Consider the following 72,089-nt stretch of genomic DNA (forward strand, 5'->3'; position numbering starts at 1 on the left):
TTTTGAAAAAGGTCCTCACGTTCCTATGTATCAAAACACAAACCAAGGGCTTGGATCACATAATCAATATTATCAACTTCCAAAAGGGTCTAAACCCTATTCCCTTGAAGCCCAAGGCCTTTACTTGAACCATTTATTATCCATAATCTCGAAATAAGAAACTTCTCAAAACATGATTTTACATCTACTAAAATAAAAACAATTTACTTCTCGGGACAAATCATGGGTTTACAATAAAATTTACATACAAATTGGAACATGAAGGAAAATACATAAATAACAATCTACTATATATTTCTTTCTTGTACACCTGTCTTCTCTTCTGGTACCAAGACTGTTGCTACCCGAACCTGTAAAACATAAAATCTATGAAATATCAGACGCAACGTGTCCGATGATATATTCTTCTATCTTTTTATTTCTTTCTTCTTTCTTCTCTTTCTTATACTCTATCATCTACCACTTTCTCTTAATAGCATACTCTGATATTTTTTTCTCATTCATCCATCTCTTCTATCTTTTTTGTAATCTTTCCTTCAACTCTTTCTTATCTCTTCTATCTTTTTCTTTGCTATATACTATGTTTCTCATACTTTTCTCTTAGCCTTCTCTCAAGCACTTCTCATACCCTACTCATACTTTATCTGTAACATCCAAAATTTTGGTAAGTCTTAAAACCCTAAGGATTGTAATTTGTGCATTAATGGTACCTTAAGTACGTTGGGCGTAGTTAAGTGTACGCTTAGCATACTGCTTGGATGTGGTCGCGGAGGAATCAAGGTACGCTGGGTGTACCTTGAGTTACACTGGGCATATGCGCCAGGGTTGCAAAACCCTAATTATCTAGACTTGAGGGCTATTTAAGCAATCTTATGTTCCTTGGACTAAACCCTAGAGAGCCTCCACAACCTTAGAACATCCATATACTCCTGGAAACCTTGTGAGATCATTCTTAAGCCTTAAAGTGTGCATTTGTGACCTTTTTGTGTGTATTTTAAGAATAAGGGGTGGTCAAGCAAGCTTGGATCAAGTGAGTGCTTCAAGATCCTGCATCAAAAGCATCTTGCAAAGCTTTTGGAGGTAAAAAGCTTTCATCTTTCCTTTCTAGTCTTTAGATCTAGCTAGGGTTTTGGTGGTTTGTCCCTTTTATGAACTTTGGATCTCTTTTGTTGAGTTAAGCCTTCCCTTTTGATATGAAAGTTAGATTTGAGGTCCCCTAGTCATTTAGGAGTATACAAATGGAAGCTTGATGAGAGATTTGATCTCATGCATGGGTAAAAGACCTTGGAAAGGTCTTAATGGAGTGGTTGGGTGTGTATGAGACATGCAAGGGAATAAAGTTGCCAACTTTATGCCTTAGGAAATCTTTTCAGACTTAGATCTAACCTTTGGTCATGATGGATTCGATTATTAAGAACTTAATAGAAAAAGTGCTTAAGCTGCTTGTACGCTGGGCATAACCAGTTGTACGCGGCGGGTAGTGCCCAAAACTTCAGTACAATGCACGTACCAGGGTGGTACGCTGGTCGTACGCAGCTCAGTTAGGCCCTAAGCTGATTTGGGCCTTTAGGACTCATTTGGTTGTTGGGCATGACTGGATTTTGTGAGTTATAGGCCTTTTCACATAATTAGGCCATGGACTTATTGATTGAGCCTTACTGGACCAAGGGGCCCATTAAAGATATTGGACTTGGACTTTGGGGCCCATTTGCAGGAAAAGGGTAATTGGGCCTTAGGGGTAGACTTTGAAGATTGGGCCTCTATTTGGGTAATTTAAGGCCCTATTATTGATTGTATTATGATTGTTGTTATTCAGCTCAAGAGGCTACGAATTACTAGGAGGGCAGTTGTTAGGCGTGTCAGACCCAACAGATAAAGGGGTACAATATACTCCAAAATAACACTACTATATTGCACTAAAAGGTAGTACAAGGCAAGCAGGGTCGATCCACAGAGACACGGGATAATTTGTAACGACCCGTTCCCGGTATGTTGATTTATTAGTAGTGAGTTTTCAAGAGGGACTCGGCGAGTTCTAGCCTGACTCGCCGAGTAGGGTCGCGCCTGAGGGCACGCGGGAGCCGGGGACTCGGCGAGTCCATATCCCTGACTCGGCGAGTCCATCTGTCTGGGTGAAACCCTAAATTCCCCGGGTTGCCCACTATTTATACCACCTTATAGCCCCCATTCTCGCCTCCCTCACCCTGAAAACGCAGCTATAGAACCCTAAACCTCCCTTGAAGAACTTATATGTGTTTTGGTGCCATTTTGTGAAGGTGTGAAGAAGGAGAAGAAGGAAGAAACAAGGAGAAGTGTTGTAGTGCAAAGATCCAAGGCCAAATCAGAGTTAATTGAGGTATTTTCGGAGTTCCATCTTGTTATATGCTTTAAACTTCCATTAGAGCTCTCCTAAGAGCTAGTTGATGCTTGTTCCAAGCCTTACACTTGCATGAACGTCTTATTAAGTCGATATATCTATGGATCTGAATGTTGGGGTGTTGTAGAGCCCAGATCTACTGTCTTTTTGGAGTTATATTGCATGATAACCATAGATCTACCCATTTTATGCATCTTTTAGCCTTATTTCCCTTATTCATGAGGTTGTGCACGTAAAGTTGGAAACTTTACATGGTAAATCAGCTTGTTGGACTCGGATCTATCAATTGTATGCATTGGATTCAAACAAAATCGAGTAAAAATCAGTTGCATGGCGGCAACTCGGCGAGTCGGAAGAACGACTCGAAAATTTTATTATGCTTTGGGGATACATCGCGTGTGTTTATGTTATGATACTTATATTATGGTTTTGATTATATGGAAAAACGAAAATTTTTGGGTCGTGTTTTTGGGTCATTTCAAGTTGGTATCAAAGCCCTGGTTTGAGGGATTCGGATACACTTCCGGGTGTATCTGAACTCAAACTAAGGGAAATAAAAGATTTTAATAAAAATGTTTTACAAAAAGAATTTTGAAAGCACTTGGAAAGAAAGAATTGTTTTTAACAAGATAGAGGTGTGTGCATGCGGTCAGCCGAGCTCAAGTAAGTACTCCCAAATTACCCATACAAGTTATTTGTTCTGTTTCAGTTTCAGTAGAACTACATGCTAGTATAGGGCTAAGGATCTAGGAGAATGCCTTATGTGCCTGCTTATGTGTTACAGCTTTATGAGTATTGCATGCTAGAATTGAGTAGACAGCAGTAGGATAGCCTGTTTAGGTTATGCCTGATAGTATGAGCTTAGCATCCTATGCTAGTGCAGTTTCTTGTTATAAGAATAGTTTTGCCTGAGTCTATTTCCCGTGTCCGAATGCTGCTTGTTTCGTGCTTAGTGGGGTTCTGAGTAGTGGGAGTTAGCCATTAGGTGAACATGTCACACCACATGTGATCAGGTTTGAATAATCCCAGAGTGCTGGAACTGGCCCTATTGCGCAGCTCTTGTTTGAGTCCAACCGTTGTAGGGACGGATCTTTTACTTGAAGGATTATCTGATCCTCATCACATGTGATGGTGTTTAGGTGGTGGCTAGCTGGCATTATGAGGAGACCTACAACAGCTGAGGACCAATCGTGTTGAGCTTGAGGCTTCTCTAGGGCAAGCCTAGGATGAGAGTAGCAGAGAATAGCAGCGGTAGAAGTGACTTGGTGGAGTCAAGGCAGTTCTTGAGGAAAGTACGAATAGATGTGGAAGGTAGTAGGGGCCCATACTACTGAAAGCAGAGGATCCGCACTCGAATTAAGGAAGGCCAAGACAAGACCAGGAAGCTAGTAGTAGTATCATGATCCCTTGAGATATTTCAGTGTTCTGATGTTGTTATGATATGTTTCAGAATGGTAGTTTTGCGTCCGAGGCCAGCAGCCGGCAGTTCAGATGGCGGAGGGGGATCAGGATCGGGATCAGGCCCGGAGGCCGGGCAGATGGATGAGCAGACTAGGGAGTTCCTTTCTTCTGAGGTTACCCGCATCATACTAGAGCAGACTCCTGTGATCTTCGGTTCGATCAAGGAGGGTATTTTAGAGCTGATGGATGAGAGATTGAGTACTTTCCGTGCTGAGATGGCGGCCGTGATGGGGTCGCGCACACTTACGTTCAGGGAGTTCAGGGCATGCGGGGCTCCAGACTATCATGGGGCGCGGGACCCCATAGCGAGTACCAGATGGTTGGCGGATGTGGCCAACGCTTTCCGCACTAGCAGGTGTCCCGAGGGGGACAAGGTCAGATTGGCGTCCTGTCTTCTGAAGGACAGGGCACGGGATTGGTGGGAGGAGGTCGGACATGCCATCGGGGATGATGCGGCATTGGATGCCATGACCTGGGCTGATTTCTCTACCAGGTACAGGGCGGAGTTTGCACCGGTCATTGAGGTGCAGCAGTTAGCTAGGGAGTTTCAGGACCTTACCCAGACTACAAAGACAGTGGCGGAGATCACCGCCAAGTTCAGGGAGAGGGCCCTTCTTGTTCCTCAGTATGCAGCCGATGAGGAGATGAAGAAGGCCCGTTATCATGAGATGTTGTGGAGTGACATTCGCATGTTTGTGAGCCGGTCCAGTTGTAAAACGCTGGACGACATGATTGCCAGAGCTAGAGAGAGGGAGATTGATCTCGAGATGGAGAAGAAGAGGAAACCGGAGACGTTTTCGGGTTCAGGCAGTGTGGGCACAAAGCCCAAGGTTTCAGATCACAGGTCTAGGGGTCAGCAGAGCCACGGTCGGTGTGGCAAGTGTGGGAGATTGCACGAGGGGGCGTGCAAGGCAGGGAGTTCCAGCTGCTACAAGTGCGGTCGGACTGGGCATTTGAGTAGGGATTGTACGGCCCCTGCTACTGCGGTTACAACATCAGATATGATTTGCTTTCAGTGCAATCAGAGGGGACACAAAAGGTCCCAGTGTCCCAGTTTAGCTGCAGCAGGGAAGGTGGTTGCACCTGCCCCTGCCACCCTGAGGATTACGGATGGCCGGCAGGGCCGAGCTGATGCGCCGGTGGCGAAGAGCAGGGCATTTCAGATGACAGCAGAGGAGGCGCGAGCGACTCCTGATGTGGTGACGGGTATGAATCTTTCCTTCATCTTTTGTTATTATATCGTTTGTATGTTACTTGATGATATGTTTTATTTAGGGTCGTTCTCGGTGAACGGCATCCCTGCTTTGGTATTGTTCGATTCGGGGGCTACCCGATCATTTGTATCGCTTGCGCTTAGCAAGAGACTTAGCAGAGCCCCCGAGGATCTGGATTGCCCACTAGAGGTTGAGATAGCAGATGATAGGACCGTGAGGGTCGGCAGAGTGCATAAAGGGTGTTCCCTTCAGATATTTGATGAGCAGTTTTTAGTGGACCTGGTTCCTATTCCCCTGCGTGGGAATAAAGTTATTGTGGGCATGGATTGGCTGAGCCCCAATGGGGTGGTGATTGATTGTGAGCTTCAGCTAGTGAGGGTTCGCACTCCCAGTGGGGGAGAGATAGTGATTCAGGGCGAGAGGCCCCAGCGAGGACCGATCTTTTGTTCCGCCGCAAGGGCGAGGCGCTATGTTCAGCAGGGTTGCGCCGGTTTTGTAGCTTACGTCTTGGATGCCCGGGAGAAGGACAAGACGACGATTGATGATGTTCCTATTGTTCGTGATTACCCGGATGTGTTTCCCGAGGATTTGCCGGGGATACCTCCAGAGAGGCAGGTTGAGTTCAGGATCGACCTAGTTCCTGGTGCGGCTCCGATAGCCAAAGCACCGTATCGACTTGCTCCCCCTGAGATGCAGGAGTTGTCTACACAGCTTCAGGAGCTGTTAGACAAGGGTTTCATTCGGCCGAGCAGTTCGCCTTGGGGAGCGCCGATCTTATTTGTGAGGAAGAAGGATGGGTCGCATCGTATGTGCATTGATTATCGGGAGTTGAACAAAATAACGGTGAAGAACCGTTACCCACTTCCGAGGATAGATGACTTGTTTGATCAGCTTCAGGGAGCGTCTTGGTTCTCCAAGATCGATCTACGCTCCGATTATCATCAGATGAGGGTTAGAGATGAGGATGTACAGAAGACTGCTTTCAGGACCCGGTATGGTCATTATGAGTTCGTGGTGATGCCATTTGGGCTCACCAATGCCCCGACCGCGTTCATGGATCTCATGAACCGCGTGTGCAGACCGATGCTGGATCGGTCGGTGATAGTGTTTATAGATGACATCTTGGTGTATTCCAAGACACAGGGGCAGCACGAGGAGCACCTGCGGGAGGTGTTGGAGGCTTTGAGGAGGGAGAGACTTTTCGCAAAGTTCTCCAAGTGTGAGTTCTGGTTGCGCGAGGTGCAGTTTCTTGGTCACCTCGTCAACCAGAAGGGTATTTTGGTAGATCCGGCCAAGATTGAGGCCGTGATGCAGTGGGAGGTCCCGAGGTCTCCATCTGAGATTCGGAGCTTCCTGGGGTTGGTAGGGTATTATCGGAGATTTATTCAGGACTTCTCCAAAATAGCAGTGCCGCTCACCCGGCTAACCAAGAAGTCGGTGGTTTTTCGTTGGGGGCCTGAGCAGCAGGCGGCGTTCGAGACTCTCAGGCAGAGATTGTGCGAGGCTCCGATCCTTACCTTGCCAGAAGGAGTAGAGGATTTCATAGTCTATTGTGATGCATCGATCACAGGTATGGGAGCAGTATTAATGCAGCGAGGCCATGTAGTAGCTTATGCCTCGAGACAGTTGAAGCCTCACGAGGCTAATTATCCTACCCACGATTTGGAGCTGGGGGCAGTTGTGTTTGCCCTCAAGATTTGGAGACATTACCTTTATGGGGTCCGCTGTACTATTTACACGGATCACAAGAGTTTGCGATATCTTATGGATCAACCGAGTTTGAACATGAGACAGAGGAGATGGTTAGACATGCTGAAGGACTATGACTGTGAGATCCTTTATCATCCAGGGAAGGCCAATGTGGTGGCCGACGCCCTGAGCCGCAAGGTGTCGACGGCCCCTATCAGAGATCTGTGTATGAGGATGACAGTGATCACTCCGTTGTTGGAGCGGATCAAGGAGGCTCAGATGGAGGGCCTCAAGGAGGAGAGGCAGAAGTGTGAGAGGATAGTGGGCCGAGTAGCTTCATTTGATTACGACAGTCGGGGTTTGTTGACGCTTCATGGTAGGGTGTGGGTACCGTACTGGGGTGGGGTACGACAAGTATTGATGGACGAGGCTCATAAGTCTCGATTTTCTATCCACCCAGGAGCGACGAAGATGTATCGAGATCTTCGAACTGATTATTGGTGGCCCTGCATGAAGCGAGATGTCGCTTGGTATGTGGAGAGATGTTTGACCTGCCGGAAGGTCAAGGCGGAGCACCAGAGACCTCACGGCAAGATGCAGCCGTTAGACATTACCATGTGGAAATGGGAGGATATCACCATGGATTTTGTCACCAAACTCCCCAGGACCGCACGCGGGGTGGACTCGATATGGGTAGTAGTGGATCGGTTGACGAAGAGTGCCCATTTTATTCCGATTCAGGAGAGTATATCGGCGGAAAAGTTAGCCGATATCTATGTGCGAGAGATTGTGGCACGTCATGGAGTGCCGGTATCGGTGGTGTCAGACCGAGATGTTCGTTTCACGTCCAGATTCTGGAAGCGATTCCATGACGAGATGGGTACTCGTCTCCATTTCAACACCGCTTTTCATCCCCAGACTGACGGGCAGAGCGAGAGGACGATTCAGACTCTCGAGGACATGCTTAGGGCATGTGTTTTAGATTTTGGGGGCAGTTGGGATACGTATCTTCCGTTAGCGGAATTCTCGTATAACAACAGTTATCATGCGAGCATTGATCGACCTCCTTTTGAGATGTTATATGGCAGGAAGTGCAGGACCCCGATTTGTTGGGGCGAGGTCGGTCAGCGAGTCATCGGGAGCACCGAAGTGGTGCTCAAGACGACTGAGTTGATCCAGCAGGTCCGCAGTAGGCTGCAGACTGCACAGAGTCGGCAGAAGAGCTACGTCGACAGGAGGCGTTCGGACTTAGAGTTCCAGGTGGGAGATATGGTTCTTCTGAAAGTCTCACCTTGGAAAGGTGTCATTAGGTTCCGGAAGAGGGGCAAATTGGGCCCCAGATTCATTGGTCCTTTCAGGATTTTGGCCCGGGTGGGTCGGGTTGCTTATCGGTTAGATCTCCCTGAGGAGCTTAGTCAGATACACAACACCTTCCACGTGTCGCAGTTGAGGAAGTGTTTGGTGGACGAGACAGCAGTCGTTCCCTTAGAGGACATTCAGGTTGATAGCGGCCTAAATTATATCGAGAAGCCGGTCGCGATTCTGGAAAGGAAGACCAAGACCTTGAGGAACAAGGTAATTCAGCTAGTAAAGGTGCAGTGGCAGCACCGGAAGGGGTCTGAATGGACGTGGGAGGCTGAGGAGGAGATGAGAGCGCACTACCCGGAGCTATTTGCAGATCCAGCCGTAGCAGACTTCGAGGACGAAGTCTGAGACAAGTGGGGGAGAATTGTAACGACCCGTTCCCGGTATGTTGATTTATTAGTAGTGAGTTTTCAAGAGGGACTCGGCGAGTTCTAGCCTGACTCGCCGAGTAGGGTCGCGCCTGAGGGCACGCGGGAGCCGGGGACTCGACGAGTCCATATCCCTGACTCGGTGAGTCCATCTGTCTGGGTGAAACCCTAAATTCCCCGGGTTGCCCACTATTTATACCACCTTATAGCCCCCATTCTCGCCTCCCTCACCCTGAAAACGCAGCTATAGAACCCTAAACCTCCCTTGAAGAACTTATATGTGTTTTGGTGCCATTTTGTGAAGGTGTGAAGAAGGAGAAGAAGGAAGAAGCAAGGAGAAGTGTTGTAGTGCAAAGATCCAAGGCCAAATCAGAGTTAATTGAGGTATTTTCGGAGTTCCATCTTGTTATATGCTTTAAACTTCCATTAGAGCTCTCCTAAGAGCTAGTTGATGCTTGTTCCAAGCCTTACACTTGCATGAACGTCTTATTAAGTCGATATATCTATGGATCTTAATGTTGGGGTGTTGTAGAGCCCAGATCTACTGTCTTTTTGGAGTTATATTGCATGATAACCATAGATCTACCCATTTTATGCATCTTTTAGCCTTATTTCCCTTATTCATGAGGTTGTGCACGTAAATTTGGAAACTTTACGTGGTAAATCAGCTTGTTGGACTCAGATCTATCAATTGTATGCATTGGATTCAAACAAAATCGAGTAAAAATCAGTTGCATGGCGGCAACTCGGCGAGTCGGAAGAACGACTCGACGAGTTGGGTCGCGAGTCCCGAGTTCTTCAGTTTTGTCAGTGTTGAGTGGACGAGGTGAGTTAGAGAGTGGACTCAGCGAGTTGAGGGTGAACTCAATGATGGAGGGACTCGGCGAGTTGTTCATCAACTCGGCGAGTCCAAGGCAATCTTCTTGGGATCAAGAACAACTCGTCGAGTCTGTTCATACGACTCGGCGAGTCGGATGAAGATTGTCTGAGTTCTTGGATCAAGAGGGTACTCGTCGAGTCAATGCCAGACTCGATGAGTAGCAGTGAGTAAAAGGGAAAAGTGAGAGTAGGACTCGAGAGTTGGGTGGCCCAACTCGGCGAGTCAGCCTAAAGGAGAGTTGACTTTGACCAAGGGTAAAAGAGTCATTTTACCCCAAGCGCAGTGTTTAGTATTTGATTGAGTGTGTTTATGGACTTGTAGCCGAGGAGATTCAGGAGCAGACGCCGTTAGCTTTCCGAGCCACACACTCAGCAGCCAGCTTACGAGGTGAGTCTCCTTCCAGTAGGAACGGGTCTAAGGCCACAATACCGGCCCGTTCAGTTAGCAGCAGTTTCCGGATTTAGGTCCGATGCAGTAGTTAGCATGTTCGATGCCTTCGTGGTTCGAACAGGATTTGTGTGCTATGTTTTATGTGTTAAGTATTATGTGTTCCGGGCCACGGCTCAATGTAGCATGTTGTATATGTGTTACGCTAGTTGATGTGTTATGCTATGCCATGTTCAGTCAGTCAGTTTCGGACTTCGGTCCGATGCAGTAGTTTCGGACTTCGGTCCGATGCAGGGGACAAGGTCCCAGTCAGTTCCGGACTTAGGTCCGATGCAGTTACTTCCGGACTTCGGTCCGATGCAGGGGACAAGGTCCCAGTCAGTTCCGGACTTCGGTCCGATGCAGTTAGTTCCGGACTTCGGTCCGATGCAGGGGACAAGGTCCCAGTCAGTTCCGGACTTCGGTCCGATGCAGTCAGTTCCGGACTTCGGTCCGATGCAGTTCCGGGCTTCGGTCCGATGCAGTGGGCAAGGCCCAATATGTGTTTATGTGTTATTGTATGGTATGTGGTAGTTTGGGGGAGCTCACTAAGCTTCGTGCTTACAGTTTCAGTTTTGGTTTCAGGTACTTCCGCTGTCGCACCCCCAAACCAAGGATGGCGGAAACGTCCGAGGGTGGAGGACTTCATGTAGAGTATCACAACAATGAGTATAATAGTGCTCAAAGTAAATACAACCAACACAAATATAATTGAAAATGTTACATCGAAGCACATGTTTACATGATTCACATCAGTTACATTATAATACGAAATGAACTGTTTGACGATTTATCGTCCCATCCTCAAAACGTTGTTGATTTCCTGTTTTCACTGAATTCCTGAGAATACAAGTAGTTTTGAAAAGTGTCAACACAAAGGTTGGTGAGTTCATAAGAGATTTCGTTAGAAAAGTAAATCGTTTTCCTCGAAAAAGCGTTAGAGTATGTATCCAGAAAATCCGATATTTTCTTTAAAACCTGTGTAATGTCGTCTTATGACTGAAGACCAAAATGTATAAGTAACCCTTCTTATTAGTAGAAAATGTTATGTATTTAAATGGACATGGACACTTTTGAATTAAACGAAATTTCTGTTCGTTCTCATGTTTGTTAATACATTATATATATGTAGTCCTAAATTAGAGGACCGAGTAATAACAAGTATTGACCATACTTAAAAGTATAAATGCGGTTTCAAATGATGTGTAGTCGTAACTACCAAAACCAAAAGTGTACAGTAATATCTGTACTCATAGAGATAAAAAGGTGATTTTAAATCGACATAAAACTCGTTTAGGTTTTAAAAATAAAATCCCGCAAACTTATGGATTGTTATATCCCTATGTGAGTCGCTATAATCATACTATGACTATGTGAACCTGCCACGACGTTCTCAGTGTCGCGAAAAATAAAATGACATTTGTCACCCGTAGACTTGCAGGTCCAACTGTAGCTAGCAGCAAGGTGTGGGGTGTCAATCCCAATATAGATCTATATACAAGTATCACGTTCTCCCTCAAGGAGATTCTGATTATAACTACCAGGAATTATATCCCGCACTCGGGCGTACGGGGAGAGAGAGAGAGAGAGAAAGAAAAATAGAGAAACTCACGATATAGGATAACAAGTTTACGTGAAATGTGTGTGAATATAAATATTTCTTGTATGAATGTACCCTTCTTGTACGAGTGCGTAGAGTGATGTAACATAAACTATACCTATTATAGTTTATCTAAAATGTATGTAATATGTATGAACCCTTTTATGGAAATGTATTAGTGTTATAAATATATTCAAACTATACTTCTTATAGTTAAATAATACGTGTTCCAAAATGAATGAATAATATTTAATATGAATGTCTTAGTTTCAGTTCATAATGATAAACTAACTAGGAAACACATTCAAATATTAAAACTTATGATTATACACTTTGCTCAACATAATACAAAGTGTTATGATATTTACATGCTGTTGGTAAAATTTAGCAATTCTGCCCTGTTTTGGAAAAATCCTAGAAAAATCATACAAAGTCGAAAACTAGATCCGTAAATTCTGAGAGTTCACAAAATGTGTCTAGTTTGCTCATAATTTTTATCACAATTTATAATGACCTCTAACTTGGGTGAAAAAGTCCATAATCACAGACTAGTCCGGATTGTTGTTTGAAATGATAGGCAGTTTTGTAAAAATTACCATAAATTGTAGAAAAATCGTATGGAGATGTGCAAGTAGTCATTTTAAAGCTAAAAACTTAAACTATTTTCACCTTGTACAGTTTTGAAAACAAAAATGTTTAAGATGCCCAAAACAGTCCGTGAATGGAGTTGAACTTTTCTGATGAAGGCTGTTAGAAAAATCTAGTTATGTTCTTAGTGTTTTAACTTGTATTCCCCCCCTGAAAACTTGAGAAAACATGAAAATGTAGGGGTATGAACTCACCTTGAGTGATTTTAGTAGATGATTGTTGAAGAATGGAAGTGTTTAATTCAAGAACACTTGGAGATGCCTTGAAGGTTTTCGAGAATCTAACATCATAGTTAGGGAGTTTGTGTGAGCAACCAAAGATTTGAGTAGAATGAAGTGAAATAATAATAGGGAGGATGAATTTTTACTTACTAAGTGTGGAAGAACACTTGAATCCAGCCTTGGATCTCGAAAATTTGTGTAGAAGAGTTTGAGAGAAAAAGTGATGTTTGTTACTTAGTGGAATGAGAGAAATGAGAGAAAATGAGGAGTGTGGTTGATTGTTCCAGCTCAAAAACGTGGGAGTGAGTGAAATTTGAGTGTAAGGGAACATTGAAGTGACATAGGTAAGGTGGGGAGGTATGGCTGGTCATAGAGTGGGTGTGGGGTGGTTGCTTGTGACTTTTTTTTTTTTTTTTTTAACTTGTAAGGCACAATGGAATATATTACTCCTATAAAGGAAATTGACTCAATCAAGGACGATTTCACAATTAAAGTTCGGATCATACGTCTTTGGACTCAAAAGTCAAGAACAATGTCTTATAATTGTCTATATCCCATTTTTAGTTTAATTTTCTAAATATATGTGTGGTTGTCTATGTGTGTGTATCTCTTTAAAAATTCTGCAATTTCATCATTTTATGACCCCCATTTGCGAAGTTGAGTATTTATTTCCAAAAATGCGAAACTCCAGGGACAATATTTGAAATCTTCTGTTTTCTTCCCCAATTCGCATTCTACTGTGAAATACTTCGCATCTTCATTCTTACACCCTTCGCATCCCTTCGCATTAATCACCTTCGCATTTTAACCTAATTAATCAAATGCGATTCACAAAATTTTTCATTCCAGATGCGAACACAGTTTAGTTCTTGAACTCTAAACTTGCGAAATCAAAATTTTCATATGTTGAACCCATATGCGAAATTTTAACCCAATTGACTTCAAATTGATTCATAGATGCGAACACTCGATTGTTTTACTTTCGCAAAATGAGCATCAACAACTCCACAATCGAGTTTTTAAATTCTTGCAAACAACAATTTCATAGTCCTTGACTTCGCGTTTTTCTTCACGAATCATCCCTCAATCATCAATCCAATTGCGAATCAAAAACTCATATGTTCTTGCTTTATCGATTCATCGACTACACTCATACAAATGCGAACAATACTCAATTTCAAAATCGATTGAAACTTATAGCAAAGCTAAATCCAACTTCGCATTCAAAGAAGTGTTATTGATTGCATTCATGAAATACTAACAAGATAATATATTATAATACAAATATACATATTTTAGGTGGTGAAATCGTAACAGCCTAACAATTTGGTATGCAACTTTATTAAATCAATAAAAAAAGTTATGCAAATTGGAAAAATAAATAAAAATATATCTTTTGTTGTTTTGATTAAGGAAATAAATATTTTATATGAATACTCACCAGGAAAAACGCATATTATACATTCCCGATGAGTATGCAACATGGTTTTCATCAGTTTAATTCATTGATTAGTACGAAGGCTTAGGAAATTTTTAACACAAACTTTTCTCCTGTGATGTTTTCCCATTAACATAGCAAGTTATACAATACGAACATAACACTAACCCTAATACACAAGGTTTAATAGAGTTGACCGGCTTGACTTGATGACTTGACTTGACTCAAGATTGACGATTGTCACAATTTGGGAGAGATTTGACATTCTTGGAGAGATTTCTAATACAGAGAGATATTTGAGAGAGATTTCACATACTTGGAGAGATTTGGGAGAGATTTGACATTCTTGGAGAGATTTCTAATACAGAGAGATATTTGAGAGAGATTTCACATACTTGGAGAGATTTGGGAGAGATTTGACATTCTTGGAGAGATTTCTCATACAAAGAGATATTTTGGGAGAGATTTCACATGCCTAGAGGGATTTGGGAGAGATTTGACATTCTTGGAGAGATTTCTAATGTAGAGAGATATTAGAGAGAGAGATTTCACACACTTGGAGCGATTAGGGAGAGATTTGACATAGACAGAGATAGAGTGAAAACGATTGAGAGAGGATCCATGTGTGACAATTGTGAGTGTCCGGCATCGCAATGCATGGTTCGTAAACCCTGTTAAGCCTTGTTTAAGGATCTTACACATTCCCGATGAGTATGCATCATTGTTTTAACAGTTTGGCTTGCCACGTACTATAATTTTTAGGTTAAAGAGGTCTAGTTGTACGTACTTTTCGATTCATGTTTTCTTATTAGAATAGTGGGTTGTTTAGTAAATACTGAACGTAAGTCCAAGTACACAAGGGTTAGTTGAGCTGACCGGTTTGACTCGTTGACTTTATTTGACTTTGAATTGACCAGAATTTGACGGTTGTCACATCCGCAAGCAAAGGGAAGAGCTCGGGGTGACAGCATCGCACACACCGCAGCATAGCTTTTATCCTGGGGATGTCTCTTGATGTTTTGGATTGATGTAGTATGATACAGTTTTCCGCACAATATTTTATTATGTTTTGGGGATACATCGCGTGTGTTTATGTTATGATACTTATATTATGGTTTTGATTATATGGAAAAACGAAAATTTTTGGGTCGTTTCATAATTAGTCTATACCTCTTTACGCAAGGTACTATGGTCACCAATAGTAATAAGGGGGGTTTAGAATCCAATGATTAAACAAACAATAAAAAACATAAGCAATCAACTAAATGCGTGAATTAAATTCAGAATTTGTAAGGACTCCAACTCCATGTATGATAATTTAGCAATGTGACTCAAAGATGACACAATATTCGTTCAATTCTATCTAAGTTGGTACTTGAAAGTGCTAATAAGCTCTAACACTTCCCATTCACCATATTAATTAACCAAAACAAGCTCTTTGATTAACCCTCACCTTATTAACCTAATCTAAACAAGCTCTTAGAATTAGATTATAAGATTGCATGAAGCTTTATGTGAATGTTCCCAACAACACCCAATACTCCTCATAAGCTCGGGAGTGTAAAAGTGTATGAATAAGATTTACACTAAATTCATTCAATAGAGATTAATTTAATGTTTGTTACTTGTTCAATTTCACAAAACAATTACGGATTTTGTAAAGGAGATAACTTGAATGACCTAACCCTAATTCAAATGGCCAATAAGAATCATAATTAGAATCAAACATTCGATTGAAGCAAAATCAAATTCATTAGATAGAAATTAAGAACAAACATCATGTCATATGATTGAAGTCACAACTAGAAAGTCAAAACATGAGTTGGAGAAATTAGGGTTCTAGCCACACATGGCTAGAACAAGATCACAAGAATAAAAGATGGAATTAAAGTGCAATTACAACTTACAAATACTAGAAATAATGTTTCCAAATCATTGCTAATCAAACCCTTGCAAAAACCTTTGAAAATCCTGCTCCAAATGTGCTCTGATATGTTCTGTCTATCTAAAAAATGGCCCTTAACCCGTAATATGAAAGATAAGGAAAACTACCAAAAGTTGGTTTCTGGGTCGAACACGGCCTGTGTTAAAATAAGCTAAACTGACACGGGTCGTGTTTAGCAACACGCCCCGTGTTGATTTGCACTAAACTGACACGCCCCGTGTTCAGCATGGTCAATAGCTCCTATTTTGGTCAAACACGCCTCGTGCCTACTTTTCAGTGTAAATTCAACACGCCCTGTGTACCTCTCTAACTCCAATTCCAAACTTGATTTTTCTGACTTTTTCGTTCTTTGCCCGATCGTCCCGAAATCTTCACCAATGCTTCCCGACACTTCCCAAAGCGCGTTCCAACCTACGGTTTACCTGAAAAAGACATAAAAGTGTGCAAATAAGGTTGTTCTAGAGACTAACATGAATATGATGAAATGCAAGGAAAAGGAAGAACAATTGTGCTAAATATATGCATGAAATGGGACTAAAAGGTGCACAAATAGCACCTAACAAATCTCCCCAAGCTTAAACCTTTCTTGTCCTCAAGAAAGAACAAGAACCAGACAAACAGGACAATTTCTAGATGGCAAAAAGAAACTTAGAACGAAAAGGGGATGAAGAATCCTAAAGGTTAAGAATGAATGCATGCAATGTAATGCCATGAAAATTTAAGGTATGTACAAAATGCACTTGAGAAACAAAATGAAACAAAGGAAAAGAAGATTAAGAACAAACACAAAATATGTACTTTTGTAACTAAATAAATGTACGATCAGACTTTACATCGATAGGGCTCCGATCATTGATACCTTGGCAACCATCCTGTTTCCTTCCACATATCACAGACTCTCAATGTGAGGAAGACCCGAAATGGTGTAACCCAATAATCCAACCATTGTTTTATTTAATCTTTATACCTTACTAAGCTTTATGGGCGAAAATAACATAGTCCGGATTTCATGTCCTTAAGACTAGATGGCCAAGAATCAGAATCGATGCATCCTTAAGAACCCGTCACGGCGAATCAGCTTTCGCTGAAACAGTGAGCCCACCCGAAGGGGCTCAGCTCCTATGCTTTCACTTTTTCGAGAGCCACAAGTATCATATCACACAGTTCTTCATTCGCCATATTTGACTTGAATTGGCTTTTGATTTGATTGAACTTTGATTTGTACTTCGTTTTGAATTTGGATTCTTCAATCTTCATTTTTGGAATTTCTTTAGATTTCTTCGTTTTAACATTTGAAATTCTGATTAGGGTACTAGATATGACAGTTGTACCCTTCCTTCTTTCTTGACTGTGTGGGTCTGATACTTAAGCTCTCTATTACCACGGGGGTAACGTGTGTCAACAAATAGGTCCGTGTTCTGTGGGTTCAGAGTTGCCGATAAAGATTCTTTTTAAACATTCAAAAGCAAATCATCCTAAAGCTGTTATTACCGCCCAAAAAACGTTTCAATAAAATTCTTTTTATCATCTAAGGCTAGGGTCTCAAATTACGGTGTTTGGGTCCCCTAGTTATGATAGCTGATTCTACGCTTCCAGTAACTACCCGGTCGCCTCAGAATTCTTTCGTTTCATGGAGCAATTTTATGTAAAGAGTGTCATCATCTCGTATACTTTTTTTTTTGAAAAAATGAAATAAAAAATTTTGAAAATAAGAAAATGCATGCATGAGTATGAGTGAACCTAATATACAAGTCTACTTCTCCCCAAGCTTAAAGATAAGCATCATCCCCGATGCTTGGAGAAGGTGGAACAACCTAAAACGGAGGTGGAGGAGGAGGATAGTAGCTGGGGTTTCGAGTCCAAGCCCAGAAGTCCTCCTCATGTTTGCGTTGACGCTCTTGATCCCGAGCGTACTGGGTGGTGAAGGTGGAAAAATTCTGGGTCAGGCTGGTAATATCCTGCTGGTAGGTGTCGAGGTGGGTATAGATTGATTGGAATTTGTCCATATACTATTGATGATAAGGCGGGGGTGCAGCAAAATAGGATGAGCTGCCACCACCGGTGGGAGAAGCATGGTGAGGCTCCTCCTCTTCTTCATCATCATCACCATCTTCCTCGTTTTCTTCACTTTGCTCATCTACCTCGGTGGAGTATGAGTGGGGGAAGATGTATGGAATGATTTGCCAATCGGTCATGTGAATAGGATTTCGGAAATCAAGAATGCCTTTATTTTATGGTGTGATGAGGAGCTTTGGATCATGATTTTAACCCACGGTCCAATGGTGTGTGCCATCGCCTGCCAAACGGAAGAGTCACATGGACTTAAGGATAGTAGTGATGAGATAAGGCTCACCCGACAGTGGTTGATGGGGATCGGGGTATGGGGCTCGGATGTGGGCGCTCTTGGCGAGCATGCTGACAATACCCCCGCAAACAATCTTTCCCGATCGGGATGTGCTAAGGCGGATGAGCTTGTGGTACAGAAACTGACCATAATGAGGAATGAGGTTATTCTCGGGATGGGTCATTGCATAGAGGATTTTGAGTTCTAGCACGCTGATGATGCTTCACTCCTCTCTAGGGGCGACGAGCGAAACAATGATTCTATGGGCTACCTTAATCATACGATGGATAAGTGATGAGGCTTTAGCAGCGCTAGAGACATATGGGTGTAATTGGATGAGCTGGGTCCACCATGTCATGTCAAAGTATCCTTGAATTGGGTCAGTGGGGCCAAATGTGTTTTCCGTTAGGGCCCCCACAATGGCATTGATTTGATCCAAAGAGATCTCATAGTCTTGATTCACTAGACGAAAGTAGAGGATCCCATGGTCTAAATAAACTGAGGATAGAAACTCAGCTGTTGGGATTTTATAACTCAATTCATGGACCCTCAACAAGCCGTGCCACCCTATGTTGCGAAACATGGTTTTGACTTGATTGTAAACATGCAACTCTTTTAGGGATGGAACATGCGCGAATTTTTGGATGGCATGAACCAGTTTAAGGAATGACTCAAGTTTTCCCTATTGAATTGGGCCAAGACATACGACACCACAATGAGACGGGTTGGCTGGGGGTGTTGGGGACCTAGATGGAGGTGATGGGGATTTAGATGGAGGTGATGGAGTCCTAGGCTTTCGACAGCGGGCGGATGATTTGGTTTGTCTTGATCTTTTGGAAGATGCAGCTTCCATAGTCAAGTTTAGGACAAATTAAAAGTCAATAGGTCAAAATGTCAAAAAGTCAACTGTTGACGGGTCCAGTCAACTTCGAATTTGGCCACCAAAATTTCGTGGGAAATTTGGTTTTCAAAGATTTCCTACTAAGAATCAAGTCCAAATAGACCACAATTTCAAGTAACTTGACTCAAGAACACAAAATCCAAAAGTTAAGAGTTTGGAGGAATTTACCGAATCGTGTGTGGGATTGTGTTGTTCTTGATGGAAAAGATCTTCCTTAACCTCCCCAAGCTTGCCCTCTTAAGATTAAGACACTAAAACACTAAAATCACATGAGATTTTCGGATCTAGGGTTTGTCAAAAAACCCCAAATCCACCATTAAAATGCAAGAAAATGGTGTTTAAGATGGAGAAGATGAAGTGTAGATGAAAGCCTAAATCTTGAAGAAATTGAAAGGTTTTTGATGAAAATTGGACCTAAGGTTTTTGGTGGGAGAGAGGGGTTGTTAGGAAGTGAAAGTGGGGATAAATGAGGTCAAGTCCCGATTTTTTTTCTTTAAAAAGGTTCGGAACTGTTGCGCGAACATGACCCATGTCGCCCCAGGCCAAATTGACACGCCCCGTGTTGGGGGGGGGGGGGGGTTTATGCTGAGTTAAGGATGAACACGACCCGTGTTGGGTCAAGGCCAAAACAAACACGACCCGTGTTGCTCTCTGGAAGAATTTGGGACTTTTTTGCACGAACACGACCCGTGTCCATTATAGGCCAAAACCAACATGACCCGTGTTGCTCTTTGGAAGAGTTTGGGACTTTTTTTTCACGAACACGACCTGTGTTTCGTTAAGGCTAAGAGGGACATGACCCGTGTTAGTCCCTGGATGCTAATCCCCACTTTTTGAACTTGAAAATTTTCCTCTCTTTGAAATGAAATACTTCTGCATTCCTAGGTCCGTTTAGTGATTTTAAATCATGATTGAATGCATTTGGAACATTGAAAACCAAAAACTCAAAGAAATGGAAATTGTTTTTAAATAAAAGACAGAAGTACCCCCGGGTTACCTCCCGGTTAGCCGCCCTTGTTTCAAGTCGTTGGTTCGACTTTGCCCCCGCATATGCTTCATTCTAAGTATTTGGGCCTCTCCAACACATCAATCTTCTTGCCACCTCCTTCAACGGAACCTTCAACCTTCCTTTGGCTTTCTTTTTGCGCATAAACCAAAAAGGACTTAACCCTTTAATATCAGAGATTATCCACTCAATCCTTTTTTGGTATTTGTTCAGCATGGTTATCAACTCACTCTCTTCCTTCTTCGATAATTTATTTGAGTTGATGACCGGTTGAGTGCTCTCCTTCTCGACATGTATTTGCTTTATAGGGCCCAGTGGAGTTTTTGCTCCAGAATCTTGTGCTTGTTCCACCGGTGGAAGGAATTTGGCTTTAGTGTTGGGGGACTCTACTTCTCTTCCATCAATCCACATGTGCTTATCATCCTTGAATTTCAAAATCTCCAGCACCTCCTCGTTTGTACCGCACTCCTTTGCAAGTTCTTTGGCTTTGTACCTGTCTAATTTTTGTGACAAGACTAACTCCACAAAATCATTGTTAGTCGAGTTTAAGCTCTTTTCAGCCAATGGCTGGATCATATTCACAAAATTAACAGATTGAACATCAGAAGGAACCTTTTTTTCTTCATGAACATTGAAGTTGATAACTTCACCATCAAATTCCATACTTAAAGTTCCGTTGTAGACATCAATTTTTGTTTTAGAAGTTTTAAGAAAAGGTCTACCCAAAAGTATGGAACTTGAACTTGGAGAGTCATCATCTCCCAAATCTAAGACATAAAAATCATTTGGGAAGATAAATTCATCGACTTGCACTAACACATCCTCTAGTACACCCTTTGGGTGTACCAAAGACCGGTCGGCAAGTTGGATGATCACACCGGTTTTGCTCAATGTTCCTACACCAATTGATTTGAAAAGAGAATATGGTAGGACATTTACGGATGCACCTAGATCGAGCATGGCTCGAGGTACATAAAGATTTCCGAATTTGCAAGGTACGGTAAAGACACCGGGATCCTTACACTTCGGGGGCATCTTCTTTTGCAAAACTGTGGATACATGCTCCCCAACTGTTACCACTTGATTTTCTTTTAATTTCTTTTTAGATACTCAAAGATCCTTAAGGAACTTTGCATATCTAGGTACCTGCTTGATGGCCTCGAGGAGTGGAATGTTGATTTGAACTCTCTTGAACATTTGCATGATCTCACTCTCCTCCCGTTCTTTCTTCGTGCTCTTTAATCTTTTGGGAAATGGAGCAGGTGTGGATTTAGACTCAGTGATGAAGGGCTTCTTTTCGATTGTTTTCTCTTCCTTCTTCTCTTCTTTGGTTTCCTCTTCAACCACTATTTCTTCTTCCTTTTGATCAACTGACACTTTTGGACCATCATAGCTCTTTCCGCGTCTCAATGTGATGGCACACACGTTGCGCCTTGGGTTTGTTTTAGTTTGTGCAGGTAACTTTCCTTGAGATTCTAATTTGCTTACAGAAGTGACAAGCTGTGAAACTTGTTTCTCTATGTTCTTTATGCTTGCTTTTGTCTCTTGTTGGAAAGCTTGTGTACTAGTTGACAAACTCTTCACTATATCCTCTAAGGACATACTTGATGAACCCGATTGTTGAGGAGGGTGCTGTGGCAGCCTTGGCTGGAAGTTTTGTGGTGGAAAAGGTGGTCTTTGCTGGTATTGATGTGGTTTACTTGGTTGATAATTTTCCTGTTGATGTCCTCCCTAACCTTGATTGTTACTCCATCTTTGATCACCCCGTGGCTGCTCATATCCCCTTTGATTAGACCCAAGAAAACCTCCCATGGCTTTTGCTTCTTCATAATCTTCCTCTTGAAGTTGAGGAGACATGTCGGTTGGATGCCTCACTTGAGTACAAATACCGCATGGGTGGGGTGTAGGTTGCACACCTTTGTCTTTGGCCAACATCATGACTACTTTTGTGAGCTTGGACAATTGAGCTTCAATCTGAGGAGTTTGAACTTCTTTTACACCTCGGGGTGCGTCCGTGTACCATTCTTCATCATGGCTTGAATGTTTGGAATCTTCATCCATGTTCTTGATTAGATTGCGGATTTCAGTAGGAGTCTTGTCGGTTAGAGATCCGTCACTGGAGGCATTAAGAAGCCTTCTTTCCATTGGAGTCATTCCTTCAATGAAATATTGGAGGAGCTGGTATTCGGTAATTCCATGCTTTGGGCATCGAGCACAAAGTTTCTTGAATCAATCCCAATATGTGTGAAAAGCTTCTCTCTTGTGCTGTTTGATTCCAATGATTTCCCTCCGTAGGGCGGAAGCTTTCATCTCGGGAAAATACTTGTCCAAGAACAATCTCGCAAGATCTACCCAAGTAGTTATCGTCCCCGGTGGGAGGTCATAAAGCCAATCTTTGGCCGCGTCTTGCACCGCAAAGGGGAATGCCCTAAGATTGATTTGGTCCTCCGTGACATTGTGTGGTTTCATACCCACACATGCTACATGGAACTCGGTGAGGAACTTGTGAGGATCTTCATTCTCCAAACCTCTAAAAGTTGGAAGTAAGTGGATAAGCCCAGATTTTAGTTCCAAATTAGTGGCAGTTGGGTATGTGATACAAAGAGGTTGTTGAGTCACCTCTTGTCTTAACCATTGACGAAGAGTTTGTTCGGGTGGTGGGTTTGGAGGACCTTGATTCCCTCCAGGGTTATCTGCCATGGCTTAAGAATTGGGTGATGTTTCTGTAGGTGAACTGTTTAGGATATTATGAATAAGTGAAGAAGGTAGAGTGATATTTATGGGTGAGGCTAGTTGTGGTGAGAGTGATGGGCTTTCTGTTTCTGATGCGAATACACTTGAGAGGGGTATGTCCTCCAAAATGTTGATGATCAGGGGATTGGATGATGAAGAAGTACTGGAAACCGGTTGCCTCTTACGAAGCTTGGCTTGCTTCCTTAACTTCTTTGCAGTTTTCTCTATCTCCAAATCAATTGGCAATGGCGTACCTATACGAAAAGATCTATGCATAAACAATTAGTAACATCGTGTCCCCGACAACGGCGCCAATTTGTTAGGCGTGTCAGACCCAACAAATAAAGGGGTACGATATACTCCAAAATAGCACTACTATATTGCACTAAAAGGTAGTACAAGGCAAGCAGGGTCGATCCACAGAGACACGGGATAATTAGTCTATACCTCTTTGCGCAAGGTACTATAGTCACCAACAGTAATAAGGGGGGTTTAGAATGCAGTGATTAAACAAACAATAAAAAACATAAGCAATCAACTAAATGCGTGAATTAAATTCAGAATTTGTAAGGACTCCAACTCCATGTATGATAATTTAGCAATGTGACTCAAAGATGACACAATATTCGTTCAATTCTATCTAAGTTGGTACTTGAAAGTGCTAATAAGTTCTAACACTTCCCATTCACCATATTAATTAACCAAAACAAGCTCTTTGATTAACCCTCACCTTATTAACCTAATCTAAACAAGCTCTTAGAATTAGATTATAAGATTGCATGAAGCTTTATGTGAATGTTCCCAACAACACCCAATACTCCTCATAAGCTCGGGAGTGTAAAAGTGTATGAATAAGATTTACACTAAATTCATTCAATAGAGATTAATTTAATGTTTGTTACTTGTTCAATTTCACAAAACAATTACGGATTTTGTAAAGGAGATAACTTGAATGACCTAACCCTAATTCAAATGGCCAATAAGAATCATAATTAGAATCAAACATTCGATTGAAGCAAAATCAAATTCATTAGATAGAAATTAAGAACAAACATCATGTCATATGATTGAAGTCACAACTAGAAAGTCAAAACATGAGTTGGAGAAATTAGGGTTCTAGCCACACATGGCTAGAACAAGATCACAAGAATAAAAGATGGAATTAAAGTGCAATTACAACTTACAAATACTATAAATAATGTTTCCAAATCATTGCTAATCAAACCCTTGCAAAAACCTTTGAAAGCCCTGCTCCAAATGTGTTCTGATATGTTCTGTCTATCTAAACAATGGCCCTTAACCCGTAATCTAAAAGATAAGGAAAACTACCAAAAGTTGGTTTCTGGGTCGAACACGGCCTGTGTTAAAATAAGCTAAACTGACACGGGTCGTGTTCAGCAACACGCCCCGTGTTGATTTGCACTAAACTGACACGCCCCGTGTTCAGCATGGTCAATAGCTCCTATTTTGGTCAAACACGCCCTGTGCCTACTTTTCAGTGTAAATTCAACACGCCCTGTGTACCTCTCTAACTCCAATTCCAAACTTGATTTTTCTGACTTTTTCGTTCTTTGCCCGATCGTCCCGAAATCTTCACCAATGCTTCCCGACACTTCCCAAAGCGCGTTCCAACCTCCGGTTTACCTGAAAAAGACATAAAAGTGTGCAAATAAGGTTGTTCTAGAGACTAACATGAATATGATGAAATGCAAGGAAAAGGAAGAACAATTGTGCTAAATATATGCATGAAATAGGACTAAAAGGTGCGCAAAAAGGTGCACAAATAGCACCTAATAGCAGTACTCATATTCATCGGATGGAGGTGAGTCTTCTCACCATACCTATGGGTCTACGGCACCAAGGCCGACCCATTATGTGTACATGATGTATGTGTGTTATTCATTTATGAATTGTTATGTTATGTGATATTATGCTGGTATGGAAGACCCCGGGGGGAGCCCGTGGCATTGGATATAAGACCATGTGAGGTAGCCCATAGCATTCCGATGTAAAGACCATGTGGGGTAGCCCATGACATTGGATGTAAGGCTATGTGGGGTAGCCCATGGTAGTCCTAGGTAAAGACCATGTGTGGTAGCCCATGACATTCTTGTTGATTGTATTGCATGGTTTCTGTGGCATGTTTGTAGCTTAAATTAGCTATCAGGATATGTGTATGTGTTTGTGTGTGTTATGCTCTGGGAAACTCACTAAGCATTTCGCTTACATATTGTTGATTTGTTTCAGGTACTTCTGAGCCCAAGGTCAAGGGCCCGACGTGATATATATATATATATATATAACCCCACATAATTTTTTTTCTCTTATTTGTTCTATAAGCACACTCAATAAACTCAATGTAATCAACTTTGTTTTGTATTACCTAGTTTTTTAATGAAGGAAAAACATGCATTGCTACATTTCACTCCAATAAGCTTTTCAAGAAAAATGTTGAACTCCGAAACTCCATTCCACTGGAATCAACATCCCAGACTAATGCTCTATCTGGATTGAAATATACAAGATGTTTGCAGATGAATGTTCCATTATAGTGGTCATCAATGATAGAAGAGTACCATTACACATTACCATTTTCTGTGTATGATTGACCAAGGTGGGTGCATAATGGAGGATAAAGTGACCTAACTAGTGTAATGGAGGTATCGATTCCCTAGTAACCTAACTAGGTGTAAGGGAGGTATCGATTCCCTAAACGAAGCAAGGAGAAAACACAGTGCGGGTGCATATAGATGAATATGTACCCTAATTTCCAAGATGGTATCTGTGTGCACATATTAGAGTAAATGGATGTTTTGAGCATCCTAATTTCTATGTAATACCCATGTAATTTCCATGCATTGCACATCTAATTTTTTAAATTTGAAATTATCAATATAACCGGTAAAACCTACACTAACCGGTCATATGAATGTTTTTGAACAACCTAAACAAGTTTAATTTTCATTTGTGTAACTAAATGTGTACATAGGGTAAAGTCTTATAAGTTATTAACCTTATTAAGAAAGTTAAGATGTTACATTTTCCTAATGCTTAACTAAAAAATAGTTCAATTTTTTGATAGTAGGTAAACATTATTGGAATTGTTCTCTTTGGTTCTAACTAGTTCTAAAATTTAAATAACTTTTTTGCTTTGTATTGGTTCCAAACATTCCAATAGCTGTTAATTTTGGTTTTAGGACTAGTTTGATAGAATTTGGGTACATACTAGGTGCACAATTCATTATTAACAAAAGGAAGTCATATTAATATGGTAAAATGTTAATAATTATCTTGAACCAAATTGGTTTGATTCCATATGTTATAAGAGATATATAGATATATAAATTCTATAGTTTATACCATGATAATGTACTATAGTAAGTATAGTATATTAAATGTTGAACTAAAGAATGAAATGCTACATTAACAAACAAAACGAACAAACTCCTCACAACTGTGATGTTATTTCTTGAATAGTGAACCAAGTATGAACCTACTAAAAAGCAAACGATTTATTTATAAAATAAAGTCATATATGTTCTATAGATGATCCCATTGAATAAAATTCATGCCCATAAGATCATATTCATCTAAGTTGTTTTTGGCCTTATCTTGAAAAGTCATACCCCTAGTTCGTCATTACTCGATTATTCTTTAACTACAAAGGCTGTGTTAATCACTAATGCTTCTTGTAGTCCTTTAACGTCATTAAGATTTTTTTGAACTATTTTTTTTCATTTAAAGCATGGTCTTCTTTTACTTAGCACTCCTTATAATTTAGAGTAACAATGAGTGGGGAGGTACAACTAACAATCAACAAAACCAACACTCATATCAATATGGGAACGACATACTCACATGTTGCTGAATGTAAAAACAATTGAATTGAGATCATAAATAACGACCAAAGAAATCGAACAACTACAAGAATCACATTGCAATGATCATATACTTCACCAATTAGTGGAATCTCCGACCCCTTGAATAGTTACCAACAATCTTAATTTCTTAATACATGATGATGGGATCGATGCCTTGGGAAAAAAAAAAACAAAAAAAACTATACTCATGAATGTATAGTTGAATAGGGAATATACAAATTTAAAATAAGATCTAATTCTTATTGGGAATTGCATTTATTACATGCGATGACTTAGCTAGATGTAGCCATTTTACCCTCTCAAAATGTTTCTTGTGAATGTTTAATTGTGTTGCTATAAGTTAGAAAACATATTCTCATCCGTGTGTGATGACATATGCATAATTAGGATGATATTTTTGCTTAACTCCATAACAAAGTAGCATTGTGACTAGGGGTGGTCAAAAATATCCTCATACGAACATTCGATCCGAAAAATCCGAAAATCTGATCCGAAAATACCCGAAAAATCGGATATCCGAAAATTCGGATACCCGAAATTCGGATATCCGGTTTTTCGGATTCGGATACGGATATTAAAATGTGAAAATTTCGGATATCCGAAATCCGAAATATACAATATAAAAAATTATTAAAAATAGTTTTAATGCATTGAGTTTTTTCATTTGAAATTCAAAAAGACAAATTATTAACATTTTTACTTGGTAACGCAAAGTGAGGATGATATAAATGTTACCTTTTTTATGTTGATTTTGGTAATTTGAGTTTGATTTCTCAAGATCTTCAGGTATCATGAGGTAACTTGCATTTAACCGGACCAAATGAAGTCTTATTATACCTAACAAATGCACAGAAACATTCTTGTTCTTGGAGGGTTTATTTTCTTTATTTAAAACTAATGAAATTTGGGTATCCGGTTTAATATCAGAATCCGTATCCGAAATTTCGGATATCCGAAATTTTGGATACAGATTCGGATATCAATAATCAACTATCCGAATTTTCGGATATCCGGTTTTGAAGACCCCTAATCATGACAACACACTAGTCATTCTAGTGAATATATCTTTTTTTTTTGTTTTGTTTTTTTGTATTTTCCAATGATAAATATTTAACATGTGACAGAGGGAACCGTAATTATGAACTTTTATAATAAAAAAAGAGATCTCGATACAACAAAAAGTAGAAGGACCAAAATTGTAAATAACATAAACCCCCTAGGCAAAGGTGAAGTTTAGCCGAAAAGGTTACTTCGAAGGAACAAGGGTTTCCACGAAGCAAATAAGCCGACAATATTCTACGTCAAAATATTAGCGTAAGAACTCTTCAATACCCCTACAAACAAATGAACAGTTATTTCCCTAATTGCAAACAGGTTTGATCATGTCACACTCGTAGCTAACGACGGAAGTTCTGTAAATTCGAAAAGGTAAATCGCGAGCTTGAAGAACACAATCATTGTGTGTTGCGGCTGACTTTTTGGGAAGATGACGGCAAGAATTGCATTGAGATTCATGAAAGAATGTTTGAAACAGAAGCTCAAATCAACGGCGGCTCCCAGGCATTATTGTTCATCTTCATCTTCATCTTCCACTGCTCCTGTTAAACCAAATATTCCTCATTCTTCACGAAAGGTGACTTTTCCTTCCTTTTACAACACAAACAACGTGTATGCATCACCTCCATTCAAAACCGAAAAGAACACATTTGACTTTGAGTGTGTTCTTCACCTCAAAATCAGTACGAACAATTTCCTGTGCAACAAGAAATTAATAACGATTACACAGTATATTTCAAATTTGAATGTATTCGGTTTGAATATAAACAATCAACAGTGGACTAATAGCAAAAGCATTCATAAATTCAAAGTTACTTGAATTTTCATGTGTATTGGTTTATGAATTTGTAATTAATTTTACATTTTAGGGAAGATTACTTACAGGAGCTACCATTGGCATGGTTATTGCTGGGGGTGCTTACGCTAGCACTGTTGATGAAGCAACATTCGGGTACTTAAAGTCCTTACCCTGTTTTCTTTTATTTTCTCATTGATTGATTTACTGATAAATTCAATTCAATTCAATTCATATCCAGTGGGTGGCTATTCTCAGCAACAAAAGTTGTAAATCCATTCTTTGCATTGCTGGATCCAGAGGTTGCTCATCGCCTAGCTGTCTCTGCTGCAGCTCGTGGGTGGGTCCCACGGGAAAAGAGGCCAGATCAGCAAATTTTAGAGCTTGAAGTTTGGGGAAGAAGGTTTTCTAATCCAATAGGACTTGCTGCAGGATTTGATAAAAATGCAGAAGCTATTGAAGGTTTACTTGGATTAGGGTTTGGATTTGTTGAAGTTGGATCAGTTACTCCTATTCCACAAGAGGGTAATCCAAAGCCTCGTATGTTTAGATTGAGAAATGAAGGGTGAGAAACAAAAATTTTCTATTATCAAGGGCAAACTTGTAATTTGTAAAAAGTTAGGACTTAGGACTTGTTTTCTTGGCTTTCTACATTGAGTTGTTCTTTCTGTATTAAGTCAAACAGAAACACACATATAAGCTTACCTGATTAGGGTGCTTCTTCTTGACTTAATGCATGAAAGTGAGGGAAATAAGGCTCACTTTAAGACCTAACTTTTTACAAATTTGCCCTTGTTTGTTTTTTCGTTTCATTTCCTAAAGTATGTTGTCATTTTCTCAAGTATTTCTTAAACATTAATTATTGAGACAATGCCTAATGGATGTTTTCTTTTGACTTGATACAAAAAGGGTCTTATTGTGTAATTAGGAGGGAGGGTTTCTGTGTCCAAACAGAAGGGTAAAATGGTCATTTCTTATTTAGACTGTCCATTTAGTCCAAAAAAGAAACAGCTTTTGTTCATACAAAACTTACTCTAGACTGAATGAACCATCTGAATGAGAGTAAATGGCCATTTGACCCTTCTTGAGTACAAAAGGGTCTTAAGGTGTAATTAGAAAGGAGGGAGGGTTAATGTCTTCAAACAGAAGGGTAAAATGGTCATTTACTCGTATTTTAAGCTGTCCATTCAGTCCAAAAAAGAAACAGCCTTTTGTTCATACAAAACTCATTCTAGACTGAATGAACCATCTGAACAAGAGTAAATGACCATTTTACCCTTCTCTAGTAAAAAAACGACTGTTTCTTTGAGAATTGTAACAAATAGAAATTGTAAAACAAAACAGAGATTGCCCTCATGAGAATTTTCAAACTTGTTTCTGATTTGTACAAAATGACCATCTTACCCTTCTCGAGTAAAAAAACTACTGTTTCTTTGAGAATTGTAACAAATAGAAACTGTAAAATAAAAAAGAGATTGCCCTCATTAGGATTGTTCAAACTTGTTTCTGATTTGTAAAAAATGACCATTTTACCCTTCTTGAGCCAACATGCTTTGTTTGTGGACAGTGCTATAATCAACAGGTGTGGATTTAATAGTGAAGGAATAGTTGCTGTTGCAAAAAGGTTAGGAGCTCAACATGGTAAGAGAAAACTAGATGAAACATCAAGCACTTCAGTTTCTTCAAATGATGAAGTCAAAACTGGTGGGAAAGCGGGTCCCGGAATTCTCGGGGTTAATATTGGCAAAAATAAAAGTAGTGAAGATGCTGCTGCAGATTATGTACAAGGTGTACATACGTTGTCCCAATATGCTGATTATTTGGTATCTTCCCTATTCTATTTTCATCTCTTATTTTTTGATTTATATATAAAAAAATGTGATTTTGGTGGAGTTTCTAAGATTAGCTTTTGCTAATGCAAATATATAGAAGTTGTGGATTTAGTCAAGATGAAGAAGAAATGAGGGCAAAATAGTCATTTCACATAAACTTAATTGTTAATGGCTGCACTTTTTAGTTCAAGATCAAGGGATGAATGGTGCAATGAAACTATGTTTTAGGGACCTTTTATGCAAAAAGATGAAACATCTGGACTGAATCCATAACTTTTGTGAGAGCATAGTGATGAAAGTGGTAATTTAGTCTTTTATTCATTTAGCCATTTAATTATTTTATGTAGTGATTAAACATTTAAACCATTATATGTTTTTTTTTTTTTTTTTGAAAAAACACTTTTTAAATTTAACCATTGAACTAATAATTTTATCAATTTAGCTACTCAATTATTATATAATGATTATAAAAAATAATAGTTTAGTGGCTAAATCGATCAAGTTATGAAACTACATTGTGTTTTTTCCATATTTTACCCTTTTTCAAAATAGGGTATCTGGGAAAATGTTTTTTTATTTTTTTAAAAGGTCAAAAAAGGTATAATGGTTTAATCACTATAGAAAATAGTTAAATGGCCAATAAAATGGTAAAAGCTCAAGTTGGATCTTGATTAAATAATTATTTTGAGAAATTATTCTCATATTTCTTTATTTCTTTATTGCATATTATATTTAATCATGTTATAGGTAATCAATATTTCTTCCCCAAATACCCCTGGACTTCGACAACTTCAAGGAAGAAAACAATTAAAGGACCTTATCAAGAAGGTACAAAATTCTGCTTCTAATTTCTAATTTAATTTTTTTGTTAATATAGAGATAAAGGGTATAATCGTCACATGTTTGTTATTATTAAAGATTCAAGCAGCCCGCGATGAAATGCAGTGGGCTGAAGAGGGCCCACCTCCATTATTAGTAAAAATTGCTCCTGATTTGTCCAAACAAGACCTTGAAGATATAGCACAGGTATGTATATGTTTGCATCACAATATTTGAGAAAATTGAAAAAATAAAAAATAATAATCGAGGGCAAATTTGTAAAAAGCTAGGACTTAATGGGGAAAGCCTTTTCTTAACTTTGTGTATTAATATTAAGTTGTATTCAGACACTATCCCTTTACCTTTTTTCCTCCTTTCATCTCAATTTCTCTCATGTTAAAGTTGATGAATATTGTGAAGTTAGTTTTTTGGATTGCAAGGGTAAAATGGTCATTTAGTCTAATTTCATACGGGTTTTATTCATTCTACAAAAGAATCTAGAAAAGATTACCTTTTTGACCCTCTTGTATATCCTTCCAATTCCTCTCATGTTAAAGTTGATGAATATTGTGAAATTAGTTTTTTGGAATTCAAGGGTAACATGGTCATTTAGTCAAATTCATACGGGTTTTATTCAGTCTAGAAAAGTTTACCTTTGTGCCCCTCTTGTTTATCCTCACAATTCCTCTCATGTTAAAGTTGATGTATATTGTGAACATAGTTTTTTGGAATGCAAGGGTAAAATGGTCATTTAGTCTAATTCATATGGGTTTTATTATTGAATCTAGAAAAGATTACCTTTTTACCCCTTTCATCTCAATTCCTCTCATGTTAAAGTTGATGAATATTGTGAAATTAGTTTTTTGGAATGCAAGGGTAAAATGGTCATTTAGTCTAATTCATACAGGTTTTATTCAGTCTATAATAGAATCTAGAAAAGATTACCTGTTTACCCCTTTCATCTCAATTCCTCTCATATTAAAGTTGATGAATATTGTGAAATTAGTTTTTTGGCATGCAAGGGTAACATGGTCATTTAGTCTAACTCATACGGGTTTTATTCAGTCTATAAAAGAATCTAGAAAAGATTACCTTTTTGCCCCTCTTGTTTACCCTCCCAATTTCTCTCATGTTAAAGTTGATGAATATCTTGAAATTAGTTTTTCAAAATGTAAGGGTAAAACAGTCATTTAGTCTAATTCATATGCATTTTACACAAAATAAAATATCAGGGTTCTTATCCGTTACTTTTTGATAATTTAGGTTGCTCTTGCTCTCCGGTTGGATGGTTTGGTATGTTTTTTTTTTTTAATTCAATTGAAGAAATATGTTTTTTTTTTTTTTTTTTTTTTTTTTAAGGATTCAAACAACATTCATGGATTTTAATTATTTAATTATTTATTTATTTCTTTGTAGATTATATCAAATACAACTATTTCAAGGCCAGATATAGTGGAAAGTAATCCTGTATCAAAGGAAAGTGGTGGATTAAGTGGGAAGCCTCTTTTTAATTTATCAACTGACATTCTCAAAGAAATGTACATTTTAACAAAGGTTCATTTCAAATTCACTTACTACTAAAATATTATCCCTTTTTCTTTTTCCTTTTCTTAAAACTCATCTGAGAATATATTTCTTCTTCTTCTTCTTCTTCTTCTTCTGTTTTTTTAGGGAAGGATTCCTTTGATTGGCTGTGGAGGTGTGAGCAGGTTCGTGTCTGATTTTAATATTTTTTCTTTCCACTAATTATAATTATAAATTTTATTAAATAAATCACTTTACCATATTTTTTAGTGGGGAAGATGCTTACAAGAAAATAAGAGCAGGAGCTACTCTTGTTCAGCTTTATACAGCCTTTGCTTATGGTGGGCCCGCCCTTATACCCCAGATAAAGGTATACCCTTAGATTTTGCACTAAAGGGTAAAATGGTCATTTACTCGTATTCAGTTCAAAGAAGAAACAATAATCAGTGTTTTTGAAATAGTAGAGGACTTTAAGCAATGGATAGAATGTAAGAAGAATGCATTAAGAGTTTAACACTATAGATATGAGCTCTTGTATACCCTTTTTGCTATAGAAATTGCACAAAAGGGTAAAATGGTCATTTACTCGTATTCAGTCCAAAGAAGAAACAATAAATAGTGTTTTTGAAATAGTAGAGGACTTTAAGCAATGGATAGAATGTTACAAGAATGTATTAAAGACCATAGATATGAGCTCTTGTATACCCTTTTACTAATTGCACAAAAGGGTAAAATGGTCATTTACTCATATTCAGTCCAAAGAAGAAACAATAATTAGTGTTTTTGAAATAGTAGAGGACTTTTAGCAACAGATAGAATGTAAGAAGAATGTATTAAGAGTTTAACACTATAACAGATAGAATGTAAGAAGAATGTATTAAGAGTTTAACACTATAGATATAAGCACTTGTATACCCTTTTTGCTATAGAAATTGCACAAAAGGGTAAAATGGTCATTTACTCATATTCAGTTATACTATATAAAGACTATTTATTTATTTATTTATTTATTTTGCAGGCTGAACTTGCAGAATGTTTAGAAAAAGACGGGTTTAAATCAGTTTATGATGCGGTTGGAGCAGATTGCAGATAATTATTTGGAATTTTCACAATCTTTTTTTAATGATTTTTGTAAAGATAAGTGAGTGAGAGGTGGATTTTCATAAATCATACTTACAACTTCATCCCTTTGAAGTTGTAATTTTGCAAGACTTTGAAGTATTTAAATTTCCCCCTTTTTTTTTTTTGTTAGTTGAAGAAAGTTTACAATTTTGATGATTCACTAATTCCTAGAATTCATTGCTAATAACACTATGTTACTTTACATTACATAAATGAAGAAAAATTATGTATTTGGTTTAAAGCATTTTATTCAAGAGGCTTTAGTTTTCGAAATTGCTAGTTGTATAGTTTTGCTTCAAAACATTGAGGATTTTGTTGTCAAAAGTCTTTAAGATTTTGAATGACACAATTTGTTACATTAAGCTTAATATATTTCGGTTTGGTTAAAGAATTTATTGTTTTTATGTTTAAATGTATTGAACAGATGTTTTAAAAGCCTTCATATATTTAGGAAAAGCTATTATTAAGTTCATTTTTTCGATGTTTAGTACCATTAAATAGGCTAAAAGGTGAAACACCATATTAAAGTTCAAATTTTGTTTCCTTGTTCGAAATTTGAACTATATTTTTGAGAAAGTAGGTTCAACACTCATAGCGGAGATCGGAAATTCAAAATTTGTTATTATTCCAAATCATAAACTCAACCTTTGAATAATTTTTAAGAAGATTAAAATGGAAACTCTTTGAGTTCTTCATTTTTGTAAATCAACAAAAAAACATCTTTATAGATTTAAGTATTTTCAACTAGTTATGAACACAACAAAACAATTTAAACAAAAATATTAAGAAATATTTGAGAATCATTGCAAAACAATAACTATAAAACCCTAAATCGTCTCACATGAGCACGGGAGAAAAGACGATAACAAAAATTAGACTGTGTGAATAATGATCGAGATGTTCATCAAATCTTTACTTATATATTCATATTGCATTTAAGTCTATATATTTAGCATATCTACATATCTGGTCCTTATACACTCATGATTCAAGAACTTACGTCCTCACACTTTATGACTCTTCTATCTACACGTTTTTTTTTTTTTTTTTTGCTACATTTCACCTTATAACCTTGCACATAAACTATCATTAAGTTTCTACAAAATCTAAACACCAATAACTCCAAAGATAAGATTGTAAGATTATTAATTCATAACTTTCAATACCCTCCATCAATCTTATCTTTGGAATGGATCATGCAACATTAATTTTTCACATGGATTATTATGTAGTTTTCCATTTAATGGTTTTGTAAAAACATTTGCCACTTGCTCTTGTCTTTTATTATTCTTGCAAAAGTCTTTTGAATAACAAAATAATCTCAATGTTTAGTTTGTTCATGAAAAACATGATTTAACAATAATGGAATGGTAGAACCGTTATCACACAAAAGTTCAATAAGAAATTCACATGTTACATTTAAATCTATTAAAGGTTTTGCAACCCAAAAAATTTCACAAATAACAAAAGCTAAAGAACTTACTCATATTTAGTAGACGATTTTGAAACAAGGTGTTATATTTTTTAGTTTTCCAAGAAACTAAAGATTTAACAAAAAAAAGGAATACCTAGTCACAAATGTTCTAGTACGTATACATTTTCCCCGATTAGCATCAACATGAGCGACACAATTAGAATTTAAAGACTTATTTATAGCAATTCCCTTACTACCGTTGCATTTTAATTATCTCAAAACTCTAATAGCTAAATCTAAATGCGAGTTTTTTTTTGGGAGAATGCATGAATTAATTTAGTGTTTGAATTTCAAAAGAAATATTGGGGCATCTAATAGTCAAGTAAATAAGCTTTTGATAAACAGTATAATTGATAAGTAACATTTGATAAATCACGACCAATAGTTGATAAATCAAACCTAAAAGACCATACTCATGCAATAGTTCAAGATTATATATCTTTTGAAACAAACATACTCCATCACGAATATTAATTATTTCAATTCCAAGAAAAATTTCACCATATCTAAATCTCTAGTCAAAATTTTTGACTTCAAATAGTCCATTACTTTCTTAATTTTAGACAAATAAATTCCAATTAAAATAATATCATCAACATACACCAACAACAAAGTAAAACAATTATTTTTAGACATTATGTACAAAGAATAATCACTTTTACCTTTTACTTTGCTAAACACCATAACTAATTAAGAAAGGAAGTTAATTTGTCATTCCACTTACATGGATACATGGAACATGTTTTAACCCATACAAAGATTTTATCACTTTACAAACTTTAGTTTCATAATTTGAAAATATCCCATTGGTAAAGGCATATATACATCTTCATCTGAAAGTCCCATAAAAACACATTAATTAAAGAAACGAGTAATTAAAACCTAACTATTACAAGTTTTGCAACATGTAAGAATGTTCCATCAAAGTCGGGGCTTTTACATCAAGTATAACCTTTTTTCTCCAACCTATCTTATACCGATTGACTTCAACATTTGCTTTGTATTTAACCTTGTATATATACTCACTTGCATCCTATTGGTTTACGAGCAACATGTAGCTCAATGAGTATAAAAGTTTTACAATAAAAAGCTTCCATCTCTTCGGTCATTTCCCTAATCCAGTGGGACCATAACAGGCTTCATTAAAAGTGATGAACCTATGAACTCTAATCACATCTTAAGGTAGAAATTATCACTTTGTGCAAGGAGAACTAATAGAGTGTTGCTTCTTTATTTTAATTTGTAAAAATCACATGCCTTTTTTCTGTTACTTATGCTCACATAATCCCATGATGATTTTTTATTTAATTGTTTATTACTTGTATTTTGATTTAAATGTCTATTGTTTTAAATTTCTATACGAGAATTTTGATTAATAGGTTATAGTAAGTGTTAAATGGTTTTAATACTTTACTGCTTTGGTAATTAGTATAACTTAATATCTAGATTAAGTATAAGTTTATAACTATATATTTTGATTAATTATTAGACTTAATTACATAACATACTTAGAAAATTGTATCTTGTTTAAAGTTGTTTGATACATTATTGTTAATGTTATATCATAATATATACTTTTCAGTAATTATGCCTCCTAAGCATCTATCTGGTAGTGAAAAACATAAAAAAAAGAGAAGAGATGAAGAAGTAAGAAAGCGGGATAGTGGGTCTCTAGATAAGTATATCCAAAAAAAAGCCACAAGTTTCTTCTCATAATCAAAACAATAATGAATTTAATGCTGATAATGTGGGCGTGAATGTAGATCATGTTGATGAAGTTCATATTAGTAATGCTAATGTCGATAAAGATCAAGTTGATGATGGTGATGACACTGAAGATGATAATGTTGATGTTGATGCTGATGATGTTAATGATAATATTAATCATGTTGATATATTTGATCCAAGAACTTGGGATAAACTTACTCCAGACATGATTAAGAGTTTGGTAGAGAAGGGTCGTAAAAGAGATTATACTATTGATCAGGTCTAGTAGATAGATTTTCCAAACGGTTTTCTGCAACTATGTACACTAGAACTCTACCAAATAAGGAGACTTGTGATAGAGAGTGGCTAGTATATTCGAAAGAGATTGATAAAGATTTTTTGCTTTTGTTGCAAAATATTTAAAAAAGGGCTCACGAGAGGTCAATTGACTAATGAAGGTTATGTAGATTGGCAACATCTTAGTAATAGACTTAATGAACACGAAGTTGGTTTAGATCATCTCACAAATATGGCTACTTGGTTTGGAATGCGTCAAAGATTGAAAAGTAACAAAACAATTGATAAAGTGGCATACGAAGAACTTAAGAAAGAGAGGGGTCATTGGAAACATGTTCTTTTGAGAATAATTGCACTTGTGAAATATCTCGCTAAATATAATTTAGCATTTCGTGGAAAAAAAAAGAGAAGTTGTATAAAAAAAAGTAATGGGAACTTTTTCGGAGTGATTGAGATGTTGGAAGAGTTTGACCCAATTATGAAAGACCATGTTCGACGTATCACAAATGACAACATCCATGTACATTATCTTGGCCACAACATCCAAAACGAATTAATACTTTTATTAGATCATGAAATTAAACGAGAAATTATTAAAAAAATTAAAGTAAGCAAAGTATTACTCTATCATACTTGATTGTACCCTGATACAAGTCACCAAGAGCAAATGTCATTAATAGTGAGGTATGTAAATTTCTCCTCTAATTCTGTTATCGTTGAAGAATCTTTTTTACGTTTTTTAAATGTTGATGATACCACGGGTAAAGGACTCTTTGATATCACACTTGATGAGTTAACATCTCTTGGTCTTGATGTTGATGATATACGTAGGCACGGATGTAACAATGGATCAAACATGTGAGGAAAAAATCAACGCATTCAAAAGAGATTTTTAGACTTAAATCCTAGAGCATTTTATACTCCATGTGGTTGTCATAGTCTTAATCTTGCATTGTGAGACATGGCTAATAGTTGTGGTAAAGCTAGAGAATTTTTTGGAGTTATACAACGTGTTTATACAATATTTGCCAATTCTACTAAAAGATGGCAAATTTTGAAAGAAAATATTAAAGGTCTAACTCCTAAGTCATTGCCTACCACTCATTGGGAAAGTCGTGTTGATAATGTGAAGGCTATTAGGCAACAACTTTCGGATTTTATAGAAGCTTTACTTGAAGTTGCGGAAAGAGATAATGATGCTAAAATACAAAGTGAAGCTAAATTGCTAGCAAATAACGAGCTTGGTGAATTTGAGTTTTTAGTATCAATAGTCATTTGGTATCAAATATTAGAACAGTAAACCTGGTCTGCAAAAATTTACAATCAAAAGATATGGTTCTTGATATTGTTATTAAAGAAGTGAATATCTTACTTGAATACTTCGACAAGTTTAGAGAAACAGAGTTCTCTAAGGCGATCGATGAAGCTAAAGAGCTTTCCATTGAGATGGATATTGATTCAATATTCTCTCAAAAGCCACCTGTTCGTAGAAAAAAAACAATTTGATGAAAATTCAAGTAATGAAGATGTTGTTCTTTCAGCCGAGGGGAGTTTTAACGTTAATTATTTTTTATATATTGCTGATCAAACAATGACTTCACTTAAGACAAGATTTGAACAATACAAAGAGTATGAAAAAAAAATTTGGTTTTTTTGTTTCCAAAAAGATTGAAGGAATTTGATGACAAAGATCTTAAGTTGTGTTGCAGCCGTCTCGAAGCTGCATTTAAGTATGGTGAACGTTCGGATATAGATGCGAATGAACTTTATCTGGAGTTACAGTTGCTTGACGAGTTCCTACCGACTGAAACTACTGGCCTCACCGATGTTTTAAAATATATGAAAAAAATCGATTGTTTTCCTAATACAATTATTGCATATAGAGTTTTGTTAACTATTCCAGTAACTGTGGCGTCTACAAAAATAAGTTTCTCAAAACTAAAGTTGTTAAAGTCCTATTTACAGTCCACAATATCACAAGAAAAAAATAATGAGTTAACAATGATAGCTATTGAGAACGATATATTAGATAATATTGAATATGAAGAGCTGGTAACAATTTTGCTTCCAAGATTGCTAAGAGAGCCTCAAGATTCATGAAATATTATAAGACTATATATATATATATATATATATATATATATATATATATATATATATATATATATATATATATATATATATATATATATATATATATATATATATTGATTAATTTTATAACATTTATTGATTTATCATAGCATAAATGAATTTCGATTACATATAAAAAAAATTAGGGGCCTATTTTTCTTTTTAGCACAATGCCCTCAGAATCAACGAGACGCCCTACATCGAGGATAGGATGTTTAGCCGGTGTAGCTCGTCTCTCCACTTACCCTAATATTTTAGCAAACTTCCAACTAAGTTGTCTAGGAAGGAAGGTCTTTAGCTTTAATTGGGAAGGCTTTAAAACAACAGGTTTATGGCCCTCGTATAAGAAACTCCAACTTGAATTGAATTTGATTTCCGATCAAATCTAATGACTGCCTGTCTCCATTATTATCTTGCTACCAAATACCACTTTTTTTGGTTGACTCTTCTAAAAAACTATAATTCCGAACCCTACATTAATTATAACAATTATTTTTCACAAACCACTAGGGAGTTGGTAAGGAGAAAGTGAGACAAAACCATTTGAGTTGACTTGGTCATATTGAAATGTTTGAAAACGTCAACTACAAACACGACTTTCCAACAATTTGACGCTAAACATAATGCCGCTCTTAAGGATCATTATAACAATCAATAAAGAAAGGAGAAGGTGGGGATGCATTCATATTACAGGGTCAACAAGCCCAAACTAAATAAACGAGTTAAAAGGTTATACTTTTTCACCTATTTGACTTGGTATATATATATATATATATATATATATATATATATATATATATATATATATATATATATATATATATATATATATATATATATATATGGAAAAGTGAATATACCCTTAAGGGTATATAAACTTAGGTACTCAAAATCACCATAATACGTTGTTTTGTTTGATATATTTATTATAATGTTCTTCAACTTCAATCCTTAACTTGATTTACTTTCAAGATTTTTAAAATTTCATTATTATCTTTCTCTTACATCACATCTTTTTAACGAACATCAATTAGGCTATATATATTATAGTTGAAAATGAAAATTATGTAAGAGGAAATAAATGTGAAATTTATAAAAATCTTTGAATGAAATCAAGTTAGAAGTTGAATTATAAGAACATTAGACAATTACAATGTATATATATGATACAAAACAACGTAGTATGGTGAGTTTGGGTACCTAAGCTTATATACCCTTAAGGGTATATTCACTTTTCTCATATATATAGTTACGTTCATATATAAACCTTAATTATTGTGTGAATGTGTAAACCAATAAGAATTTAGAAAAACAATAAATGATTAATTAAATAAGTAAAAGGTAATTTTGGAAGTTTAAATATAATTATTTACTAATCAAAAAATGAATTCGTATATTTTCCTTAAATCATGGTTTCGGTTACGAAATGCAAGAATACTAATTATTTTTTTGTTATTTATTAACTACTATTTTTGATTGTATAGATCATGTTAAATTATTCTTCAAACCATTTGCAGTTAATTTTTTTTCTAGAATGTTAATATTATTCTTAAAGAATATTAGTTGTGGTCACTGTTAATGGATATTGATCCAAAAAAGTTGAAACATAAAGAATTTTAGGCTTTGTATTCTTCAAGAATTATTAAATTCTCAAAGAATTCTTCAATTATAACAAATTAATCATGTTACAGACTTTTTTATTCAAACTATTATTTTCGATAATATATGTTGTACTATACCATATTCTTAAAGAATACACAAACAATAATAAACAAAATTGAAATACAATAACGAAGATAGCACTCATTCTAAAAGAATATACTCCAATTGATGGTATTAAAAAAAATAATCATGCTAGATGATGAAGTTATTCTTAAAGAATTTAAATATGCAGAATATATTATATCGTATTTTTAAAGAACGCACGGATAATATTAAACTTCTCTTTTTACAAAAATTAAATGTGGTTGCAATCGGTTACAGAAATTCATTCAATACATTCCTTATTGAGAATTAATTAAAATATAAATTATGTCTTTATAATAATTATTTTTAATTTCTTATTAAAAAGAAATGTTTATGTGTGTTGTGTTCCATTATAATTATGGTATACCATATAATCTTAACCATATATACATCTAAATCTAATGGTTCAAAACTTGTCATACACTCATACAATATATATTATTCACATTTAATCATATATATATATATATATATATATATATATATATATATATATATATATATATATATATATATATATATATATATATATATATATATATATATATATATAATAGTGGTATACCCGCGCAAAGCGGCGGACGAGAAATAGTTTTTTATCGACAAATATTACTAAGCGTTAGTTTCAATTCAACGATTTGTTTTCTTTTCAACGGTGATTAGTTCATTTCGGTGAATAGTTTATTTGCGGCTATCAGATCAAATCATTAAAACCATTGAGTATTAACCAAATTATAAAACATAAAAGGACCAAATTAAAAAAAAAAAAAAAAGAAAGAAATTACATAGTAACAACACATTTTCAAACCGACGTCGTTGAATAGTTTATCTCTGGGAGCATTTTATATTCCAATGAATAAACATCGAACATACATGGTCAGTTTTGCAGTTTTTGGGTTTGTGTTTTTAATCTATTCATTGAATGTGAATAAGAACTTTTTATTCCAAAAAATAAGTAGCTAACGTACCTGCAAAATGTGACATATGACAGGCGGCAAATGCGGGGTGTTTTGTATTTTAGCTCCGGGAAGGATTTTCCTTTAGGTGATTATTTTATTTTTCATGGATGTCAAATAGTTTCTCGGTAAAAAAAGTGAAGAGTTTCATATTTTACCTTATATTTGACTATGTTAATAAACTAAAAGTTAAGTGAAGATGCACATCCGTTATAAAAAACATTATGTTATCACAACAATATTGTAATTATATATATATATATATATATATATATATATATATATATATATATATATATATATATATATATATATATATATATCCGGTAAGAAATTTTTTTTGGTAGGAAGGTAAGAAGTTTTTTTTTCTACATATTTTTTTGACGAACAAAATAAATGAATCACTAGATGATTTATTTGTAAGATGATTCACAAGAAAAAATTCCCAAAAAAACATCTTTATGATTCATTTTTAAGTAAATTAAGAAAAAAATTCATTTTTATGATAATTTTAGTGAAAACAACAAAATCATTGTATAAATGAATCATCGAGATGTTTTTTTGACAATTTTTTATTGTGAATCATCTTACAAATGAATCATCTAATGATTCATTTTGTTTGTTCGCGAAAAAAATATGTAGAAAAAAAAAACTTCTTACCTTCCTACCAAAAATTTCCTTCTTATTTGATATATATATATATATATATATATATATATATATATATATATATATATATATATATATATATATATATATATATATATATATATATATATATATATAAAGTCCCAATATTTTTATCGATTTGACAAGAAAGTCATAAACTTTATTTTTTTGATAGTAAAGTTCTGACTACCAGCAGTTGACACTTTTACCATTTTTTTCCGGTTAGCCGGTAATTATGATTTTTTTGTTAAAATAGTAAAGTTTAGGGCTTTCTTATCAAATCGTGAACTATGACTTTTTGCCAAAAAAATAAAGTTTAGAACTTTCTTGTTAACTTGTTAAAAATATTTAGACTTTAGTGTATATATCTTTTTTTTTCGTTAGAAATTTAATGGTATGATAGTCTTTAAGGATACAAGTTATTGAAACCTGCTCTAGTCAGCTGGATATTATTGAAATCTTTAACGTTTGCTTCTTGTTAAATAGTTTTTTTTAATCCAATATTGAAAAAAATAGAGATAATCAAGAAAAAAAGAAAGAACTAGGGTTGTGTTGGTTTTTTGCGATCCTAAAAATGAAGAACTAAGAAACCGGAAAAAACAAAATTGTCCTTCTCCACATTTACACTCTTATGCTTAAAAGATTATCATACCATTAAATTTCTAACAAAAAAATGGATATATACACTAAAGTTCTAATATTTTCAACGATTTAACAAAAAAGCTCTAAACTTTATTTTTTTGATAATAAAGTCATAATTTACAATTTGACAAGAAAACCATAAACTTTATTATTTTGACAAAAATCCTAATTACCGGCTAATTGGAAAAAAGGGTAAAAGTGTCAAAAACTGTTGGTAGTTAAGACTTTACTATCAAAAAAATAAATGTTAAGACTTTTTCTCAAATTGATGAAAATATTCGAACTTTAGTGTATGATAACATTGTCATATGATTATGATAAAGAGGAACTACAAGGGTTCTCAATAAAAAGCATAAAGACTACAAAGAACAAAGTGGAAATAAATACAAGCTAGACATAAACCCTAATAAGCTAAAGACTATATGGCCCATAAACAAGTGGGCTAATAATATATAGGCTAACATCCTCCCTCAAACTCACAATGCCGTAGCAATAAGCATTGAGAGTTTGTCACATAAGAACCAAAACCAAGAAGCCGATAGAGCCTTCGTAAAAATATCCGCAAGCTGCAAGGTCGATGAAACAAACGAAAGCGAAATGCTCCTGAGCTGTAGGTGATGACGGGTAAAGTGACAATCAATCTCAATGTGCTTCGTATGCTCATGAAAAACAGAATTCTTCGCAATTTGTATCGCACTTTTGTTATCACAATGCAAGGGGGTAGATGAAGAAATGTGAACTCTCATATCCGCAAGCAGCCACCATAACCAGATAATCTCACATGTAGTTACAGCCATATCACGATATTCAGCCTCCGTGGAAGATCTAGAGACAACATCCTTTTTCTTGCTCTTCCATGAAATTAGAGACTCTCCAATAAATACGTAAAATCCAGTGGTGGACTTACGATCATGGCGATCACCATTCCAATCAGCATCACGATAGGCATGTAATTCAAGAGAAGAAGTCGAGGGAAACAAGAGAGTCTGTAACCAAGTCCCCCGAAGATATCTCAGAATACGGAGAGCGACTCCCAAATAAACAGAGGTAGGAGCAGTAATAAACTGACTGACAACATGAACAACATGAGCAATATCTAACTGTGAGATAGATCAAACTTCCCACAACAGTGCAATAATGATTTAGATCGGACAAAGAAACACCATCAGTAGGAGAATACCGTGCATTGGTTTCAAGAGGAGTATCAACAGTTTGATTTTCAGAGAGGCCCGCCCATGTAAACAAGTCAGATATATATTTAGTCTGGGAAAGAAGATACCCTTTCTTACACTGAGCTACATCAATACCCAAGAAATAATGCAGCAAACCCAACTCCTTCATAGCAAATCGATGAGCTAGATCATGCTTCAAAGACTCAATACCACCATGGTCATCACCCGTAATAATCATGGCATCCACATATAAGGATAGAAGAATCTGGCCTACACTCGAGCATCTAACAAACAAAGCAAAATCGTGATTAATCTGGACAAATCCAAGAGAGGTAATCACTATGGAAAATTTCTTAAACCAAGTACAAGGGGCTTGCTTGAGACCATACAAGGCTTTGCGAAGCCGAAAAACCTCACCCGACTAGTGTTGAATTCCTAGGTGAGGAGTCATATAAACCTCTTCATTGAGGGAACCATTCAAAAAAGCATTCTTGACATCCATTTGAAAGATCTTCCACTGTCGAACGGATGCAATTAAGGAAAATGTCTCCTTGTAGTCAAAACCATACTATTGGGAATACCCTTTTGCTACAAGTCTGGCCTTGTACCGCTCAACAGACACATCCGCTTTTGTTTATATGTTGTACATCCAACGAAAACCTATCATATGTTTCCTAGGAGGAAGGGAAACCAAATCTCATGTATGAGTCTAATGAAGAGCAGTGAGTTCCTCAGCCATAACATTATGCCAAAGAGGATCTAAAACAACTTCTCTATATGATTCAAGTTTAGACAAATGATGGATGCTTGCTATAAATGAAACAAATGGTCCTGAATATGTAGAGTAAGCAAATTTTGATAGCTTGGTGGACTTGACAGGACGAGTGGATCTCCTGGGGGGTGGTGGTGGAGGTGGATCCTCAATTTTAACAATCGGAGGAGCATGCTCAGGAACAAGTGGAGTCGAGGAACTCTCTGAAGAAGTAGGTGTGTTATGAGTTGAAGGATCGGGTGGCATAGCTAGATCTCGAGCCTCTACCTCTTCATTAAAAGGATCAATATGCAAAAGATCAGATTTCGATACATTGTGGGTTGTAGCAGGAATTGATTAGATAGGAATATGTTCCAAAAAAGCGACATGTCGGGAAACATATAACTTCTGACTCATAAGATCATATCAATTGTATCCTTTCTGTCAAATACCATACCCCAAAAATACACAAATCGCATATTTCAGCCCCAGCTTGTTCCTCTCAACATGATGACGAAGAACAAAACAAGTACATCTAAAAACTCGTAACGAAGAGTAGTCTGGTATATGACCATATAACTTCTCAAAATGAGAAATTCCTTAATTCAATGAAGTAGGGATAAGATTAATCACATACATAGTAGTTAGGACTGCTTCTCCCCAAAAGGCATTAGGGACATGTGCAGACAGGAGCAATGAGCGGGCAGTCTCAACAATATGACGGTGTTTTTGTTCTTCCACACTGTTTTGCTGAGGTGTGTCAGTACACAAAGACTGGTGTATGGTACCAGTAGAAGCAAGTAACCGAGTAAAATCATTAGAGGTATATTAACCCCCTAAGTCACACCTGAATCATTTAATCACAGTCGAATGTTGAGTTTTAACAAGAGCTCTAAAACTGATGTAAATATCAATGAAATCATATCTGCATTTCATAAGATAAACCCATGTATATCGAGTATAATCATATATAAAAGATACATAATAGGTTGACCCACCCTTTGTGGATACTAGTGCAGGACCCTACTCATCAGAATGAATAACGTCAAAAGGAGAAGTAGAACAAGACATACTTTTATTGAAGGGTAAAGCAGAGAATTTTGTCAGTTTACAACCACTACTATCAGAAATGTCACAAGTGTTTAAATGAATCAAAACACCACTAGATGCTAAAAAATTCAAACGTGATACAAATACATGTCCCAAATGAGAATTCCAAAGATAAAACTCAGACAACAAAGGACTCAGACGAAAAGAAGATAAATCAATGTTGGAGGCAGCAACAACAGTTACTTTGAGAGCCTCCAAGACATACAGTTCCCTTACCCTACGGTCGATCCCAATTACTTTCTGGGTGTATTAACCCTGTATAACACAGACAAAATCAGAAAATAACACCCAGTTACCAGACTTACATAACTGACTGACTGAGGCAAGTTTCAAAGTAAGTTTGGGAATGTAATAAACATCAAGGAAAGTGATATGAGAAATAGAAACAGACCCAACACCATCAACTAACATAGATGTATTTGTTAGGTTTTATGTACTCTAACGTTCATATGGTGCACATACAACCCTAATGCTTTGGAGGTAAGTTTTCTCTAATAATACATGTAATAAAAAAAAATTAAGCATGAAGCCTAAACTAGCATGCAAGGGTATATTTGAATCATAAAAACTAGTTAGAATATTGCCTTGTGTATATCTTGAATGACTTGGCCTCAAGAAAGCTTAGCACTCCAAGTGTGATGCCTCAAATGGAATCACAAAACACCAAGAGCAATTAGGATGAATATGGAGAGGTTATGGATATTCTAAAATTGGTTCTTCCTTTGTCAAATGCAAGTGGTAACTGATTTTGGACTTAGAGATACACACACACACACACACACACACATATATATATATATATATATATATATATATATATATATATATATATATATGTGTGTGTGTGTGTGTGTGTGTGTGTGCATGTGCGTGTAGAATATCAAGGGTCATGTGTAACCCTAATGTATACCTATAATCTTATGATCCACCCATTTGATTTGGATAACCACTTCATGGAGTAACCCATAAGCCCATCACAAATCAATCATGGATCATTAGCCCAATCAATATGTATCAATGTAGTTAGTCTCTTTTGATCACTAAATTAATTCTTAAACTAATTCTTTATCAATACTAATTAAATAATATGATTCCTTAATTAATATATTATACTTATAATATATTAATTAATCATAATTAATCTCTTACTCAAATATCATTCCTAACATATTGATTTGATTAATACAACCCAAATGGACCATGCTACTATCGGCTCAAGTACATACCAATTATAGTTATGGGCTTAGACACATTTTCCAACAGTTTCTAAATGTCTATCTAATCACTAAAACTAATATCGTCCTTCAGCTCGATACTACTAGCGTGCTGCAATTGCTTAACCCTACTCAGTCCCTTCGTAAGGGGATCTGCTGGATTTTCTTCTGACGATACCCCTCTTAACCACGAGGAGTCCCTCTTCTACTTGATGTATTATGAAGTGATATTTTTTGTTGATGTGTCTTGATCAGCTATGATCTCTTGGTACCTTGGATAAGGAAACCGCATTGTCATTATCACAGAAAATCTCCATGAGCTCCTTTATAGCTAGTACAAATCCAAGGTCTCTAATGAAGTTCTTCAGCCATACCGCATCCTTCGACGCTTTACTCACTGCTACATACTCTGATTTACACGTTGAATCAACTACAGTATCCTGTTTGGATCTTGTCAAAGTTATGGCTACTCCATTTAGGGTAAATATACAACTCGATTGAGAGCGAAAATTATCTCCGTCGGTCTGAAAGCTGGCATCACTATACCCTTCCACTCTCAAATCATCACTCCCACCAAGGGTAAGGATCCAGACCGTAGTCCTTTGAAGGTACTTAAGAATGTTCTTTACCGTAGTCTAGTGAGCTTTATCAGGATTCCCTTGATGTATGCTAACCATGCTCAATGCAAAGGTTACATTAGTGCGAGTACAGGTCATAGCATACATGATAGAACCAACTGCAGAAGCATATGGTACTCGACTCATTTCTACTATTTTAGCATCGGTACTTAGACTTTGAGTCTTACTCAGTCTGACATTTCTTTGGATATGTAATTCTCTTCTCTTGGAGTCCTGTATTTTGAAACGTTTCAAAACCTTTTCAAAGTAGGTATTTTGACTAACTCCTATTAGTCTTTTTCTCCTGTATCTCAATATCCTTATCCCTAGAATATAAGCAGCTTCTACGAGGTCCTTCATAGTAAAACACTTCCAAGCCAGGACTTAACATTTGCAAGGTCGGGATGTCATTTCCTATGAGTAGTATGTCATCCACATATAACACGAGAAAGCTAACTATTCTCCCACTAGCTTTGACATATACACAGGACTCATCCTCGCTTCTTGAGAAACCAAAATTTTTAACTTTCTCATCAAAACAAATATTACATCTACGAGATGCTTCTTTCAATCCATAAATAGATTTCTCAAACTTACACACTCTATTAGGGTACTTTGCATCAACAAAACCCTCAGGTTGATTCATGTAAACATCCTCAACTAACTTCTTATTAAGGAAAGAGATTTTAACATCTATTTGCCATATTTCGTAATCATGAAATGCAGCTATGGCTAGCATAACCCTTATAGATTTAATCTTTTCTACTGGTGAGAAGGTCTCGTCATAGTTAACTCCTAGACTTTGAGTAAAGCCCTTCACAACCAATCGTGCCTTATAAGTGTGTACTTTCCCATCCATTTCGGTCATCTTCTTGAAGATCTATTTGCACCCGACTGTCTTATGGCTTGGTACATTGTCAACGAAGTTCCAAACTTGATTGTTATATATGGACTGAATCTCCCTGTCCATCACGTCTTTCCACTTAGCAGACTTGAGGACTGCCATGGTTTCCTTGTAGTTGTTAGGTTTATCTAAATTTACCAGTATGCTATCACCGATAAATGTATCACCTTCTAGTAATATGGAAACCATAAAAATTAGTTGTCTGTCTAACTATACTGGAACGCCTCAGAGGTAAAGACTCGTCAAATGGCTCAACAAGAGTTTCCTCATCGAGTTGAGCGCTAGTGTTTGAGATTCCTTTATCACTTAACTCTTGAATCTATTCAAGGTTAATTTACCTCCTACTTTCCTTCTGGCATATGAGTTCCGTCTCGCAAAAAACTCCTCTCCTCGCAACGAAGACAACATTGTTACTTGGTCTATAGAAGAGATATCCAAATGATTTTTGTGGGTAGCCGATGAAAATAAATCGCTCACTACGAGCTCTGAGCTTGTCGTGAGTCTCTCATCTTACGAAAGCCTCACAACTCCAAAGCATGACATGTGCTAACGAGGGAACCTTCCCTGTCCACATTTGTGAGGTGTTTTGGCAACCTTTTTAGTTGGGACTAGATTAAGGATATGGGTGGCAGTCTCTAAGGCATACCCCCAGAATGAGATAGGTAACAGAGCTCAACTCATCATGGAACAAATCATGTCTAGCAAGGTTTGATTGCGGCTCTCAGCTACACTATTAAGTTGTGGTGTTCTAGGTGGCGTCAGTTGTGAGACAATTCCATGTTCCTTAAGATAGTTGTGGAACTCGATACTAAGATACTCTCCTCCACGATTGGATCAAAGCATCTTTATCTTCCTGTCCAATTGATTCTCTACTTCTTTCTTAAACTCTTTGAACTTTTCAAAGGTTTTTGACTTATGATTGATTAAGTAGACACAGACATATCTGATGTAATCATCAGTAAAAGTCACATAGAAGCGGTTAGCAACCCTTATGGTGGTTCTAAAAGATCCACACACATCGGTGTGTATGAGTTCTAGCAAACCTTCACCCCTTGTACAAGAACCAATGAAGGGTGACTTAGTCATCTTTCTAAGTAAACAAGATTCACAAGTCATCTGACTTTAATTCAAATGATTCCAATCCTCCATCCTTTTGGAGTTGGGCTATGCACTTCTTGTTGACATGTCCAAGATGACAATGCCATAAGCATGCTTTATCCAAATAATTTGATGAATCAATATGCAGTACATTATTTCCTAAGTTATCTACAGCCATCACGGTTTGATATATGTTATTGCAAGGTAATGCTTCAAAATAAAACACACCATTAAAATAAGCATTTATTGAACCAATTTCATTATTAAAAGAAAAGGTAAAACCTTGTTCATACAAATTGTGAAAGGAAATAATATTTCTCGCCATATCAGACAAGTAGCAACAATTATTCAAATCTAATTTTAACCCACTAGTAAGCAATAAAGAATAAACTCCAATCTTGGTGATAGACGACTTTTTGCTATTCCCCATTATTAAGTTCATCTTCCCGTGCTCCACATCCCTACTTCCTTTTAGACCATGAAAATCAAAACAAATGTGAAAACCACATCCTGTATCAAGGACCCAAGAATTAGCATGTGATGAGATACTAGATACAATAGTTTAAATACCTGCAAAGGAGGGTTTGATATTCCCATCCTTTATGTCCTACAAGTTTTGGGGCAGCTTCATCTCCAGTGCTCTTTTTCATGGCAATGAAAGCACTTGAATTCCTTTGGATTGGAAGAGGGTGTGACAGAACCACATTTGGTTCCATTACAAGAGGATCCAACATGGGACTTTCCCTTATGAATCTTGGAAGGAGTCTTTATCTTCTTTCCCTTTCCATATCCAATTACCGGGATAGGAACAGTTGTAGTAGGAGTAGGTACAATATATTTGCCTTTCAAATTGCTTTCAGCAGTTCTCAAGAGACCTTGAAGCTTGCTTAAAGTGACCTCCTCCTTGTTTATATGATAAGTCATATGAAACTGATCATAACAAGAAGGTAAAGAGTGTAGTATAATATCTATAGCCAACTCTTCATCGAAGTTGACTTTCAACTTCAGCAAGCGGCCCACAAACCTTTGCATCTTTTGCAAGTGGGTCGTGATGGACTCTCCATCCTTCATTTTGGTCATGATCATGGAGGAAATGATCTCATACCTCTCCTTCCGAGCACTTTGATGGTACCTTTCCATCAAATCCCGATGCATTTCATAAGGCCAAAAGTCCTCATAGGACTTCTAAAGCCCAGCAGTCATGGTAGCGATCATTATACACGACACATTGGTTGCGTCTCTCTCCTGAGTTTTGTACTCAACAATCTATTCAAGAGTAGCAGCTAATTCATAAATCTCATTAAGCTCTTTATCAAGTACATATTCTTTTTTGTGATAACGAATAGCCATTCAGTTGTTTCAAATCCAATCATTAATATTTGATCCATCGAAGATGACCATCCCACATAAGTTCATAAGGGATAAAGAGACGGAAGGGATTGGCTTGAAAGCATTGTTTAGATTAGATAAGGATCCTTAATATAACACCCAAAATGGAATATTAAGGCTAGGATCCAACACAATATTCTACAATTTGGAAAACTGATGCCGTAATCCAATTGCAAAATATTTGAAGGTAGGTAAATGATGATTTACTAATTTCCACCATAAAAACGAAATTGAAGATTAGGTTTTAAACGAATTGAAATTCCTAGATTCTGCTGAGATTCATTGAACTCTTCAATGGCATGTTTTAATCTCGATTATGCCATTCAAGTTTGTGACTGCGATACCGAGGATCACAAACAAGGTGTGAATAACCATGCAAATTAGTTTGGTACTCTCAATGTTATAAATCACCTAATCAATGTGCCACTTAACCACACACACTCCATTGATCCATGATTAACACCAAGCTACCCTTTTCCACACATTGTAAGTCCCAAATTAGTGTGCCGATTAACCACACACGCTCCACTAACGACTTTACAAGGTGCAAAGTGCAATTTCATGGAATAGCACCATTTTCACATTTTTACTAAAGTAACTAAGAGTGAGCATTTATAAAATTTTAGTTACTTTAATAAATTTCGTTATACTTATTTATGAGAATTAGTGTTTTATCCTATCCATTCGGCTAACGACCCTCCACCAGTTAAGGAAGCAGTGGATGAGAGTGGACACCCATTAAACCACCATTTTATACGCAGTAACCTTATACCCTCCTTATAGACCGGGATCATGAATGAGGCCTACTAACAGTAAGACTGACTTGTCTTATACATACATACATATACATATATATATATATATATATATATATATATATATATATATATATATATATATATATATATAAGTATTAAACTTTAATATTTGTAACGTCCGCGTTTCCAGGCTAGGCATTTTCGTTGATGTAATAGTCTAGGTTAACCTTTGTAACCCATTTTGAAATAATAAGAGCGTATTATTTGAGTATTATGTGTTCTGTGCTTAATTGCTTAATTATGTGATTTGATTAATTAAGAATAAAATAAGCATCAAAATTTAAGTGTAAAATAAACTTAATATCTTTACATAAAGCTGTAGTGCTCGAAAAAAGGATTCCGGAGATATAAAGAATGCCGAAATCCGAGCTATAACGAAGAAGTTATGACCTGTCAAAGTTTCGCGACAGAACCGACAACGCTGAATGACGTAAAAAGTGAAATTTACGTCAGAGCGATATTTAGCCTTAGTTATCTAAATGAAAGTCGTAGAGTTCGTTAAACTGAGAACGTGCATAAAAAGAACGCCAAAATCTGACTTCGTATAAGGAAGTTAAGATTTATTGAAGTTTTGACTTAGCGGTATACAACCCAAAATACTCGATTTGAGATCGAGCGGTTTTTAGCCGAAGCAATCTAAACGAGAATCGTAAATCTCGTTGTTGGTATCGAAGCAATGAAAAGTTAGGCAAGAACGGACGTCAAACGAAGAAGTTATGAATTTATAACGAAGTTTTCCTGTTCGGGCCTACTAAAAATAAATAATAAAAATAAAGTCAAGATTAGCCAACGAAGTCTAAACGAAAGTTGTATAGCGTAGTCTCACCTACGCGTAGATATAAAGAACGTCGAAAACGGAGTTCGTATGCAGAAGATATGAATTTCCGAAGTTTATTAAATAATTAATATTTAAATTTAATCTTTAATTCGGATGTATATCCGAAGGAGTCACCGATCTGATCCGAAGTACGCCCAGCGTACTGGCATATGCCCAGCGTACCGCGAAGCATGACGCACCTTGCACTCGAGTTCTTCGGATGATGCATGTAGTGACGATTTCGGAGGCTTACGTCCCGCGTAAGGCTGTACGCCCAGCGTACGGTGAGACCTCAGCCTCCTATAAATAGGATGCGAGGGTTCCGGGTATTTTTGCTCATTTCTTCTCCTTTTTGTGCCGAAGCTCTGCGCGGAAACCCCCGAAGCCATCCCGACACCCTGGATCTCATATCCAAATTAAGAAGTTTCACGCTCCCGGGATCCCGAGAAGTGCGATTCCCAAGCCGAAGCTCTGCCCGCGAGAAATTCGATTTTTGTAGAGATCTTCCAGATCTACTGAGGATTACTACTTCTATAAGCCGTAGTGCTGTCCGATCATCTTCTAATCAAGTGAGTGTGTGGTTACTTTCTTCTAACGCATAATTATGAAGTATTTTATACGAAATACGTGTTATGAGTATATTTTGTGTTATATGTGTGAATGTATATTCACTTTCTTCTATCTCATAGATACGATTTATTCTCTATGAAATACGTGTTATGCGTTTGTGTGTCATCTGTTGTTTTGGAATATGTATTGAATGACAATGCTATACAGGTTTTAAACTACGTATATAAATATATATTTTTTTATCTACTAATATGTCGGGTAGAACATGGGTAGATAGTTGACGTGTGATAAATAGATGAGAGGCCTCAATGTTGTTTTTGATTCAGTCATCTAGCGGAGTTTAGATGACGACCACAGACTTTTCTAGACAGTCCTGTGGAACGCTAGCAGGTTCGCCACCTGTAGGTGTTAATGAACTTGGGTGTTCATTCGCTGTACTCCATCCCCCCTCATGGTTGCCTTATTTGACTTATATTGCTGAGGAACCCCCGAAGCATGTGTTGTCACCCCGATGAAATATTCTTAGACTAGGTCCCTTGTGTTAGTTATTTTAGGGACATAAAGTGAGAATAACGGGAATGGGTAATTGGGTTATTGTTGGTTGATGAAAATTAATTTAATTATTTATTGTGGGTTGAAAACCCTATATGCTCATCAGGCTCCCAAGCCTGACCCACTCAGTTTTATTTGTATTACAGGAAATGGCGCAAGGGCATAAGATGGATGAACCATCAAGTTGTTTTGTTTGCAAGTCGGTATATGTATATATTTGTTGAATGACTTGTAATGTTATCGTTTATGCTTTATGGTCTGTATCGGAACATGACATCCCAAGTTTTGATTATATAATAAAAATACATTTCTTTGATCAAATGCTTTGGTAAACATTGTTTTATCACGTTTTGTTTTTGGGAACAAATTCCGCAACTCTTTCAAATCAAAAGGATTTACTCTGAAATTATTTTAAAAGCATAAATGAAAATCGGTCTTTTCTGGCCGAGATTTTGGGGATGTCACAAACAAGCCCTTTAACGGTGTTAAAAGGTGACGGAATCGAGTTTAATATGGATATAACTGAGCAATTGTACAATTTAGAAGTTTCGGGTTGTCACACGAGAGCAGCACGAGGAGCACCTCAGGGAGCTATTGGGAGTTCTGAGATGAGAACGGTTGTATGATAAGTTCAAAAAGTGTGAGTTTTGGTTACGAGAGGTCCAATTTCTTGGACATCTCGTAAACCAGGAGGGAATTTGGGTCGATTCGGCCAAAATTGAGGCAGCCATGCAGTGGGAGGTGCCGAGATCTCTCTTGGATATTAGGAGTTTTCTAGGATTAACAGGGTACTAATGGAGATTTATTAGGGATTTCTCCAAGATTGCAGTACCCCTTACTCGTCTGATGAGGAAGGGGGTGGATTTCCGGTGGGGCTCTGAGCAACAGAGGGATTTTGAGACCCTTCATCAGCGGTTGTGCGAGGCTCCGGTTTTGACTCTCCCGGAGGGAGTTGAGGACTTTTAGTGTTCTGTGATGCATCCATCACAGGATTAGGGGCGGTCCTCATGCAGAGAGGATGGGTTATAGCCTACGCATCACGGCAGCTGAAGCTGCATGAGACGAGATATCCTACTCATGATTTAGAGCTGGGAGCAGTGGTGTTCGCTCTCAGGATATGGAGACATTACCTATACGGGGTCCATTGTACCATATACATGGATCACAAGATCTTGAGACACATCGTGGATCAGACGAACCTAAATATGTGGCAGCGCAGGTGGCTGGACATAGTCAAGGACTACGATTACGAGATACTTTACCATCCTGGTAAACCGAATGTGGTGGCGGACGCCTTGAGCTGCAAGTCAGCTGGCTCTTCCACCCCAGCGATGTGTATGAGGATAGTGGTGGACTCTCCGCTTGTGAGTCTGATTAGAGATGCTCAGGTTGAGGGCATGCGACCGGAGAACTAGAAACTGGAGAGGATCAGGGGTGAGAACACCCAATTTATGTAGGATAGTCAAGGATTATTGACCCAATGCGGTCGGGTATGGGTTCCAATGACTGGTGGGGTCAGACAGACAGTCATGGAGGAGGCTCATAAGTCTCATTTCTCTATTCACCTGCAGACCACCAAGATATATATAGAGGCTTGAGCTTGAGTTATTGGTGGCCATGTATGAAGCGGGAGATCGCTTGGTATGTCGAGAGGTGCTTGACCTATAGGATGGTCAAGGCCGACCATCAGAGGCCGCATGGTATGCTGCAGCCCCTAGAGATTCCCATGTGGAAATGGGAACAAATCACGATGGATTTTATTACCAAACTATTGAGGATGACGAAGGGGTTTGATGCTATATGGGTCATCGTAGATCGATCGACCAAGAGTGCCCATTTCTTGGCTATATGGGAGAGTTCTTCGGCTAAGAAGTTGGCCGACATGTATGTTCGCGAGATCGTCGCTTGCTATGGGGTTCCAGTCTTCATTGTTCCAGACCGAGATGTTAGATTTACCTATCGTTTCTGGTAGAAGTTCCACGAGGAACTGGGCACACGGCTGCATTTTAGTACACCATTTCATCCACAGACCGACGGTCAGAGTAAGCAGACCATCCAGACCCTTGAGGATATGTTGAGGGCATGTGTCATTGAATTTGGTGGGAGTTGGGATTCCCACCTACCCCTTGCATAGTTCGCCTACAACAATAACTATCATTCCAGCATTGGCGCCCCACCTTTTGAGTTGTTGTACGGGCGGAAATGCTGCACCCCGATTTGTTGGGGTGAGGTTGGTCACAGGTGATGGGAGGGACGGAGTTAGTTTTACAGACCACCGAGAAGATTCAGCAGATTAGGCAATGACTGCAGACTGCTCAGAGTCGGCAGAAGAGTTACGCCAAAAGACGTCGATCGGTGTTAGAATTCCAGGTGGGTAATATGGTACTCCTGAAGGTCTCACCATGGAAGGGCATGATCTACTTCAAGAAGAGGGGGAAATTAGGTTCCCGCTTCATTGGACCATTCACTTTCCACATTTCGCAATTACGAAAGTGCATTATGGATCAAGAGGTTGTAGTGTCGTTGGATGATATTCAGGTCGATGAGCGCTTGAATTACGTGGAGAGGCTTGTATCCATTCTAGAAAGGAAAAAGAAACTTTTACGAAACAAGGAGATACCCCTGGTGAAGGTACAGTGGGAGCATCGGAAGGGCTCCGAGTGGACATAGGAACCCGAGTCCGAGATGCGGGAGCATTACCCGGATCTATTTGTCGCAGCAGACTTCGAGGGTGAAGTCTAGGTCAAGTAGGGGAGAATTATAACATCCTGAGATTTTGGCAGGTATTCTCGAACCCTCTTCTATCTTTTCTGTGTCATTATTATCCTTAGGGTTGGAAGTGAAGAGCCAAGTAAGTTTAAGGACCAAGTTTTCAACTAGGTTCCAAAAAGGAAGTACGCACGCATACATAAGGGTATGCTAAGCATACTAAGGTCCGCCTTAGTACTTTAGGTGTACACTTGAGTACGTTGGGTGTACTAATGTATGGATAAAACCCTAATATTTAGGGTTTAGGGCCTATATAAGCAACATAATGTGCACCCACACCTCTTTTACCTCAGCCTCCACTGATCAAACTCATCTCTCTCAAACCATAGCATCCCCTTTGTGTGTTAAGCTCATTTTGGTGTGCTCTTGAGTGTCTTGGGAGGAAACCATTACATCAAAGACTTAAAGGAAGAGACCAAGCTTGTAGATCTGAAGTTAGCTTGTGCACAAGATGCTCCAGAAGGTATAAAGTTCTAAACTTTATGATTATATGATTAGATCTCTCCATTTTTCTTTAAAAGACCCATTTCTTGTCCCAAAAACCACAAGGTGGTGCATGTTGTGCTTTCAACAACAAGGATTGTACTTTTGGACTCTTGAAGGGACCTTGAGTGATAAAAATGAGGTCCTATTAGTTGATTGAGTCCCATGAATGGAGGAATGAGGTCTTAATGGATTAAGACCAAGCATGTAGAACTTTATGAACGTCCAAAGTGATAAAGTTCACGACTTTATGGATCCTATACATGTTAGGTCTCTGGATGTAAAATTTGTGCTTAATTGCTTAAGCCATTAAGCACTTCATGAGATTTTGGAAAATCGTCCAGTACACCCAGCGTAAATCCAGTACGCCCAACATATTGGGTTAACCACCCCGATGGTGGTCAACGTTGGATGAGTACGCCTCGCGTACGTCCTCTGTTTGGGCTTTGTCTAATAGGTTTCGGACTTAGGCTGTTTATGGTCTAATGGAGTTGGGCCTTCGTCGGAGTCTGTAAATGAGACATTTTGGGCCAGGGAGTGATAATGGATCATGGGGTTTGGCTCAATTAGGAGGTTGGGCCCAATTTGGTAAATTGGGCCAATAATGGGCTTTTATATGGACCTTCAAGTCAAGGTTTGGGTATTTGGGCTTTGGCCCAATAACGTGAATGGACTAGAAGAATGGTGTGGATATTTAGTCAAGAAGGTTATCTTGGGTATTAATTTTGGTGTTTATTGTGTAATAGTTTGTGATTCCCAGTGAGATAGCAGTCGGAGATTTGCAGTATTTCAGCACTACTAGCAAAGTGAGTTATCCTCACTTTACCAACAGGGTCTAAGGCACCAAGGCTAGCCCTTATGGATTTTATCTGGTTATTGCATGACCTGTTTATTGGTTTACATCCCAGTAGTTAGGATGAGTTTATATTATGCTTAACAATCTGGTTAGGTCAATATCCTTGTTATAGGACGGTATTATGCAATATGCTTGTATGATCTGTTAGACTGGTATCCTGATAGATAGGATGGTATTATGTGTTATGTGGTATGTTCTGTTTGATTAATTGTTGTCTATAGACTATTATGTGTTTATCTGTTATATATGTGCACATGTTTAATTGACGGTTGAGGCTTATCTGCTTTGTGCGAAGGCCAATAAACCTGGGCATTCCAACCTATTGGTTGTGAGCCATGAGTATTCCATCTCGAGGATGATTGGACTCATAGTATATGGGCATTCCAACCTGTTGGTTGTAGGTCTGGGGTATTCCAACTTGGTGGTTGACTGGACCCATAGTATGTTGTTTGTGATTGTATATATATTATCGCGAGTATTGGTATTTTGGGGGTAGCTCACTAAACTTTCGGACTTACAGTTTCAGTTTGTTGTTTCAGGTAATTCTAGTGATCGAGGGAAGGCGAAGGCCAGATCGTACTGCTCCTCCTGCTGTTATGACTTTTATGATTTGATACTGGGATATTCTCATAAATGTTATTTTGAAAACAAACTATGTAATGTTGAATGGTATTAAGTGTTTTGAAAAATTTTAAAATTTGCCTAAATTTTTATATGGGTGTTACAAGAGATCATAAAAAACGGATAAGAAATAAGCGAGATATGAGAGGTTGAAGATGGGACAAACACTGCCTAAAGTTAGAATGATATCAGCAACATACTTGCTGATTGCCAGACCTCACGACGTGAGAATATGCGCTCAAGATGTGAGAACAAACAAATTTAAAGATATCAACTTCCTGTTAATGGCATAATACACCCAAATACCCATATACTTGAGCTCCGATGATTTTGACAATGGAGGAGGATCTAAAAGGTGATTTTGGGCGATTATAGCGTGAATTGAGTATCAAAAACACATGAGATCGTTGATTTCTCCACTTTTAAGCTAATTAGGGCTTAATGATAATTTGATGATTTGAGAAAATTAACGAGGATTATGTTATGAAAGCTTGTTAGTGATATCAATAATAGTGTTTAGATTCTAATAACAACCTTTGTATGTAACCCCATGAGTGGAATCGATTCAATGAGAATTAGGGTTTAAAACTCTAATTTGTGAATTTAGGAAATTGATCTTCTAGAGTTAGATTATAATGAATTAGTTATTGTGGATACCTTAATTTATTGATTGATTAAGATTTTGAGATAAAGAATGGAAAGATAGAGTTTAACCTATTGAGTGGTTATTTTGATCTTAAGAGTAATTAAGAGCTTAATAGGCTAAGACAAGTATTAAGATGCTTGTTAATGTGTATCAATATGCCTAAGAGAGAAAGATGGTTCAAGAAGCGTCAATTGACAACAGGAGCCAAAGTGGGATTATTAGTGTTCACTAACTGATAAGGTGAGTTATCACTCTCACTCTTTCTTTATGATTGTTATATGTTTGATTTCATATATATATATATATATATATATATATATATATATATATATATATATATATATATATATATATTGAGAACTTTGAGGCACCAAGTGAATGCCGTCAAATGATGAGGTAAAAACAGGGTGTGGATATACATATATATCATGTATCTGAGCATGTGTATATGATTGAAATATATGTATGAGATATACATATTAACATGTAGCGGAGCATGTGAAGAGTATACTTCCTTTGGGAATTAGTTTGATACTTCCTTCAGGATTGATGATGATATATGAGTATCTTTCCTTTAGGATTGATGATGAGATATGAGTATCTTTCCTTCGCGATTGATGATGAGATATGAGTATCTTTCCTTCGGTATTGATGATGAGATATGCGTATCTTTACTTCGGGATTGATGATGAGATATAATTATCTCTCCTTTGGGATTAATGATGAGAAATGAGTATCTTTCCTTCAGGATAGATGATGAGATGTGAGTATGATTCCCTCAGGAACTATTGAAATATGAATATACTCCATTCCAAGATAAAATTAAAAAATGAGTATAATATCAAAGTTAATAGTGAAATCTTTATGAGTGAAATCTTTGATTATATAAATAAATATGGCTTTTATGTGTATATGTATTAAAGATAGATAAAAATATCAAAATAAACGATTAGACCAATGAGGGTATTTTGGTCAATTTGTGTAATGGTCAAATCCATGAGTGTTTTTCATATTGATAAAAGATTGATGTAATCTTAGAGTATAAATAAGTTTTTAGTGGGAAGGACTGGGATAAGATGAGTGAGGGTAAATCAGGAAAATTAAGGAAGTTGTTGAATTTGCACTATTCACGATGTGAAACAGATGAGTCACAACGTGAGAAAGTACAATACCATTTTCTTTTATGATGAAAACTTTCAGTGACAGATCACAAATGACATATGACAGAGTGTGGTAAAGATGATACATGTAGAGTGTATGTAATTGAGTATGAGATGAGTTATATAGAGTATATGAGATCGGGTATAAGATAATTTGTAAATATCATACGAGATTGAGTTTGAGATGAAATATATTAGATGACACACACACAGAGACACATACACACACACACACACACACATATATATATATATATAATGAGACTTAACAGAAAATATGATATCGAGTAAAGACGAGATGTATTATGGTGGAAGAATTAAGATATGTGCATAGAGTGAGAAAGATTAGAGAAGTAACTATGAGGAAGAGTATAATCTAAGAGAAAGAAAGTTAATAAAAGATAGTAGAATAACTCATCAAACCTAGTGTCTAATGTCTGTGTTTTTGTAGGTAAAAGGATAAGCAGTCGTGGTAGTGGAAAAGAAAACAGGAACAGATAATCAAGATTCGGATTGAAGGATGTTATTGTTGTATTCATAATTTTATATAAATAAATAAAATTTATATTGTGTTTAACTGAATTAACTTGGGATGTAAAAATTTTAAATTTTGAGTATATTTTCCGCATTTCAAAATAAAATTTTGATAATTCTTTTAGATTAAATGTTAGAGAACAAGGGTGTAATAGTTATCTTTTTAGAATCATATATATGTTGTTGGATGGGAACAATGGAAATGAAAGAACAAAGAAAACTGATAAGGGAAAGATATGACAAGTGGGTTGGAGAAGGTAGGAAAGTTGAATGCTTTCACTGAGAGATATACTTAATTCGTATACAAATTTTTGTTCATATACAGTCATTTATATTTTAAAAAAGGTTGTATCATAAAGTGATATAAAACCTAAAAAAAATATTATATACAAACTACTTGAACTCCTGTATTGAATACGAAAGACAACCAATTAACAATAAATATAAATTTTTGTTCGAGTCAATGGAATCGGTTAAATTTTTGGTGTGTGTTTGATTTATTCTCGTTGAATTTGGTAAAAGCATTATTCAACTCTTTGACAACTATAAAACAAACAGCTCTGTCCACATTTTCTATCTGTCCATTAATGTCCATGTAGTAAAGAATTAGGGTCTTGCAATCATTATTTTAGTTTATGTATCTCTTTCGATATTCGGCTGTCGTAGAGAAACCACACCAATTCATCCCGATTATGGTGGTTAAACTTTACACTGTGAAAATACTTTAATAAGAATATTTACATGATCTCCTATTTTTAAAAACTTTTTCAATATAAAAAACACAAAATAAAACTAAAAAAAAAAAGTTGTATTTAAAACTGCAATTATGAAAAACGATTACATATTTTACCATTTTTGAAGGTAGGTAAATCTTCACTCAAAAAATGATTGAATGTGACATTAACATTATCTTATATAGAGATTTTGGTCAATTTGTTTTTTAGATATTTATAGTAAGTTGAAAATTTGTGGAAAGTGACATAAACGTTATTCTGTAGTTTAGTCAGTTTGTTTTGTTTTATTTTATTTTTAATAAGTGAAAAGAAGAAGTAAATTCAAATTTATCTAACATAAAAAATTGGGTTAACTAAAAAAATTCTTTGTATTATTTTGTTATCGTATAAATCAAAGTTACGACTAATATGTTTTATTATATATATATATATATATATATATATATATATATATATATATATATATATATATATGTGTGTGTGTGTGTTTGTGTGTGTATGTGTTATAATCCGTGGAAACCACGGCTATTATGTTTAAAATTATAATATAGACAATTTTTTTTATTAAACATCAATATATATATATATATATATATATATATATATATATATATATATATATATATATATATATGGGAAAAGTGAATATAAGTTTAGGTACCCAAACGCACCATAATACGTCGTTTTATTTAGTATATTCATTATAATATTGTTAAACTACAACCATAACTTGATTTTCTTTCAAGATATTCAACATTTCACTATTATCATTCTCTTACATCACATCTTTTTGTCGAACACCTAATAGGCTATATATATTGTAGTTGAAAATGGAAATTATATAAGAGGAAGAGAAATGTGTAAATTATAAAAATCTTGGAATTAATAAAGTTAGAAATTAAATTATAAGAACATTGGATAATTAGAACGTATTATATCATATAAAACGACGTAGTATAGTGAGTTTGGGTACCTAAGCTTATATTCACTTTTCTATATATATATATACATATATATATATATATATATATATATATATATATATATATATATATATATATATATATATATATATATATATAAAACGTATTATCGATTGTAAATAACCATGAAAACATCCATATTACCAAAACGGCTACTAGATTATGTGTCATATATATATATATATATATATATATATATATATATATATATATATATATATATATATATATATATATTATATGATACATTTGAAACAGACAAAGTTTTGACGTATTTGTTTCTATTTGTTAATTTGGTGTTTGTAACATCCGTGTTTCTAGGTTAGACATTAATGATGATGTAATACTCTAGGTTAACCTTTGTAAACCGTTGTGAAATAATAAAAATGTATTATTTTGAGTGTTATGTGTTTTATGTTTAATTGTGTAACTTAAATTAATTCAGAACAAGAATAAGTGTAATAATAAAATATTAGATAAGCCCGATATCCATACATGAAGTTGTAGTGGTCGTTACGAGGATTTCGAAAATATAAAGAATGTCGCAATCCGAATTATAACGAAGAAGTTATGACATGTCGAAGTTTTGCGACAAAACCGGTACGACACTGTGTGACGTAAATCGTGAATTTATGTTAGAGCAATATTTAGCCTTAGTGATCTAAACGAAAGTCGTAGAATAAGTTAAACTGAGAGCGTGCATAAAAAGAACGTCTAAATCTGATTTCGCATGAATAAGTTATGATTTTTCTAAGTTTCGACTTAGCTGTATGCAGCCCAAAGTTCGAATATGAGATCGAGTAATTTCTAGCTGAAACAATCTAAACGAGAATCAAAGATCTCGTCGATAATAGTCCAACGGTGAAAAGACAGACGAAAACAGACATCAGATTAAGAAGTTATGAATTTGTAACGAAGTTTTTCTATCCCGGCCTATTAAAAATAATATAATAAAAATAAAGTGAAAATTAGTCGACGGAGTCTAAACGAGAGTTGTAGAGCATAATCTCACCTACGCGTGCATATAAAGAACGTTGAAAATGGAGCTCGTATGCGAAAGATATGAATTTCTAAAGTTCGGGGCACGAACTTCCACCTATGTCAGAGCTCACAACGTGAGCAGGTGATGGACGTCTTCCACGGCAAGTGGCCAGATGATGAACGCAATGACATATCGAGCTCACGACGTGAGCACTTGTGGCTCACGACGTGAGCATATAATTTCGGCCTCCTATGAATAGAAAGTGAGGCCAACTGTTTAGGGTTGCCAATTTCTTTCCTCTCACTCCATATTACCTTGATTTACGTGCAAGTTATACCCCCGAAGCCCTTGTATCATCCCGAGACCCGAAGCGAGTCCCAAAGCCCTGAAGATCCCGAGAAGAAAAGAGTTTCGAGCTGAAGCTCTGCACGCGAGAAGCCCGACATGTGAAGATATCACAGTTTCACCGAAGAATACCACTTTAAGAGTCGTAGTGTTGTCCGAGCATCGTCTTATCAGGTGAGTGAATAGTCTATTTCATAAACATGATTTAATACATGTATTGTTGAATGTATTAAGTATACGTTTAGAGTAAGTGTGTAGTTGCTTTCTTCTAATACATAAATACGAAGTATTCTCCATAAAATACGTGCTATGTGTTTACATATTATTTGTTAGTAAAATGAGTATTGATTGAATGTTGTATACATGTTTTAAAATGTATATATATATATATATATATATATATATATATATATATATATATATATATATATATATATATATACTTTTATCTACAAATATGTTAGGTAGAACATGGGTAGATAGTTGATGTGTGATTAAATAAAATGATGAGAGGAATCGATGTTGTTGTTGACTTAGTCATCTAGCGGAGTATTGATGACGACCACTGACTCTTTCTAGACAGTCCAGTGGAACACTGGCAGGCTCATAAAATGTAGGTGTTGTGAACGATGTGTTCACCGGTGTACTCTATCCCCCTCATGGTTGCCTTTAGGACATCTATTCTTGAGGAAACCCATTTGCAGTAATGCTCATCCCGATGAAAAATCCTAGACTAGGTCCCTTGTGATGGTTGTTGTTTTAGGGACGTAAAGTGAGGATAACGAAAATGGGTAATCGGGTTATTGTTGGATGGTGAAAATTAAATATACTTATTTATTGTGGGTTAAAAACCCTATATGCTCACCAGGCTCCCAAGCCTGGCCCACTCAGTTTTATTTGTATTACAGGTAGTGGCACGAGAGCATAAGTTGGACAACTTGTGAAGAAATTTTGTTTATAGGCTAGTAGTTGTATATAACTGTTGTAAGGCTTATAATGTGTCATTTATGCTTTTGGTCTGTATCAGAATATGACATCCCGAGTTTTGTTATATATGAAAATACATTTTTTTAAGGAATGCTTTGATAAATTTTATTTATCATATTTTGTTTTGGGAATAAATTTTGCAACTCTTTTAATCAAAGGATTACTATGAAAATTATATTTTTAAAAACATAAATTAAATCGGTCTTTTCTGGCCGTGAAAATGGGGATGTCATAGTGCTCCACATTAAATAGCCTTTCTTCCTCCTTGAATTCAATTGTTAAACAAACAATGTTCCTTCTCTTGTCTCCAATCCGAGCTTTTAGTTCTGGTTATGGGCGTAGGGTAGAACCAGTTATTTGAATGTCTATCGAATCTAGTGTTATGTATGATTAGCATACACAAGAGTTTGCAGGGTTAGTGGAAGTTCCATGAGTAAGCATAGGTTGTAGTAGGCCTAATTGAGGGATGATTAGCAATGAGAGAGAGAGAGAGAGTGTGTGTGTGTGTGTGTTTGTGTGTGTGTGTGTGAATGTAGGATGTATGTGTATCCTAGTTGTTGGGCTTTATAGTCGGGTGGTTTGTGATGATCTCTTGAAACAAATACAGTTAGGTGTGGAAGGTAGTATGGGCCCGTAGTACTAGAAGCATAGGACCTATATGCATATCAAGAAAGTCCCAAACCCCTAGGGTTGAGTAGTTTGAGATGAAATGGTAGTTCAGATTCTGAATCTTTTTTTAATGTTTTCTTGGTTTATTTTCAGTATGTCGATCACTAGAGGCTCAGGATCAGGAGCGGGTGGCCCGACGAGACCAAGATTAGCGGATGGTGACATTCGGGAGTTGATCACCACTCAGGTGACCATGGCTGTTTGGGAGGCAATCCCAAAGGTTTTTAGGTATATCAATACTGCTATGATTGAGTTGTTAGATGAGAGATACGTCGCTATGACTGAGGTTGTTGCTGTTGCAGCTACCGTATCTATTGTTGCTACGGGGGTTTATGGGAGAGGATTATTTCAGTACCGGAATTTCAGCAACACAAAACCCTAGAGTTTGACAAGGTCAAGTACTCGAATGTTGTTATTGTTGGATAAGGTGTCTAAGTCCATAACTTATTTGGTATATACTTGACCCGACCGGCATGGTCCATTTGGGTTGCATCTCATCCAAACTATTATGGATAATTTTATGAGAGTTATACACATATGTTTATTAATATATTATGAGTTATAATATATTAATATGAAGTTACGTTATTTAATTAGTTTTAGTCTTAAATTAATTATGAATTAATTTAGAGATTAAAAGGAAGACTAATTAGATTATGGGCTATTTTTTTTATATAGTGTGGGCTAATACTCATTTGTTAATGGGCTAGGCTTATGTGGAAGTCCATGGATGATCCATGGAGCTTTTAACCCATGGATCCTTGGAAAGGAAAAGACATGGGTTATTAGGGTTTCACCCTAACCATGCACACTATATAAGCATGCTTATGGAGCATGAAATGGAGCCTAAGAGGAAACTAGTGAACTAGTGTGTGTGTGCTTGTGTGCGGCCGATTTTATACAAGTGTGTATACTCTCTCAAAGTTTTCCAAGAGTTTATGGTGTTTTGTGATTCCATTTGAGGCATTCACACTATTGGTGCTTGACCCTCAAACTTCTTAGAACCAAACTCATCAAAAGGTATGTAATCTCTTCTAACTCTTTTATGTTGAAATGTTCCCCATGCCATGTTAGATAGGTTATAAACCTTGGAAAATTTATTATTTTGCATGTATTTAGACAAACATAGATCCAAGGTTTATTAGGGTTGCATGCACACTTAGGAAGTGTTAGATTGCTCAAAACCCAACAGTGGTATCAAAGCCTAGGCTTGCTTGTTTGATACTTGATGCAAAATAGTGAAAAAAGTCGAAATCGTTGCTGTCTGCATGGTGGACTCGCCGAGTCCATTGGGGGGACTCGACGAGTCCAAGGCAAACTTCAAGCTACTCGTCGAGTAAGTTCATGCACTCGACGAGTAGGATTGAAAGAGTAGGATTGAAAGAGTGCAGTTTTTCGAAAGAGTAGCATGAACTTACTCGACGAGTAGGATCGAAAGAGTGCAGTTTTTCGACTTTTGCTGCTGGAAATGGACTAGAAACGTTACCCTAAACTGTTTTGGTGTTATAAAACTTATTTTAGTTGGTGTAATGATTGTTCTAATCCATTTGCAATAGCATATATCAAAATTCCATGATTTTATGTGTTCATATAATTCTTGAATTTTTGATGATCATGTTCATGTTCTTATGAATGTAGAAAATGATAGGAATTATTTGCTGAATTGTTTAGGATTAATTCTTGATCATTTATGTGTTTTAATGGAGTCCATAATTTGTCCTCAAGTTATGGATTTCCAAAGGTCACTCTTATTTAACACACACTTAAAACACATAAGTTACATGAAAAATGAAGAGTCTTCATTTTTATGAACCTTTAATTCATAAGTTATGAAATGAAGAGTTTTGCAAAGTTACAAAACTTGCCCTCAAGTTTTGGAATTTGTAAAGTTTCACACACTTTAATAAACTTTAATTCCAACCCTTAGAGTGTTAATAGTTAAAATTCAACCCTTATACTATTTATAACATTAATGGTTAATTATTATATATATGTATAAGAATAAGTCGTTTTACCATTAGTAGGCCTCATTCACGAAGCCGGTCTATAAAGTGGGTATAAGGTTGTTGCCTATAAAATGGCGACTTAATGGGTGTATACTCTCACCCACCGCTTGCTTGATTGGTGGAGGGTCGTTAGCCGAACGGGTAGAACAATGACTTTAAATCCTCATTAAAAGTATAATGAATATTATAAAGTAACTAAACTCTTTTAATTCCCAATCTTAGTTATTTTAGGAAAAATGTGAACATGGTGCTAGTCCATGGAATTCACACTTTGTACCTTACCAAGTCATTGGTGGAGCGTGTGTGGTTAACCGGCACACTAACTAGGACTAGTAAGGATCACAAAGGGTGACTTAATGTTTGTCATAGATCAATGGAGTGTGTGTGGTTAACCGGCACATTGATTAGGTGATAATATTAAGGGTACCAAGTGAATTAGCATGGTTATTCACACCTTGTTTTGTGATCCTCGGCATCCCAGTCACAAAACTTGAAGGGCACAATCGAGATTGAAACATGCCATTGAAAAGTTCAATGAATCTCAAAAGAATCTAGGAATTTCAAATCCAATTAAACCTAATAAATCATTTCGTTTTCATGGTGGAAATTGGTGAATCGTCATTCACCTACCTTTCAAATATATTATTACTTAGATTACGGCATCCCTCTTCTAAGTGTAATATATTGTGATTGGATCCTAGCCTTAATATTACATTTGGGTGTCTTATTAAGGATCCTAAATATCTAATCTAAACTTACTATCTTCTTTCAGATGTCTTCCAACACTAATGCTTCAGGCTCTAACCCAACTGGTTCTTTCTCTCTCATGAATCTTTGTGGGAGGGTCATCTTTGATGGTTCCAACTTCATGGATTGGATTAGGAACATCAGGATGGTTACTCGTTATGAGGACAAGGAATATGTCCTCAATAAGGAGTTAAAAGAACTTGATGAGTCTACTGCTACTCCTGAGGAGATCGCTGAATTCAGGACTCATGAGAGAGACGCTACTAAGGTGGCATGTATCATGATGGCCACGATGACAGCCGAGCTCCAAAATTCATATGAAGATTTCTACCCTTTTGAGATGCACCAAGACCTGATGGAAAGGTACCATCAGAGTGCTCGTCAGGAGCGGTATGAAATAATCTCCTCCATAATAACTACCCGCATGAAGGATGGTGAATCCGTCACGGGCCACATGCAAAAGATGCAAAGGTATGTGGACCGTTTGCTGAAGCTGAATGTTAACATCCCTGAGGAGTTGGCAATTGACATCATTTTGCACTCCTTGCCTTCTTGTTATGATCATTTTCGAATGACATATCATATGAACAAGGAGGAAGTTACCCTCAGCAAGCTTCAAGGACTCTTAAAGACCGCAAAATCCGGTCTTAAGGGTAAGGCGGTTGTTATCTCTACTACTCCTACTCCAACATCTACCCCTGTTTTAGCTATTGGGCAAGGCAAAGGGAAGAAGAGGAAGCACCCTTCGAAGGGTACCAAGGGAAAGTCTCTTGAAGGCTCCTCATCAAAGACTAAGAACGGTTCTGTCACTCCTTCTACCATTCCCAAGGATGCTGAATGCTTTTATTGCCATGAAAAGGCACACTGGAAGCGAAACTGCCCTAAGTACTTGCAGGATCTAAAGGATGGGAAAGTGAAACCCACCCATGCAGGTATTTACACTATATTGTCTAATTACTCAACATATTCTAACTCTTGGGTGCTTGATACAGGATGTGGTATTCACATATGTTCTGATTTGCAGGTCCTAAGAAGAAGTGAGGATGTGGAGCACAGGAAGATAAACTTAATCATGGGGAATAGGAAGGCTTCACCTGTCCAAGATTGGAGTTTATACTTTGTTGCTTAATAATGGGTTAAAATTAGATTTGAATAAATGTGTGTACTCGTCTGAAATGGTGAGGAATATTATTTCTTTTCATGCTTTATACAAACAAGGTTTTACCTTTTCGTTTGATAATGAATGTGGTGGTATTAATGCTTTCTTTAATAATGTGTTTTATTTTAAAGCATTACCTTGTGATGGTGTGTATGAAATTGTGTCGATTGTAGACAACTTAGGAAATAATGTGTTGTATATTGATTCTTCTACTAGCCTAGATAAAGCATCATTGTGGCATTGTCGTCTTGGACATGTAAACAAGAAACGCATAGGCCAACTCCAAAAGAGTGGAGTCTTGGAATCATTTGACCTTAAATCGGATGATAATTGTGAATCTTGTCTACTTGGAAAGATGACAAAATCACCCTTCACTAGAACTTGTGAGAGGGGTGAGGGTGTGTTGGACCTAATACATACTGATGTATGTAGGCCATTCAAAACTGCCACAAGGGATGCTAATCGGTATTATGTGACTTTTATTAATGATTTTAGTAGATATGGGTATGTCTACTTAATCAAACATAAGTCAAAAACCTTTGAAAGGTTCAAGGAATTCAAACAGGAAGTAGAAAATCAATTGGGCAGGAACATTAAGATGCTTCAATCTGATCGAGGTGGTGAGTATCTTAGCACCGAGTTCCTTGACTATCTTAAGGAGTGTGGGATTGTCTCACAATTGACTCCTCCCAGGACACCACAGCTGAATGGTGTAGCTGAGAGGCGTAATCGAACTTTGTTGGACATGGTTCACTCTATGATGAGTCAAGTTTCGTTACCAATCTCTTTTTGGGGGTATGCCTTAGAGACTGCCACCCATTTCCTTAATCTAGTCCCTACAAAGAAGGTTACCAAAACACCTCATGAGATGTGGACTGGGAAGGTTCCCAATTTGGACCACATCAAAATTTGGGGTTGCGAAGCTTTCGTGAGGCGTGAAACTGATGATAAGCTTGAACCCCGAAGTGAAAGGTGTATTTTCATTGGCTATCCACAGAAATCCTTCGGTTACCTCTTCTACAGACCCAGTGAGAATTTGGTCTTTGTAGCACGAAGAGGGATCTTTCGCGAGAAAGAATTTATAACCCAAGGAGACAGTGGGAGGCAGATTGATCTTGAAGAAATTCAAGAATCAATTGGTGAAGGAACCTCAGACACTAGCAATCAACCTGATGAGGAAACTCCTGTTGATCCAGCTGACGAGTCTGTACCTCCGAGGCGTTCCACACGGGTTAGGAACACACCTTCGTTTTATTATGGTTTTCATATTACTACGGAAGGTGATACGTTCATCAGTGATAGTACACTGGTAAATTTGGATGAACCTAGCAGTGTTAAGGAAGCCATGGCAGGCCCGGAGTCTGCTAAATGGAAGGAGGCTATGGACAGCGAGATACAGTCCATGTATGACAATCAAGTTTGGAACTTGGTTGACAATGTACCAGGCCGTAAAACAATCGGGTGCAAATGGATCTTCAAGAAGAAGACAGACATGGAAGGAAAAGTGCATACTTATAAGGCTCAACTGGTTGCGAAGGGTTTTACTCAAACTCAAGGTATTGATTATGATGAAACCTTCTCGCCGGTAGCAAAGATTAAGTCTATTAGCGTTATGTTAGCCATTGCAGCATTTCATGATTATGAAATATGGCAAATGGATGTCAAAACTGCTTTCCTTAACGGAAAGTTGGCTGAGGATGTGTACATGAATCAGCCAGAGGGTTTTGTCAGTGCAGAGTACCCCAATAGAGTATGCAAGCGTGAGAAATCCATTTATGGATTAAAACAAGCATCTCGTAGCTGGAATCTTTGTTTTGATGAGAAGGTAAAAGAGTTTGGCTTCTCGAGAAGCAAAGATGAGTCTTGCGTGTATGTCAGAGCTAGTGGGAGTATAGTTAGCTTCTTGATACTGTATGTGGATGACATACTACTCATAGGAAATGACATCCCAACCTTGCAGGAGGTTAAGTCCTGGCTTGGGAAGTGCTTTGCTATGAAGGACCTAGGGGAGGCTACCTATATCCTAGGGATAAGGATATTAAGAGAAAGGAGTAGAAGACTAATTGGACTTAGTCAGAGTATCTACTTGGATAAGGTGTTGAAAAGGTTCAACATGGAGAATTCCA

General features: G+C 36.9%; 4 protein-coding genes across 5 annotated transcripts; 3 read left to right on the forward strand and 1 right to left on the reverse strand.

Annotated features, from left to right (window-relative positions):
• Positions 1-19,937: 19,937 nt before the first annotated feature.
• Positions 19,938-20,918, reverse strand: LOC145008776 (uncharacterized). The gene has a single exon (XM_078967392.1). The coding sequence runs from the start codon at positions 20,916-20,918 to the stop codon at positions 19,938-19,940; it is 981 nt and encodes a 326-aa protein (XP_078823518.1).
• Positions 20,919-27,735: 6,817 nt separating this feature from the next.
• Positions 27,736-33,887, forward strand: LOC145040202 (dihydroorotate dehydrogenase (quinone), mitochondrial-like). Of its 2 annotated transcripts, XM_078988166.1 has the most exons (12): positions 27,736-27,811; positions 27,926-28,130; positions 28,423-28,505; positions 28,591-28,914; positions 29,917-30,172; positions 30,929-31,009; positions 31,100-31,207; positions 32,264-32,293; positions 32,417-32,554; positions 32,672-32,709; positions 32,795-32,894; positions 33,543-33,887. In XM_078988166.1, exons 2-12 carry the CDS (start codon positions 27,984-27,986, stop codon positions 33,615-33,617), a joined length of 1,380 nt encoding a protein of 459 aa, XP_078844292.1. In that variant the 5' UTR covers positions 27,736-27,811; positions 27,926-27,983; the 3' UTR covers positions 33,618-33,887. The 2 variants fall into 2 exon arrangements, with proteins under 2 accessions (XP_078844292.1, XP_078844289.1); XM_078988163.1 differs by having other exon boundaries at positions 27,763-28,130.
• A 2,820-nt stretch (positions 33,888-36,707) lies between these two features.
• On the forward strand, positions 36,708-37,986 carry LOC145008787 (uncharacterized). The gene is made up of 4 exons (XM_078967400.1): positions 36,708-36,822; positions 36,884-37,081; positions 37,256-37,621; positions 37,847-37,986. The coding sequence occupies exons 1-4, from the start codon at positions 36,708-36,710 to the stop codon at positions 37,984-37,986; spliced, it is 819 nt and encodes a 272-aa protein (XP_078823526.1).
• A 99-nt stretch (positions 37,987-38,085) lies between these two features.
• Positions 38,086-39,224, forward strand: LOC145008797 (uncharacterized). Its single transcript, XM_078967411.1, has 3 exons — positions 38,086-38,368; positions 38,455-38,606; positions 38,799-39,224. Exons 1-3 carry the CDS (start codon positions 38,086-38,088, stop codon positions 39,222-39,224), a joined length of 861 nt encoding a protein of 286 aa, XP_078823537.1.
• The last annotated feature ends 32,865 nt before the right edge of the window (positions 39,225-72,089 follow it).

Source organism: Lactuca saligna, chromosome 1, assembly GCF_052625555.1.
Source record: "Lactuca saligna cultivar CGN05327 chromosome 1, ASM5262555v1, whole genome shotgun sequence".
Classification (NCBI taxonomy): Eukaryota; Viridiplantae; Streptophyta; class Magnoliopsida; order Asterales; family Asteraceae; genus Lactuca; species Lactuca saligna.

Excerpts from the sequence above, each read along its gene's own strand:
- LOC145008776 (XM_078967392.1), bottom strand. The coding sequence starts at position 20,918 with ATGCCCCCGAAGTGTAAGGATCCCGGTGTCTTTACCGTACCTTGCAAA.
- LOC145040202 (XM_078988166.1), top strand. The coding sequence starts at position 27,984 with ATGACGGCAAGAATTGCATTGAGATTCATGAAAGAATGTTTGAAACAG. Across the intron at positions 28,506-28,590 it reads GTTGATGAAGCAACATTCGG|TGGGTGGCTATTCTCAGCAA; the intron begins GTACTTAAAGTC and ends ATTCATATCCAG. Across the intron at positions 32,555-32,671 it reads AAATGTACATTTTAACAAAG|GGAAGGATTCCTTTGATTGG; the intron begins GTTCATTTCAAA and ends CTGTTTTTTTAG.
- LOC145008787 (XM_078967400.1), top strand. The coding sequence starts at position 36,708 with ATGCCTCCTAAGCATCTATCTGGTAGTGAAAAACATAAAAAAAAGAGA. Across the intron at positions 36,823-36,883 it reads TATCCAAAAAAAAGCCACAA|ATCATGTTGATGAAGTTCAT; the intron begins GTTTCTTCTCAT and ends GCGTGAATGTAG. Across the intron at positions 37,082-37,255 it reads GAGTTTGGTAGAGAAGGGTC|GGCTCACGAGAGGTCAATTG; the intron begins GTAAAAGAGATT and ends TATTTAAAAAAG.
- LOC145008797 (XM_078967411.1), top strand. The coding sequence starts at position 38,086 with ATGGCTAATAGTTGTGGTAAAGCTAGAGAATTTTTTGGAGTTATACAA. Across the intron at positions 38,369-38,454 it reads GCTAGCAAATAACGAGCTTG|ATATGGTTCTTGATATTGTT; the intron begins GTGAATTTGAGT and ends TACAATCAAAAG. Across the intron at positions 38,607-38,798 it reads TATTCTCTCAAAAGCCACCT|GAATTTGATGACAAAGATCT; the intron begins GTTCGTAGAAAA and ends AAAAGATTGAAG.